At 46.2% G+C, this 72,089-nt stretch overlaps 1 protein-coding gene across 2 annotated transcripts; it reads right to left on the minus strand.

Annotated features, from left to right (window-relative positions):
* Window positions 1-15,019: 15,019 nt before the first annotated feature.
* On the minus strand, window positions 15,020-49,595 carry Pcdh10 (protocadherin 10). Of its 2 annotated transcripts, none has more exons than XM_042670483.1 (5): window positions 46,923-49,595; window positions 45,439-45,497; window positions 44,828-44,934; window positions 37,196-37,501; window positions 15,020-15,211 (listed from the first exon to the last, which is right to left on the minus strand). In XM_042670483.1, the coding sequence occupies exons 1-5, from the start codon at window positions 49,593-49,595 to the stop codon at window positions 15,192-15,194; spliced, it is 3,165 nt and encodes a 1,054-aa protein (XP_042526417.1). In that variant the 3' UTR covers window positions 15,020-15,191. The 2 variants fall into 2 exon arrangements, with proteins under 2 accessions (XP_042526417.1, XP_042526416.1); XM_042670482.1 differs by lacking the exon at window positions 15,020-15,211 and adding an exon at window positions 30,721-30,773.
* Between the last annotated feature and the right edge of the window lie 22,494 nt (window positions 49,596-72,089).

A 72,089-nucleotide genomic window follows, 5' to 3' on the forward strand; every position in this document is an offset into this window, starting at 1 on the left:
AGCAGGAGACACACACCACCAAGTGTAGGTAGGAGCTGCCTGCAACCAACCTCAGCCAGAAGCCCGGTGCGCAGCTGTTCATTTCTGCCTCTCATTTTACCTTGCTGTGCTCACACTTTTCTATTCTCGGCATTACTTTTGGCCTTTCTTGTTCTCCGTTTAAGCTGAGGGAATTCAGAGCCATTTCCAAGTGTAATTAGAGCAATCTGCATATAAAAGGTGCTGTGTCCTACCCAGGGTTGAACAGGAAAGCAAATACATTCAAAGAAGAAAATGAGAAGTGATTGCCACAGCTGAAACTCTCTAAAGTTAATTCGTGGTACACCTGATGAGAACAGTTTTATTATTATTTTTTAACCAATAGATTTATCCAGAAACTGGTAAGATATTTTTGAGAAAGAGAGAGAGAGGAATAAAGGGCTGACAACTGAGGAGGGAAGGAAGCAAAGAAAGGTCAACGTACATGTCACACAGTGTAGGGAAGACAGCTGCATCACACAGAATAAGATTCACGTCTTGCTATTACTGTGAGACAGAGGGGTTCCCCTTATGTAGCCTACTGTGATTTATCATTGCTAAACAATGCTCTCCACCAGGCTACTGCCTGAGCCATACAGTTTGTGGGGTTCAGGAATTTAGTCCAGCTTAGCTGGGGCTCCCGGCTAAGGTTGCTTTAGTCACATTGTTGGTTGGGGCGTAGTCGTCTGTGAATCTTGGCTTTGGGGCGCACTTCACTGCTCACTCCTGTGGTGGGGGGGTGGTCTCTGTGCCTTTCCACACGGCCTCTCCGCACAGCTGCTTCCACAGTATCTCTGCAAGCAACCCAAGGGGGGGGGGGGGATGACATGAGCACGTTAGAAGCTCCTTACACTAGAAACAACAGTCATTTTAACCACCTCAGGTCACTCCCCCTCCCTTCTGCCACACTGACTTCTTCAGTGATGAGTTTGCTACTGCTGCCAGCAACTGCAAGATGGCGCCACTGGGATTGTGGGTGCCAGGAGGTGTCTTTATAGGCCGTTACAGAAGATGTCTACCGTGTGCGCATGCACGCATGCATGCATATGTGTGCACGTGTGTGCGTGTGCGTGTGTGTGTGTGTGTGTGTTCTGTAGGTCTCTTGTTTGTGTGTCATCGTCATTATTTCTTGTTTTTCTGTTGGTTGTGGAGATTGAACTCAGGGCCTGGGCGCTGTCCCAGTGGAATCATTACGTAAAAACGTTTTTGGTCCTTATTCATCTCATGAAAGCCTTATTTAGCTTTTAGCCTACAGCTCTCCAAATTATACTCTTGTTAGTTTGAGAAAAAGTTACCTCAATCAGTAAATTAAGTTTTCTTTTTTTAAGATTGAGTTTTTCTTTCATGAAAAATTAGCAGCGGAAGAGCCCGCAAACAAAATGTGTGTAAAATCTGCAGCTCACAGAGTCCTCAGCACACTGGGTCCGAAGCATATGGTTGTCCTAGTTCAGACCCAGGGAAGTGTCGGGACCCGCCAATTCTTAATTACCACCTCATTAACACCCAGGTGTCAATTTCTGGTGGCAAAGGCAATACGCAAATGGCCTAGTTTCTGTCATGCTCAGTATAATTAAACTGACCTCCAATGCAGAAGCTTGCTAGTTGCCTGTTACTATTTAGATACTAATTTTAGGCACTACTTCAAATAGAATAAGGTGGTGAATAACCAACATAGTGAAAGTGCTGCAAAATCTCATTTTTATAAGCAATTACCATGGTAAAGACAGTTGTGTAGAGATCACTGAACAGTCTATAAAAATGACAATGTATGTTACACACTGGACTGCAACGTTATTGAGCTAAACTGTCATTAGATCTCAAGATAAAGATGAGTTTCAGAACAAAAGCAAAAAATAAATTAGTGCAATAGTTCCACTTGGAGACACTTGAATTATGTGTTTTGCAATGTTATTTACTGGTATGTAATGAAAGAAGTAAGTGTTACTTTTAGATTTTCATGCTTCATTCTCAAACATAGCATTTTCATAAATTTGAAATTTTTGCTTTTAAATTTTCATGCTTAACTCTCAGACATATTACTTCTCAGGAAAACCCTAGCAATGTTTTTTAACATATTAATGAGAATCACACATGCAAAATCTCAACAACATAATGTCAGGTGTCACGTGATGTTCTCCATTACACCCACAGGAGTTTGCAAATTTTGTCCAAAGTTCCTTTTCAATTCTCTGAGCAAAAATGTACAAACATTTCCTCCCCACCCTCCCCATGTCTATAAAATATAGAGAGAACTAAAGGGAAAGCTTATACATATTTTTTAAGCCAAAGAAGTAAGGAAACCATTAGGGCACTGTTTGGGAAATATCAGACTAAACAGGTTATGATTGACTTATTCGTACTGAAAGAGAAAGCATGAAGGAAAGCAATTTGCTTTTCAGAACATTGTAAAGTCTCAGGAGTTGACAGGGCACACCGGCTCCGAGGGAGGAATGGAAAAAACATCAAAATGTTTAAAGAGTATGACGAGGAGCAGCTGTACCCGAGTGTCTTCCTCTGCTGCTCAGACAGTGAGCCGCCATTTCCTCTCACTTGCAGCCGATTTACTGACGAGAGCGTCTAGAGGGGACGGCAGCAGCCTCAGTGAGTGTGCGAATCTTCATCACTGAGAAACGTCCGTGGCCAGGGCCACTCAGCCTTCTGTTCCCAATTAATTTTCTAAAAACATGTGCCCAGACTTATGCCAAGAGGCAGAAGATCTGAACAGTATCTCTGCTGAAAAGCTAACTTGCTCAAGAAGAAAAAGATGTCTAGGTAGAGAATCAAGAGGCGCTCTATGGACAAACATTCTCCGCCACCTCTTCTCCACGAGACTCCTTCAGAGCGCTCATTTACACAGACAGTCAAGGATCGCATTTTTTATCTTTCTTTTTGTCACCTCTGTGCACCACACTCAGGCTCTCTCTCCCTCATGCCAAGTAAGCAGATTCCCACGGAGCTACACCTTCCAGGCAGACATTTCAACAACGCTCTAGTCCATGTCCAGGAGAGTCACTAATCCAGAAAAAAATAAAATGTAAAATGAATGATGATCTAAATATGTAGATGAGTAAGTGAAATAAACATATATATGTATACATACATATATATATATATGAAAATGCCTTCAGTAGTATCTTTAGTAAGAAGTGTTCATGGAAATTACCCAGAATCAAAAATGACAAGAGTAATACTGAAATTATAAGCTCAAGCAATAGAAGTCTAGCAAACAATCACAAAGTTTAGCTTTGGGTAAAAAAGTAAACAAAAGCTTAAAAAGCTCAATAAAAGCAGGGAGACAAACACATTGTGAACATCATGAAATCTCTCAGAAAGTAGATGCCAAAAGTACTGAAAACAGGGAAGAAAATCTCAAGCATTTCAACAGGGCACTGATCCCCCGATGTAAGTGATCCAAAAGATGAAGAAAAAAAAATAGGGAATCATTTGATTAAACTAATTCAAGAAAGGTTTCCAACATCTGAACGTCTGGGGCTTAAACATGGAAGAAGGTGGGGTGCGGGCCGCACGGGGGAGATATCCACCCGAGGCACCAGCTCTGTGGGGGTTGTCAGAGCGCAGTGACAGCGCATCCCCGGCAAAGCTGACGGTGGCTATGCCGGGCTTTGGAGGCCATTATGACAGATGTTTGGAAGTGAGGCCCGGTCCCCATCAGGACCCCTGGGGCGCCCCGAGCAGTGGGCCAGGGCAGTCAGAGCACCCCCTCTGCTGCTGCTCTTCCCTTCGGCCTTGCCCCTGCCTCAGTCTCCCCAGGTGATGGCCGAGTCCCCAGCTGTGAACCACATGTTGGTAGATGGGATGAAACATTTGATACCCAGTATTGGGAAAGCCACCGCAGCCAGGGCATCTGGGATTGTCGGCCCAGCAGTGCTGCCGGCTGGTGAGCTCCAGACCAAGACTGGCCGCCCTGCACTGGGAGGAGACACTCCTCCTCATCCTGCAGAGCGAGGAAGAGCGGAGGGGAGCCATGACCGAGTGATGAAATCTGAGCGAAAGGAAATGCAGAAATGGCAGGGAAGGGTCAGGGCAGGTGGATGTGGGAAGGTAGCAGGCCGGGGCTTCGAGGAAGAGCCCGGCAGGCTGAGAGCGCAGTCCTCTGCTGTGTGGCTCGAGATCGCCCATCTCACCACCAAACCCAGTGCCACGGGGCCCAGGGAGACGGGTCACGTGACACCCAGTTTAAGCCCAGGACAGTTTATTTTCATTTACTTTTGGTGCTTCCAGCTGGGTCCTCTACCAGTGGAGCCAGGCCTGCACACAGATGTCTTCTCCACGTGCTCCTGAAGCCAGCCTGCCCCGTGAGCCTCCTGATTTTCACTTTAATGGCCTTGGGAACGGCCGGCATGGCCACCGGACGCCACCTTTTCCTTTTCCCCAAGCTGAGTGAAAGCGCCCCTAGCCCAGGCCCAGGCCCGAGGCTGGGCAGGGGCTGACGCACTTGTGTTTGGCCTGGGCTGGCCTTCAACTTCCATCCCCCAGGTTGCAGCTGCCAAGCCGGTTTGCCAGGCTTGCCTGGGGCTGGTCGTGAGCACCTGTCCACCTGTCTGTACACCACATGGCCCCGTCCTTGTGATCCCAGGCTCGCCTCCTCTAAACTGCGCTCAGCCTTGCTAGGTCTAGGTGCGCCTCAGGCCTCCCGTGGGAGCTGCGGGCCACGCACGGGCTGAGGCCCACCGGCCTGTGGTCTGGTTCCCAGACTTGAGGAGGAATCCCACGGTGTGAGAACTGTCCCAGCCGTGCCAGCCGGCCTCCCCGAGAGATGGACAGTGCACAGCGCCCGCCACCTCCCGCCATCTCCCGCCAGCCAGTGCCGCCGCCCGGAGCTCGCAGTGTGTGTGTGTTATTTGGTTTGTTTTGCTGTGGGTCACACTGAGGTCCTTATGTATGACGGCATGCGGCGTGCCGTGAGCTACATGACCACACGTTCGGGCAGCTCATGACCTAAGTCCTTCCTTGCTTCCACGCATCCTCTCTCGGACTAATTGACCTGCCAGGCAGCGAGCAGCCGGGACAGGCCAGGCCACAGTCTGTGCTCTACCACGTGAGCCATAGCTCCACGTCTGGACTTTCTTCTTCTGGTAGTTAAGTGGAGATAAGAATTTCTAAACTAAAGTAATCAAAGAGAGAGCACAGATCTTGACAGGAGGTAGAGAGCTACTGGGAGATGAAATGTGTGAACAGGAGAGGCTGCAGTGGTAGAAGACGGCTGGCTGGCATCTTCCTCGGCACATGGACCAGGCCTGCATCTAGGAGACATCCACGTGGCCCCCTTGCCCACGCCTCCCTGGTAAGGATGCTTCTACACTGTCAGAGGACAGGTTTGGAAATGAACTTGGAACCTTCTATGTTTCTTCTAGGAAGAGTTAAATCAAAAAAATATAGTTGAGCCATTGATAAACTATAATTGTTTATATGTACAGTTTTATAATGTGTATACTTGTTTGGCTACTCTGAGCTCTCCTTTCTTTCCTAGTGTTATTAGAGAAATCTGTACATAATGCTTTAGTAGAAAATTCTGTACATTACTAATAAGACACATTAAAAGATCAAGAAGAGAAAAAGAATTTCATAAACTTTCCAGCCTGGGCTGGCTTCAAATTGTGAGCCTCAGATCTTAGCCTCCTGAGTAGCTAGTTGTTGCTGGCTTCTACTTTTGCCTGTTTGCTGTCAACATGACATGCTATGAGAATACATAAAATACATTAAAATATTTCACTTTAATGTATGCCTATAGAAGGACATTCACACCTGTCCTGGGATTCTCAGGGTAAGTTTAATGATACTTCATATTAAAAATGAGACTCATCCTTATAGATGAACTGGTGGTAAAGAAAGAAGACTGAAAACTTAAAATATACTGTGAGGTTTTAGATGATGTGCCTCACTTGAACAGTTTAAACTGTAGTTTGCTGCTAGGATTTCAAGATAAAATAAGACACAGACCCGGAAGTTAGCATGGTCAGCCTGGTTAAGAATTGAGAGTGAAGAAAAATATAAGACTGAAATTTGTAGTTAGATGTTGACGTGAGTTGGCCAACATCTTGATTGGTATAAAATGAGGACCTGAATATTTTCAAGGCCTGTTTGGCAATTAATAATGGTATTAGGAGAAGCTCACTTAAGAAAGAAAAAAGAGATTGCTGGAAGAAAATCAGATGGTTAGTAGTCAGAACCAGCAGTGAAGTCTGGGATGGTGTGTGTGTGCGTGCGTGCGTGCGCGTGCGTACGTGTGTGTGTGTGTGTGTGTGTGTGTGTGTGAGAGACAGCACTGGCTGGGGTTTGAACTTAGGCCTAACGCTCACTATACTGTACCACTTGAACCATGCCTCCAGCTGGTTTTGCTGATCATTTTGAAGATGAAAACCACAGTCCCACTGGTCCGTCTTGTGAGTAGCTAGGTTGACAGATGGGACCCACTGAGCACATTTTCTGTTTTATTCTTTTTAATGCCTTGCATAAAAGTATTTGCTAAACATAATTTTAATTCAAATGAAGAGGAAAGAAAAGTAGGTTTTTAGAATTGTTAATGTTTTTATTTATTTTTATTAGTATTTCTTCATCTTTCATGTGTGTCACAATAAATCAGAGCGGAATGGCCTTAATATGTATCTTTTTGATATTGGTCAAACCTAATTTTGCTCAGATTAAGAATGAAAGGAAAAAACTTTAAAAATATTTAAAATCTACATATTGGATGTTTCTAGATATTAGCAAGGAGACATAATGAATGAAAAGGGAAAACCGGAGATCAAATTTAAACAATAATAAACATCAAATATTATACAAAGAAAAAGGAAAAAATGCAGGACAAATACTACCACTCGGTACCAGTACAAAAAAATCTAACGTTATGTGGCGTTATTTACATATTTTGCAGTTCAGGCCCTGTATGATAGCACGGTACAAGTGAAATGAGAGTGACATCAGAAAGCCTTTCTACAAACTAGACTCCTCTTCCGCACGGACTTCTCCTGATTTTCATTTTGTATTGCTTTTGGTATCACGATCCACTCAGATAAAGAAATAGAAAGTCTTTGAATTTTTTTCTCTCCATCGCCAGCTGATGATCATGGATGCGGGAGGAGTTTCCATCTCTCCATCCTCACATCCCCTCTTCCCTGCAGTTTAATGTCCAGTCTCTGGGTAAACTGTGGGAAGGGGTCTCCTGCATGCAGTGCAGCTGTACGGCGGTCTATCCTGAACTCAATCCCCGCCCCTCCCTCTCAATTTTTTAACTCAGTGTTTCACTATCTAAATTTAATAATGTGTCTAGTTACTGACATTTATTTTTATCTTCTAATTCTTTTATCTACTGCTGGGGTAGACACTACAGAAGTGTTAAAATGGAAAAACTGTAGTAAATTAAGACGTGAGATATCGTCTGTAGGTGATCTAAGGTCGCTTGTCATGGGATGAGCCGAAAGACTGACCTGACCTCCCATCTCCGCTAGGGTACCCCACCCCCCGCAGACCCCCAGGGATAACCCCATCCCGACCCCCGCACAGCATCACGCGGGGTGACGCCGGGGTCTCCTGTGGCCGCTGCGCTGGTTCCTAAAATGACAAGTTCGTGATCTCAGAGTAAGCCTGTCAGATAGGAACCGAGCGCTGTGCGTAAGCCCTTCGTCAGTGAGGAGATGGAACCATGTATGTATTCTACCACTCAGCTATGCCGCCAAAGGAACAGCACTTGCAAGGTTACACTTCGTCATCCAAGAAATCACGGAGAGTGAGGGGCATCAATGAATTATCCCCGTTTCCCTTAGAAACATTTGCAATTATACCTAAGAAAATATGTATCTCCTCTTCAATTCTTCACTGGACATATTTCAGCATTACTTTTCATTCTGTTAGAGTTACACTAAATGTACACAACTACCATCTATTTCCCTTCCCTTTCTCCATTAGTGTATCTCTGTCTCTCACACACAAAAAATGCACACACACTCACAGGTGTGCACTCCTCACAGACTGAGCTCTTAGCCTAAGTTGTGCTGCGTCTCTGGGATCTAGGTAGGCCTGCTATAAGGAAGGGGAGATTTCTCACATGCTTAAGAGAAACCAGCACTGATTTATTTGTACTGAAAACCCAGTCTGGCTTGGCGCTGAGCAAAATGGTGGTGCTTTCCTTCCAGAGCTTTGATATTCTAGGAAGACACGGAACAGGTGCTACTCTAAAAGCTAAGCCCATCTCTTCACATGTCCCTTGAGGGCTAGTCTCTCTCTCTCTCTCTCTCTCTCTCTCTCTCTCTCTCTCTCTCTCTCTCTCACACACACACACACACACACACACACACACACACACACATACACATCAATTTTGAGAGAAGTATATTCCCAGAGAGCCTTGAAATAGTCCACTCACTCCTTCACCAAGGGGAAAACAATAAAGAGCAAGAAAGCTCACACTCTCTCTCACTCCTCTGGAATAGGTGCCATTTTAGACGTCTACTGTTCCCGAGGACAATGCCTGTGTTCTGTCTTTCTTCCACGGTCCAGAGAAGTGTTAAGCACAATGACCAGGGTGGGGTGGGGCTGTGACCCAGAACGAGTAAGCGCAATGTGTTGGACCCGCACCGGGATCTGCTGAGCCACTGCCCAATGGTTTTCTGTTGTTCTCCAAAGAAAATACATACGCAAAACTAGAGAAAGCACAGAGTGCCTTCCTCCACAGACACAATGCTGTCCCCACGAGCATCTGCATGGAAGAATGAGCTCTATTTAAATACAAACACCTCCTCGGTTACAGACTATGAGAAAGTACTGTATTTTTAACTGAAAAATCTTAAAGCCTAATTTAAATTTAAATGTTAAAATAGAAGTTTCAGTTAAGAGAAAAAGGGAAATTGTAGGCATGTTTTAAGAAGTTCCGGGGAATAGGTTTTGCCAAGCCAAGGAGCTGACATCCGGCTTTGGAACCATTGCACCAGTTTTATTAAGCAGACTCTGAATACAGCCTAAATTAACTTCCAAAATGAACAGAAGTGAAAAATAATTGTATGCAAAATTGATTCTTTCAAATGTGCTCTATTTCCAACAAATGTATTTGTGTCACAATATTTTAAAAGGACGTTGGAATCTAGAGGGGCAGTTCTATCGCTCCTGTGCGATCGTGTGTGTTGACTTTTTCGATAACAGGAAATGCAAGGGGCTTTAGAATTGCAAGAGGGAATTGCAGGAGATTCTGGAGCTCGGCGAGTGTTAATTTTGTGTTCTAGACTCCATTTCCCAGGTAAACAGAGAGACAGAGGAGAGAGAGCTGATGAGAGCGTAAGAAAGCAGACCCACTTCATCTCGATGCTAACAATGACGCTGCTCAGATAAAATGCTATGGCAGTCTGAAATTGTGAGCCAAGGGTAAATAGTTTTTGTAGAGTCAACAGACTGGTTAGTCAAGTACAGAGGTGAAGTGATGGACAATCACGACACATAGCATCCACAGATTAGTACCGCACCATGCATTTCACCTACATCTGTTCACCTAATTCTCAGAAAAATCCTACAATTATAATACGTATCTATATTTCATATTTCACAAAGGCAAAGGTTAGGACGCGTATGTGGAGCAACATATTCCAGAATGTCTCCTCTGATTTTCCACAGCATGAAAGAACCCTGACTATGAAATCGGGCTCACACAGGGAAGGAGCTCTGCGGTGCCTAGGATGCACAGGAAGAAACGTATTTCCCACTCTGACCTCTTTCACACGGGCATCTGAACGTTTTACAAAGAACTACTGACTTTCACCTGAGTGCTATGATGCTTTTCTACCTGCCTTGCTCTAGTGCATTCACTTCCTTTATATTTTGTGTTTTTAGTCTGTATACACTACATGGTCTTGTGGTCCATCCACGGATGGAATTTTGACCACAACTTTTTCATCATTTCCTATTTTTTTTTTATTTCCTGGAACTTCTTGGGCTCCAAAAAAAATAAACTGGAATTTTCTTGGAAGTGGGCATTGCCGTACCTTTTCACATTCTCCAGGGGTGGCCAAGACTTGACTCTGTAATCAATCACATTCAAATTTAGCTCTACAATTCATAATCTTGTTAGAATGAAATCATCCATGCCATGATGTCCATAAAGGGAGAGACAGGAGGACATCTAGGGCGCCAGGATGGGCCATGGAGCCCACCGTGTGGAGAACTGACAATCCTCAATGTGCCAAGCAATGGGAACACCTGGTCCTTGGGTCCCGTCTCAGGACAGGGGCTCTGTCTTTGCTAGGTCTTGCTCTCTGAACCCAAGAAGCCATTTGCAGAGATCACACAGGAGACATGAAGCGTCTTCCTGCAATTCCTCAGCTTCTTCCACACTCGACCTCTGCCGAGCAAATCCAGATGGTCGTCAAATTAAAATAAATATCTATGAGGCCAATTCACATTTCATCATTTAAAATGATACTCAGATGTATTTTTCCTGTTTCGATCACCTTTCAATGTGCAAGGGCACACTTCTGAAATTTCCAATGCAGTGTTTTTCTTCCGCAGCCTGCCACCTTGCTGTTAATGTTTATGAATTCTGGATCGACAGTACTGAGTGAAAGTTTAAAATATACAGTATCATGAAGGGGAAAAATATCCACTTAAAAGATTTGTTGTAAAAAATCACGAGAATCATATGAAATGGAATGGCTTTAATAAAATAAAAGCCTATGTGGAGTGAATTTCTCTCAAGTCCTGAACACGTTGCTTTCAGTTTCACTTAGTTCCGAACAGATGTCCCTGTGGTCTGATACACTGAGGCTGAAGTCACTAACTAGCTTAATTTTCTTTATTCTTAGGACCATATCTGCACTGATCTTTATTCAATGCTCCCATAGGTGTCAGTGGAAGACTCATGCATGAAAAACGGTGTATCCTAGTTTATTTATTTCCATATGTACACTAATATAAAATATTACATTTACACTTGTTTTGCTAATGTATTATTATCACATTCACAGTAACAAACACTATAGTTAAAATCGCAACTCTTCTTTTATACTAATACCCTGTTTTCACTCACAGATGACTGTTCAAGAACTGTATTGAGAGCTGAAATTCCCTGCTCACTCTCCAGTCCAGATGCACGAATCTGGATTCTATCATTCAGATATTTTTGAGTTGAGTCTCAAGTAAAAATTTAGTATTTCCTGCATCCTGAATGCAGTATTTCCACACAACTCAAAAATATCTGCAGAGTAAAATTTCAAACTAAGCATGTGACAAGTCTTCAAGAAATTATTTTTTTTCTAATTTTACAAATGATTAAAAAATAACAGTGATTAGAAAGACATGCATGCACACGAAAAGTATTAGCATTTAAGTCTTATTATTGCCTGCAATACTCTGGCGGTACCCATCTTCCGGAATTCCGACAGAATGCTATCATCTAAAACCTAAGCCACGTTTTCTTATGAAAAAAATTCTCTATTGAACAGGCTCATAAATTGCTTTCTAAGTATTTGACTGATGTAGCAGAGGGATATCGTTGAAGTACTAACAATATATAAAATCATTTCACTACTCCATGTGTAAAAAATATGAAATTTTGTATTTTCTGTTTTTCCTTGTTAAAAAGGAATGTGAAAAGGATATTAAGTGCGAAGCCTTTACCACTACAAAATTAGACTGGAAAAAGATAAAGAACCCAAGAAATTGTAATATGAAAAATATAAGATTTTTCAGAAAAATTATCAAGTATACCAACGTGTGAAGCTTTCCTTTGAGCTCCTTGTGTATTACTAGCACACATAGAAATAGGAGGGGAGAAAAGCCATGGACAAGGACAGAAGAGGGGCCAGCAGCAGTCCCTACCAAACGCACCTTCGTCCCCTCAACACTGGCCACGCTCAGCTGAGTCAACTGAATTCCAGCGCAAGTCTTGGAAGGTACATCGGTCCCGACACAGGCCTGCATGGAGGCCCAGGTTCACGACTGCAAAGACTTCTCTCTCTTACTAGAGAAGCATGTGGTCTTCTGTGGCTGTCCACCTGATGGTGACTTAGGACAGGATTTGGAAGGGAAGCAGATAACTTAAAATTTTAATCCTCGCAATGTTTGATAAAGGCGTTGCATTTAATATCTTCTGAAAATGAAACATGTATTTCCTTCCATTCTTCTAAGAAGAGATGGCATGCTTATGCTAACTGACACCCATCTATATTAAAAACAACGGAGATGCAGCATTTAAGCTCAAATGATTTCACGAAACTATACTCACGGTAAAATTTAAAATCGTACGTGTGGATGAAGTAATTCTACAAGTTGTCATTTGACATACCATTGCAAGCTTAAGACACTATTTCCACAGGAAAATTTTTTGACTTTTACTGCTCTAAAACTAATGATGTTAAATAAGGAGTAATTGTCATTATTATTCTTTTCTGAAGTACTTAATGGATAAAATGCTGTCTATGAATATTACCTTTCTTCTATGTGCATAGAAATGATGGTGGATCAGATATTAGAATGGCCAGGTGAAGTAGAGCGCCTACACTACTGTTCCTTGTAAGACAAGTAAATTTTGTTTGGAAAGTTTCTCGTGCTTGGCTGGTCATGTGTTTCACATTGTAGACACTCTTACTATAGAATGAAATTTTAGTCAAATTTACATGGTATCTTTACTAAAACTGCTCATTTACCCTGGATGCAATGCTTAATTTATGATCTAATAACTTGGTATTTTGAATATAAATAATTTTACCCCTCAAGTTGGGTAAAATGTTTGTTTTTGCTTTTGTAGAATGATGATACAATTTACAAACTAAAATGTAAATGACAATAAGAAGTTGCTATGCTATATAAAAATAGATAACACAAATATAATGTATAAAATTGTGGTTTAGGGAGACTACATACAATGCTATAAAGGGTTAAATAATCCAAGACATCTTTTTTTAAAAAGCAAGCAAATTAGTATGTACTATATTTGAAGTGAGAATAACCTTGTTATTGATGCATTAATAAAATCATGGATGATAATTTTACTGCATGGTTGTAAAATGATGCACAAAAGATTTGAATTTGAGATCTTAACAAGGAAATAATTTTCCTGTTTAAAAGTAATTAGAACCAACTTCTCCAATTCAATTATATATAAACATTCTCTTATAAAATACTCTACCATTCAAAATATTAATGTCCTAAAAGCTAAAAGTCTGATAATATATTACTGCTACACCAAGTCAAGGGAAATTCCTTACACCTGGGAAATGTACTACACCTGGAGCTTCTTCCCCGAACGGCCCTCAAGTGTTATAGCATTCCATACGTTATTTTGATGTAAACACAGATTGAGAATCTGACTGCTTCATCTAATTTGATAACATCCAAATGCGTGTCAACCGTGGTATAACTCTAAACACACACCTCAAGCCCCTAGGAACATACATATGCATTTCATGTTAAATCTAAGAAAATTTCCTCCTAAATTTCACACAAAATTAGATGGAGAACATGTTTGATTATTAGTGTCTGTGCAGGTTAAACTATCACTAACTATAAGACCAGATAAAGATTAAGATTAGAATTTGAACACAGATATGTAATTTGGGCTGGACACGCCTATCAACATATGTTGATGGCGGTCTTGGACAGGAGCTGACATAGTTTCGTGGTTTGTTTGATTATGCCACAATGTATGGTATTTCCCTCTTGTGTTTCAATAAGCAAAGAAAAATAGAGGAAAATATGTAAAAAAAAAAAAAAAAAGAAATGCATCTTACTGAATTGAATCATTAATCTTGTTGACGAAAACATAAAAGGCAAGTTTAACTTCTCAAGACTGACTCATGAAGAATTTTCTCATTAATGACAGGCTGACTACATTTAAGCCATAAAACTGTCGCACAGATAATACCAAAACAATCATGTGCCATGTTTCTACCTCCAAATTTATTTGTCTTGAATTTAAAGATTCTTCATATTTTATGCTCATTCTTTACCACTTCAATATTTATATTTATGCATCTCTATATATTCATATAGAGTTATATGTACTCATGTGTAGTTAAGAGTCACAAAACTATGGAAAACTATGGAAAATAAAATTCTGTGTGAATTATATGACTGAGGACTAAAAATAGTAATCTTCAATTACATATTTTACACCACAAAAATGTACAGACACTAGTTTTTTTCCCCTACAACAACAAATACAGGCGAATTCATAGATTCATTATAAAAAGCTTTAAGTGATGCTAAATTCAAAGCCATAGAAATAGAATGGGAATCATGTAGACTGCTAGATAGTTCCATAGTACACATTCAGTGCTCCCTCTGATAACAATGAAAGCTAGATCTTTGGCATTGAAAATTCAATATGAGTTCTTGACAGAATTTTGTAGCTTAGAGCTCCATTTTCTTTCAAACAAGGAAAAACAGGGCTGAGTAAGATATGAAACTGGGAGGAAACTCTTAATGAAATTTTGTTCTCAGTAAGTTTATCTTTGGGACCCTGAATTACCTTTATTGTATGATGTGGACAGTATGAATCCATTTAAAAACCAACTGATTTGTACCACATTTTAGGAAAATTATATAATATAATATATATTTGATATTTATTTAGAAGCTTTGAAATAGTACAGTAAACATTTTGCAACACGGTGTATAAACTACAGACTGTCTTTGATATTTTGCGGGTCTTTAGAATACAACATTTTTAATATATATATATTTATATTTATATATATAACCCACAGGTGAAAAGAACGCAACCACTATCTCTCTTGTAAAGTTGGAATAGTCTGGGGAACACTCGATCACACAAAAAAAAATAATATAAAACAGTCAAGTTTAAAACAGTGATATTGCATTTCTAATGCACACGTTTCCTTTATGACTGGCTTCTCATGGTGAATATAAACATCGAAAGGGCTCAGTGACATCTGGAGAGACAAAGATATCATGGTGTAAACAGGCACACACTGATCGGAGGCAAAGTCGCTTGCCTCGAAAGTTTCTACAGTTCTGCACATTTCAACTCATTTCTCAGGCCTGCTGAGACCCAGTGGGTTCTACAACTGGCCGCGCCGCCGCCGCTGCAGATCTAACCTCAGCTACACACAGCTAAGTGGAGGGCCAAGACAATGAAGTTGAAAAGTTGATGCTTTTGTTGGTTGACTTTGTGCAAATCATGCTGCTTCGGGTAAGTTCTGTAGAATTGACTAGCATATCCTTTTCCGTGCTGTGAAAAAGAAAGAAAACAAATACTCTAAGAAAAAGTGGTTGATGTTGGGGAGTTTAGAATTGCACATTACCGAACGAGAAATCAATACAAGGGGAAGCCGGTGCCCTCTTGGACTCCGCCTGTCAAGTGGTCAGATCTTGGGGTTGCCAACTCATTCTCCAGCAGCCGTGGTCAATCTATTGTTTGTTTGTTTTCTAAAATTTAGATTTCAATACTGGTACACATCAGTTGTTTGTGGGAAATGTATATTTTGTAGAGCAATGTGTGCAGTTTAAATTCTTTCAACTTGCCTCTATCACTGTCTATGGACTGAATTTAGAAGAAAATAAGTAGCCATTTAATTTCTAGACCAAGTCTTTAGAATAATCTAGGATTCACTTAATACGTACTTAATAAAATTTAAACTACACATACATTAACTATACCAGAAAATATTTATGTGGTTCAAATGTAGTTCAACTCTCATTGTCTACATTTATCTCAATTTTATTATTATAAGTTGAATGGGAAATAGTTCAGTGAAGTTGTCTAATGAAACCGCAGAAGTTCAGGTTTATACAATAAATTAAAACACATAACTGTGGTGACCAAATAACTTAACGTCCCAACTGGGTACTTCGGTGGGTGAAAAGAACTGTTTATTATTCATCGTTTTTGGAAAAATCTCTGTTTTTTCTCCTGGGCAACAGAGAGATAAGGTAATTCCACAAATGCCATTATTGTTTTCAAGATGCGCTGGGGTGCCCGGCTTTAGGCGCAAGCCTCTTCCCATTTATGAGTTACAACGTCTTTCTACTTCAAGCACAAAGGTGTTTAGGATTAACCTGTCCTCTGCCTACAAATTAAGTCACTGTAGAAGAAAAATCACGTATCAGGCAGGATAAATGCAGGAACTGCCCAACTTGCCATACGGTTAAATTAGTAAAAGATTTTATCTTATTGGGTTAAGAAAGTACTTGTGATATGTTGATTTAGCATTTAAAAATAACTGTATTTTTTAAATGACTTTCGGTCACAAGAGCACAGGGGTTAGCACACGCTGTGTTAAATCTCTTACATCTAGGCCAGGCTTAAAGGCCAGGCTTTCGTTGCTGCCTAGGGCTTCTCAGGCATTGCTTTTCTCTGAAAGCCCACCTGTTTCAGACTCGTCTGAATACGATAATCACCCTTTCCTAAATGAATCTCCTCTTACCTGTCGGCTAATTTAAACTTATAACTTTGCCTAGGAGAAGCACAGAACGGCGGCTGATGGCTGGGACACTGGGCTAAAGCAAATCTCAGCTCCCATGGGTGAGGCACTGCTTGTCAAACTGCAGTCACCAAAGCTTACCGCTTACCCATTTCCCATGAGACGTGTCAGAGTGAAGTCTGGACATAGGGAAGCAGGGGTAAATCTCTGAGGTGTGGGGTCCCGTGGACGTGTGTGCACAAGTGTTTTGTGTTGTGTTGACACGATTATATTTTAGAGGCGTGGCCAAGGATGGATGCCCCGAATCCCTGGGACCTGGGAGGCCTCCTGCCCGCGTCTGCTGACAGGCGGGTGGTGTGGGCCGGTGCCTCTCACCCCGAAGCTCGCCAGTGTACCCATGTCTACCCAGAACTGCACACACAAACGGGAAAACCTAAGTTTTGCCTTTTCTTCCCATCTCACAAATACATTTCCTCTTCTCCATGTGCTCCAGCTCTGGGAAAGAGTGGGTCACCAGGGACTGGACAGAGGTTCTCTTTTCAATCTAATCAAACACAGTAAGAAAGAGATTGCGTTTATTCCTTTTCTAATTCTACTTCTTCCCTGCAAATGCCAGCTTTCAGAAAACATGTAGATGAAAACATATTCTAAGGGAGAGATTAAAAAACCCATGTTCTTATAATTTAGCTGACAATTGTTTAATGACTTGTTCAATAGTATGCATTTTTCTTTATGTTGAAGAATCCTTTGGTTTTTATCATTTGCTAAGTGTGATCCTAAACTGTGGAGAACACTGAAGCATTTAAACCAATTAAAATTTATATTCAACTATTTAATGATTAAGAAGGAAGACTAAGTTTGCATGCTACAAACTAATTGCAAAAACATCAGGACTGATGCACTGTTTGTCCCAGGCAATTGTCTGATGAAAAAATAATTATATAATACATTAAAATGACAATTAACACTTAATGCATTCACACAAAACACAAAATCTTCTTGGCACCCTGAGACAGAATAAACCATGGAAGACAAAGTCATCATTCATGCTTGTGAAGTAATCTAATCTGTCTTGTTACTGGAAGGAAGAACAGGCTTCAGACTTCACTACAGTGAAGAACTTCCAGAGGCTGAGATCAGCAACCCACTGGCTCCAGCATTCATCATTCAATGAGGCTCACAGTCAGGACATTTCTTTAAATATGTAAAGCACTTCAGACATGTAAGAATGCAAACTCCCTGCCCTGGTGCAAGTCAGAGCACCTTCCTTCTGTTCTTTGTCCAAAAGCATTTGATAAACGTAAAGAAAGTTGAACAGTATCCTTTGATATCTGTCTCCCTGAATTAATCATCCTTTCAACTGTCCCGGCTTCCTCTTTGAGGAATCCCTCTACAGGTTCTGTTTTTAGTAGTATTAACCTATCAGTGAAGCTACTTTATGAGAAAGTGATTCACCTAACATTTGAGCACCTTTGCATTTAACTTTAATATATATTATTTATCATTTGCATGATTAAATACAGCTTTGCCTCATCAAAAAAAATTAAAAGTGGATTTGTAGGAAAAAGACTTAATGATTTGCTGAAGCTTATTATGAACTACAAAAAAAAAAGAAAGAAAAATGAAGCCATCTCGCCATGTGCTCTGGTTTGGCTTTGTCACACAAGGCTGGTGCTCTACTACTTAAGCCATACCTCCACTTTCAGCTTTTTGCTGGTTAATTGGAGATAAGAAACTTAGGCTCTTTCTGCTTGGGGTTGACTTCAGACCAACCTCTTGAGATCAGCCTCTTGAGTAGCTAGGATTACAGGTATGAGATGTGGCTCCGACCCCTCTAGAAAGGTTTAAATATAGCACCAACTTGAGTTCTTATTTAAGTTTGGTATTTCATGCTCTCCTCATGCAAATGTGACGTTTTTTTCTTTCCTCAAGTAGTACACCTTCTTCTTATGCATGGAGCACTGTGTGTACCTGGGGGCAAAGTGGTATGCAATGCACTGAAACACACTCAGCCTTTCAGAAAGGAGACTATGTAACAGATGAGCCCTAAACTCCTGGAAAGCATGAACTTAGGTGTTGCAGAAGAGGCAAGTGCTGTTTTTGGTTAAATCCATAGGCACTCAAAATGCTTATGTCGTTTGCAATTACTATTGATGCAATTGAAATATAATTCTGTGACAGTTTTTAGAAGAAAACAAGATTGGATAGAATAGTCTTGTACGAGATAACTTCCCAGTCATTCAGAAGTAAAAATGGACCGTTCAGAAGAGAAAAAGAGAATCACGTCCAGAATATTTATTGTAGATGTTTTTGTTCTAGCCACTGTGGCTCAAGTTGGCCATTGCTCCAAAGGTTCTAGTGATTTTTTTTTCTTCATGACAGAGCCTTTATGCCAATTTAGAGATGTGGATTAATGGTGAGGCTGAGTATTTTCGTGATTTCTCTGCCTCGTGGTGTGTGCCTGGAGAATGTATCCGATAATCTACAAAGCCCTCTCCACCCCACCGCATCAGCCAATTAGAGCCCTGAACTGAGCACAGGAGAGACTTCAGAATTTGGTACTTCTTGGTGTTTATTCTAAAGCAAATTTTGTTGCTCTGAAAAGAATTTCAAAGCTTCAAAAACTGGGCCTTCTGCGTGACTATGGATGTTCTGCGCAAGTCCCATCAACGGTTGGTGCATCCCCGGTCTGCCTGGGCAGGTGAGGCCCTGGAAGCGGGAAATCTCTCCTCGTGCATGTGCTCACGTGCGTGTGTGTGTGTGCGCGCGCGCACGCGCATGCACGTGTGTGTAGGCATGTATGTATGTGTGTGAGTGCAAAATAAAGTTACCTTCTAATAGTGACAGAACATGGGCTGGGGGTCAGCACGCAGGCCTTGTGTATGTATGTGAGTGCAAAATAAAGTTACCTTCTAATAGTGACAGAACATGGGCTGGGGGTCAGCGCGCAGGCCTCCAGTCAGGCTGCTGCCCCCTGTCCAGTTCCTCTGAGCCGATCAGTAGGGTAGGTGGTTCAGTAAGGCAATGTCATTTATTAAGTATGTGTGTAAAAATCTGATCCTACTGGAGAGTGCTTCGAACTATGACAAACATTATTGGTAGCATCCTTGAGATAATTCCTGTTGAACAGTGTTAATCAAACTGATTTGACTGAGGTCTCTACAATACACAGTCATCTAGAGACAAGAATTGTTTTCAAAATAACAAAACTATGGAACTTATACACCAAAACAGCTCTTAAAAAATTAAGACATTACATGTGTATAGAATTTTATATAAAATGCCAAAATAATACTTTGGAAACTTGCTTTTCCAGGAGAGAAAGGAGAGAGGCAAAGGATGGGGGGGGGCATGAGCCAATTCCAGGCTATTTCTCTTTTTTCTTTTTGACAAATCCATTAACCTATTATCCTCTTGAAATCAAGATCAGAGACAGAATTATTTTGGATGCACTTTGATCACCTATTAGAAAATGTTCTGGCAAAGAGGAATCTTATTGAAAATTTTCTCTGGAATACTTCACTAAAATTCTAATTCATTCAGAAATACATGAAGATATCATAATTTATATTTACAATTAGTAACCTTGAGCATTCTTTTGGCAACAATTTACTTACTTATACCTTACTTTACTAATATCAAAGAATAATTTCATGTAAGCAGGTCAAAACCAGCATTCTGTCTCTGTGTAATGCCAACCAGATACCATTATGTTCTTTTAAAAAGATAAATGGTTCTTCTTGAAAATTGAGGAGCTGATGATATTTACTGCATTTTGACACTTATATCTCAAGTAGAGTCTTCAACATAGCATGTTGAAACATTACTGTGGTGACTTCTCTTTGAGGTTAAAATTAGTGTAAAATTTCAAAGAAGAAATACGAAAAATGCCTGAGTGGAGATGCCATCCTAGCAAACTAAGAGATTCTGCAACCCCAGAGCCTGAGTGAGCCAGATGTGACCCCATTCCGGACATTTACTCTGGACCTAAAAATGTGTGTAATTTTGTGTATTGAAGACAAGCATGGATTCAAGCCATGGAAGAAGAGGAAGAAGGCAGAGGAGGAGGAGTAGAAGAAGATGGAGAAAAAAGAGGACAAAGAGGAAGAAGAAGAGGAAGAAGAAGGAGAAGGAGAAGATGACAACCCAAAACTTTGAAGTATGTACCTGTGTATCTAATTTATTAACACCAGCTTGCTGATTAATAGGCAAGGGATACGGATTCAAATCAATTTAACCATTACCTTAGGAAATTAATGACACAGAGAAGTAGGAAATATTCTAGGTCAGTAAATAAAATATTTGTAATACAGTCTGTCCCAAAATATTTTTTTAGAACAACAAGAGCAGTGCAGCGCTCCTACTGCGCGCTCCTACTGCACGCTCCTGACACGTGCACCATTCGGAGGTGTACTGCTATTTATTTTGCAGACTCTGGGACCTTTCTCCCCTGGAGATAATACTTCTGTGTCAAAAAACAAACAAAACCAAAAACCGCCTCACAGGATGAAAAGCGCGGGGCCAGGCTCAAGGCGGCTGACGGCGAGGACAGAGTCATTGCTGACCTGGGCGGAGGTGAGGACGGCCCAGCGCTGTGGGCTCTGCTCCTGGGACCCCGAGGTCCAACAGACTCCCAGGGGTGGGGCCTCAGACTCACGGTGCACATCCACCTCCCTGCGGCGGGGCTGCCAGGCCATGGTTTTTGTCTGTTAAATCTGTCAATCCTGTTCTCAGGACTCCTGCCCGCGGTGCAGACTATCTAGCTCGGTGATCTTACGCCCTCCCCTGCTCCTTCCCAAACCAGTCCTGAGGGCACACCCACAGGGCTGGCGAAGACGCAAACTTCCGTACGCAGAAACGTCAATTTCTATGGACTCACCAGTGATTATCACACAAGACCATGACCTTATTATTTAAATGACATGAATGCATCATAAACCATGTGCTGCAGTTAAATTTGAGCTCTGTTTTCGAGTAAGTTCTTTTTACGTGTGTGAGATTGGGTGCATCCAATATTCTTTGGGTGGCATAAGAAACGTAATTTAAAATGCCTATTTTGTAGCTCAAGCCTAGGTACACATTTCCGTTTTAGTTGTGTTTTAATCAGACTACCCAAGTCAGGCACCGGTGGCTCATGGTTGCAATTCTAGCTATTCAGGAGGCTGAGATCCAAGGATCGCAGTTCAAAGCCAGCCCCACAGGGAAGTCTATGAGACTTAATCATCCAGTTCATCAGAGTGCGGAATTAATTTTCACATGGATATTTATCGATGCTATGCTACAGTCAACTGAAAAGCAAAATGTCCACTGGAATTCCTAGCTGCGGTAGGTGAGGCCCGGGCGTAAGACATTTTGGAAGAGAAGTTATCCTCGGGAGGAGAGAATATTTGGGTTTGTTACAACTGGAAGAAAAACATGAAAATGATGGAAATCTAAAAGACGATGCAATCTAACAGAAGATTCCTTAGGACTAGAAGTTTTAAGTGTTATTGCTTTTGTAATTATGGATTTCAGAGACTCCTGTGATTAACACACTCATCTGAGCCACAGCAGCCGGCCGGCCATGTGCTCTTGGCTCCTTCAGAAGCTCTGCTGAATGACTTGCTGAGAATCGTCCACGGGCACTGTGGCTCACCTTGTTCCAGACAGACGTCTGGACAAAAGACCTTCAAATGTCTACTTTAGACTGGCAAAAATCTCTTTAAATGAGAAAAAGAGAGCATACTGCCACAGACATGCGCACACACACAGACACACACAGACACACACAGACACACACAGACACACACAGACACACACACACACACACGCCAGACTCCACTGAACATGTTACCCGGTCATTTCTGTGAGATGCTCTTTCCAGGATTACTAATACACTACCAGATGTTTTTATTTCAGTTTTGGGACGCAACTCCTAGCCTCACACAGGCCAGGCCAGAGCTCGACCACAGCGCTGTACCCCAGCCTTGCCACCAAATTCACGCCCCAAATCAGCTCCCTGTCAAGTGTCTGTCCCTGTCAAGGTGATGCTCTCGGTACTTCTCGGGACAGAGCAAGGAGCTCTTTCGAATCCTCCCGCTTTGTTTCCAACTTTCCCTTATGTTCCTCCCTTCGCTTCTACTGTCCAACAGCAATCCTCCTTGTAGTCACCACGCAGGAAGCTTACAATCCTACCACTGCCAGTGAAACAAAACTGCTACCCTGGCTGGACAGCACCGAGCCCCTGTGACCTTCATGAGCTCAGGATGCTGGCCGCGACAGAGCTGCCGGCGCCGCTGGGGATGCAGAGGGCTCCGGGATCACGGCTTTTCCTCGGCCCTCAGTGCGGTCCTGGCAGTGAACCGCGCACGGCTTTCTCTTTCTTTTTACAATTCCTGAGGTGTCAGAATGCTTGCATCCTGCGGGATTTATGTCAGAAACCTGAGTTCACAGAGCCGCTCCTCCACGGGTACCTGCTCTGGCGGAGTGGACCGTGACTGCGGCCGTGCGGCGCAGACCCCGCTCTGCCTCTGGCTCGCTGTCCACTCCAGCTCACTGCCACACATGTACCGCTTGCTCTCGACCTCCCACTTCGTTCCTCCAATCCCCCGCCTGCAGAAGACTCATGGACTCCCTCAGGCTAATACTTCAATTTGGACCCTATGGCGGGCTGCAAGGCGACTTTCCAGCCAAACGCATCCTATTCTGACAAACACGGGCAAATGCATCCTATTCTAACTAATACCACCAAATGCATCCTATTCTGACTAATACCACCAAATGCATCCTATTCTGACTAATACCACCAAATGCATCCTATTCTGATACCACCAAATGCATCCTATTCTGACTAATACCACCAAATGCATCCTATTCTAACTAATACCACCAAATGCATCCTATTCTGACTAATACCACCAAATGCATCCTATTCTGACTAATACCACCAAATGCATCCTATTCTAACTAATACCACCAAATTCATCCTATTCTAACTAATACCACCAAATGCATCCTATTCTAATAAATCTCTTCTTCCTTTGTTAATAAATAAAAAAAATCTAAACAAATACAGAATCACTGAAAACCAGTAGCTTTTGTGGAGAGAAAGCAATTGTAACTCTGGCTGACAATGTCAGTGCCACCCACAGCATCTTTCATATAAAAACTGTGAAGTCTGTTTTATTGTTCCATTCCTTTCAGAGTTGTAGACAGCATGCTAAGTGCAGGAAGCTTGATCAATTTATAAGAAAATGAGAAAGTTTTGTTCTCCTATAAGAAGTGGTTGTAGAAAATGAGAACATTGTGACTCTTGAAAACAAATTGGGGACTGGAATTTTTTTGTCAGGTATCATGTGATTCAGACAAAATGATGATGTTTTCAAAGCAGAAGTTGCAAGTCAGAAAATACACAGAATTATACAATTTAAGAATAAACTATAAGCAGAGAGTAATGTGTGTGGCTGCAGGAGGCTTTGGAGTGGCTCTAAGACTCTTGGGTAGGTGTGCTCAGGAGCACAGACATCAGGCTAAAAGAAGATGGTATATTAGATCAGATTTTGTTTAGTAAGACAGAGAAGAACAGGAAAATGTCTGGGCTGTTAGGTGTACCCACATTGATCTCATTGCAGACACCAGTACCAATTTTCCCCAGTTTTCACGGCTTGGACACACGAGAGTCCCTGTCTCCCTGTCAAGAGGTGTTTGGGATAGGAACGCCTCGTGTAAGGCTGGAGGTCACCCCTCAAGGGCAAATGTGCCTGTCCACAGTGGAAGCGTCTAACTGCACGGACATCTGTGTGATGCTGTCTGAGTGCTCTGTCACAGCTCTTCTCCTGCCTCATCGCCCAGTGCGCTGAGTTTCCTTCTAAAATCTGTTAGGAGTATTCTGTGTCAGATCATTTTTGCTGTTTGTTGTACAAATACGTTCGCTCTCTATAGGTAGATTCACGCATTAGGGGAAATGGGGCTGTGACATTTCCAGTTACAGTTGTGCTCAGTGGCTAACACTGTCACAAAACCAAAGAAGCTCAACCTGTCCTCCCCTCCCACATCTGAGTCTGACATCTGGCCTATTGACTTAATGTGTAAAGAGGAGAAAACTAAGATAGTGTGTTTTTTAAATGTGCTCTGTGAAAGACCGTATTCACTGTGGATGTGAAATAGTGATGTACTGTGGGAAGCACAGTAGGACTCTGGTTTTTCTCTGGGAGTTGAAGAGAAAGGGCATAATTACATCAATTTAAGCCCAGAATTTTAATTGTGTCTATACGTAGACTGATGTTATTATTGTGGTTTTAACTGAATATAGTGTTGCCTCTACCACCTCATCAGTACTTCCCTGGACCAGGTACTTTACCTAAATTTGTCAAACAATGGGATCGCCACAATGAGCATTTGCAAATCTATGTTATGGACAGGAAATTGGTAAGGCTGATCACACAGTAATATCTTTCAGAAGACTGTGGGCTGTTCCAAGGCAGAAAGATCTCTTCCCCTGACCACATTTTTCCTGGGGCAGGGAACTAAAAACATCAGTCAGACGTTCAAACACTCAAACTGCAAACTACAAACTACAAACATCTGGTACAGCCTTTGCAGCAAGGAGTCCAAAAGAAGCAAATGTGTTCTTTGAGGAAAAAATAAATAAAAAAAAAACTGTTCTAAAGATAAGAGTTGCAAAGCTATAATAATAAAGTCAGAATGGAAAGTGCTTAGGAAAACCAATATTCTGAAAATACCGAAATGGAGAATTTTTCAGGTCTTTACTAAGAATATCACAATTCAACCTGGTGAGTGGGTTGCAAACTTCACGTACTATAATACGCACATACTGGCTTATACACACGTGTGTATATGTGTGTACTAAAAAAATTCTCCCTGAAAAGAGGGCTGGAGGCTTGCAGAGGGTTGGAAGAGAAGGAAAGTGTCACTGTCAACAATGCCTGTGCATGTTCAGGTGGGAGGGGGCGACACAGGAATGACACAGTACAGGCAGGTGGGAAGGCTCCTAAACTCCTCTCTTACAGAGCAGGGCCACGCCGGGCACAGGAGATCACCAGCCATCAAAGAGACCTTGTTTCTTCTACATTCTCAACCAGACTTCTCACAATATTTCTAAGGTTCCCATGAGTTCTCTTGGGAGTATCTCAGTTTACCTACTGACAGCTGATTTTCAGTTACTTTAATGATCTTACTGACACATCAGTCGGCAGTGAGTTCAGGAGCATTGGTCATTTTCTTATACTCCAGGCCTTGAGAACATCTGTGTAATGTGATTCCAGGTCAAAGGAAAATGGAACTCAAATAAAAACCTAGAGTAGCTTGGTGTCCAATGGAGAGCCTGGTTGAAGGCCATCACACCGTTCTACGTACACAGTGGTGGGAAGACCTGAGGCACTAAGAATGGCTGTTTTTAATTTCTCTTTAGTTTTAAACTGTGCTACGAGAGACCTATATAATAAGTAATAGCACTGAAAATAATATAATCTATTGATAACCTTCAGATATTAGAACAGAAAGTAAAATAAACATGAAAATTTTTCAAGCATTAGAAAATGGACTGAGATCTACAATGAAATTCAGAACAGTATCGCGTGCCCTCCATAACTTCAATTTAAAAGGAAGCTACTCCTTCTCCAATGTAGGCAGAGCACACATGCTACAAGCATTGGGAAAACATAATTTCTACGGAGAATTACAATGTAGTGAAGGATTTAGCCAGGATCGTGTTAATAAACTGAAACATTAATTGTGAGAGCCTATCATGTTCCCTAAAAAATAAAACATATTGGAATTACTATTTTAATCCCAGTAATCTGAATGACTGAGTATTTTGTTGTTATAACTTACAAATAACCAGCCACATCGTTCTGTAAGATTTAGCAATATAAATCACCAAAATCTTTAGTATAATTTAAGCTCTAGGGAATCCAACTTTACTTCATTTTGTCAACAGGAAGCATTTCTGCAATTGTCTACTTCAAAGCAGTCCTTTTGCCCATGTGAAATTAGTACGATCATGTAATCATGAACAGACGTATAATTATAGAACACTGTGCACGTATCTAACTTCAGAATGTTTTACGCAGCCTGTGTTTCCTCAGTCTTACCTGAGATGCTTCTTTGATGAGTACAGAGAACTTTCAACCCTTTGGGGAATTTGGTCATTTTTCTGTCTCATTTCCTTTATCATATGTACAAGCTGCATGGCCAGCATGCATCGAACACTGTTCGTATGAAATTTGGCACTCACATTTTGCCAGTTCTGGATTCAATTATTTTCCTTCTCAGCTTATTTTTTCTAAAGTCCTGATTAAGCTTCCTCATTACCAAGATAAAGCTACCTTTTAATAGATTCTCCAGTGTATCAATCCAAATGTAAAAATCACCATGTGGGATAAAGGGTCTGCTTACTGTGTGGATGAAGTGCAGAAGAAAATGCGAACTGCGACATTAAGTGTAAGGGTGGCAAGGGTCAGGTGACTGGGAACAGAAATGATGGTCGCACCATTTAACTACAAGCCGTTCCATTCTGACAATGGGGGGGGGGGTTTCCTTAAACTCGGCCGAAGATAACATGCTACAAAAAGTGCCAAATCCTAAATCAGACTAACAGGAAGAGCCAGTGCTTGACAAAGCCTGGCATTTTAAACCTCTACTCGTGTGTCTGCGCTTTGTGAACTACGGGTCATCTTCACATGCTGGCCTGTGCCTTTAATATACACAGTTCTCGATATTGGCTTCATATTTATGTAGCATCACTGACATTTGAATGCTCAGCTTCTGCCCTCTGCACAAATTCCCGCGGCTCTTCCTACGACTGTGATTTCTTAATTTTTTGTTCTGGACACTGTATGCGCCATTGAAATTCAATGTGTAAGCTGTGAAAGAAAGACTTTAGGAGACTGACGTTCTTCCCCTTACACATACTAAAGGAAGAAAGGGAAGCAGTGGCCCACGGAGACACAGAAAGAGATGGCACGGGCAAAGCCACGTGGCGCTCCAGGCCGAAGGGCCGGGGACCCTCCTGTGCTAGGTCAGCTTCAGCAAAGCAGTGCAGGGAATTCAAGTGACCCCGGGCCTGTATGGGGGGGAATAGGGGGGAGACAACCCCCCTAACCTCTCCCCTTTCCTCCCTCCCCCCGCCCCCCGCCCCGACTCCCAGGGCCGCAGCCAGGGGCAGAGCTTAGAGATTCCAGGCACAATGTCTCCAGGAGCCAAAGCCAGTGCGAGACGGGTCCCACCCTGTCTAAGGGACTATGATCTCCGCAGGCAGCTCCTCTGGCTGGGGTGGCACTTGTTTGTGCTTGAAGTGTATTACATCACCTCTCCTCTTCTCTGCTCACTTCACAGCTCCTCAATCATTTTTAACACGTTTTAGATGTGCTGATTTCCAAACTGTTCATTTCTTTATTTAAAGTCTCCTTGTTAGCATCAAGGTCACAGTCCTCCCCCCTGCTCTTCTTGGGACTCTGACAATCAAGAACGGCGCATCGACAAGGCCACGGCTCCACTCTCAGAATTCAAGGTAACAGAAACATATTTCGTTATCTTTTTGGTTCTCAAACAATTAAGTCAACCAAAGATAATGTGTCTATCGTAAAGAAAGACAAGTTTTAAGCATTTTACATGGTCTATTTTATATACAACACACACACATACAAATACCAAGAATCACAGCCAAAACAGCACACCCACTAACTCAGATGTCTTTGTAACTCATGCATCTCTGTATATCCCATTCTACAATGGCTTTCCTAATATTACTAAAGAGATATTTGGGTGTTAAAATGTCAAAGAACTTAAAACACTCATTGATTACAGCCATACAAAATTTTAAAAGCAGACAAAATAATCTCTAGTTAAGACCAGAATCCCACTAACTCCAGGGACTAGAAACAGCAGGTAGAATGACAGACTTCATGCAATACTTCTAAGGTTTCACAGTACCTAGAAATGTCTTCATCACTGATAACCTATGTGTTCTAATTTCAAAAAAATTTCTCCAGCTATTTTTATAGTCATCTATGGACATATTGTATCTTAAGAAAATTTGAAAAAACAAAAAAACAAGCATTTGTAGCTTCCTTTGGAGCTGTGCAACCATGAATCAAGCAAATAGCAAGCACCGATAATGAGAAAGTCACAGGAATTCTGACAATAAGTAAACAATGATTGTAAAATCATTTTCAAAGAGAGAGATTATTCTTGTGTGTTAAAATAATCCTTAGCTTGAACAAACGCAAGATGAAATATTAATAAATGCAACCGTGGGATTTCTGAGTGTTTGAAACATCGAAGAGCAAGGGAAGTTGCATCAGTGTTTGGAGAAAATCGAGCCAGGAATTGATGTGAAGCATGAAGTGTGCAGTGTGCTAGTGTCTTTGCGTGTATGTGTGTGTGTGTGTGTGTGTGTGTGTGTGTGTGTGTGTGTGTGTGTGTGTGTAGGCTTGATCAGCACACCATAGTAAAATATTTTAAATCACAACTTAAAATAGGACTCTGGAGATGCTACACAGTATTTTTTGTAACCATTGCTTTTATTAAAAAAGATTGAGATAAATCACAAACCAGTACAAAGCTACCAAAGCATATCTGGACTCCCCTCTCTAACATAGTCATCAGATGTACAATTCTACAGAAAATAGGCCTCGAAATTGCTCTGTTGGGTTAGCCCACTGCATCTTCTACACAGTCTCTAAGCGTACACAGCAACAGACAAACGACTTACTAGCGGCGACATTTTGGAGACCCCTCCTACCTCCTACCCTTTAAATTAAACCTATGTGTGACGGCCAGACTTCGGCGTACTGAAGCATGTGATGCAGGTGAAAACTTCCTGGACCAAAACCCTGTCTGCTGTGCGCTTTGTGGTACATCCCGCAGGAAGCTAACGGAAGGCCAGCCTTCAAGAAGGGGCCTGGCCATTTCCTCACCCCGAGTGTTACAAAATTAAACCAGCAACTGATTGTACTTATCTATGACTTTCTGGATTACTTCTATGTGTAGATGTTTAAAAAAGACACTTATTTACAAATTATGACCCACCCTCCCCCCCCAAAGAAAACATTTACAAATATGCCTTTGTAGATTAAAGGAATATTTAGTTTTCACTGATAAATGCTTTTTTTCTTGCAATAAAACTATTACCTTCCTTGAAACACATAACATAGAACCAGAAATCTAGCTCCTGTGCAGGAATCCTGACTAATCTGTCACCCTTAAGAAGTTAAACCCTGACCTTCAGTAACAAACAGAGGGACTGAAATGGACTTCCTGACCTCTCCACAAGCTTCCTGTTGCCAAGCTCACGAAGTCCGATGACAAAGTAGCCATAAGGAAAATAAATGTACTTAATCTCATATGCTCCTCCTCTGAAAATTATGGATGTAGCTATTAGCAAACAATAGATTAAAATATCATGTTTTTGGTATGGGACACGTGTGAGTATATGCATATGACTGACTCATGAAAGTAGAAGAAAAAAAGAGAACCACTTTTCAAACTCAAAGCTATCAATTAGTAGGCTGTTACTCCATTATACATTATACAATACCAGTACATATTATGGTCATGTATATGAACATGATCAACGTTCAGGTTAAATAGTATACCTTTAGCCGTTTAGTTAATATACTTTATATAGCTAAGAAATGCATCCCTAAAAAGAGAATATGGCTAAGTCAGTTGCTATCTAACATATGTAATATATTCATACTGAATAGGCAATATTTAATGTATGTACAATTGCTTCTTGCCTGTGTAACTTGGGCTGTACAGTTTGAGTAGACCATGTATAGTAGTAATTGTGTGCTGTGACCCAGTGATGTTGCACATCCTCTCCTGATCTAAACACATTGCACGACTGGGAAAGGCTTCTTGGGCCTCGGTATGAAACTTGGATATGTTTTTCCTCTACATAACCATTGGAATTGTACAAAGTACAGACTTCAGAACTCCCTCACTCATACGACTTAACCTTAAAACAATAAATATCACAGTCCAAAATGGTTTCCAACCTACTTTATATAAATGATGCTATAGAATTCCTCTAGAAAGTATTTTAGCAGACTCACCATCCCCACCAAAACAAAAAAATGAAAAACTAGCACATTGAGTATTCCATAACATTTAATTAGAGTTATAGGCAATTCAGTTTGTATATTCCATACTCATTTACAGTATTTTTATGAGTTATCACATTTGTATTTTGACTCATAATTCTTCAGTGTGATGAGGCAGGAAAAATTCCCAGGTAGATATTCCTTTCCATTGAATAATTCTACTTATATTTTAATTGAGAATCTTCTGTTGAGGGCTCGTGTGATGGAAAATTGCTTGCATGTGCTTACTTCCAATGTACAAAACAAGAAAGAGGATGGAAATGCTCTGAAATATAAAATGAAGTATGTAAAATTAACATGCAAGATGCTAACTCAATAAAATGAAGCATCTAGGTTCTTAATGTGCTAAATTTGAACTCAACAAAGTGAAAAATACGTGTGAAATATCTTCCCTTCCATCGTCCACAACCCAACAGAGTAGAGGACAGTAAGACACTAAATAAAAAATTTATGTGTTGTTTTCTCTTTATACTGTGGGTGTGTTTGTGTGTGCTAGTTCTTGGCCTTGATCCCAGGGCCTGAGCACTGTCCTTGAGATTTTGTGCTCAAGGCTAGTGCTCTATCACGGGAGCCACAGCTCTACTTCTGTGTTTTTTTGGTAGTTAGTTGGAGATAAAGAGTTTCACAGGATTCTCTGCTTTGGCTGGCTTTGAATTGTGATCAGATCTCAGCCTCCCGAGCAGCTAGGGTTACAGGTGTGAGTCACTGCATAACTCTGTATACTCTTAAGTGACAATATTTTATTTGTGCCTATTCACATGAGCTCACCATGATAATTAAGAGCCACATAAACAGATAACACCTATGTGGGAATAAATAAGACACGAAAGTGACTCAACCTAGAGAGCCTATGTACCTATTACCTCCATAAAACCACGTGCAAGCATGGAGAGGGCCGTGCGTCAGGCTGCTGACACACAGCACAGAAACGAGCCTCAGAAACAGGGCGCAGAAGGGAGACACGAAAGTGCTAAGACACAAATTAATTAATATAAAGAAACGTAGAACCAACCGAGAAGTTCTATCATTGAGAAGAGAATTCAACTACTTTAAAACACATAGCAACATCAAAAAAAATATTTTGAAGGCACAAAGGTTTGCTGCACCGTGCGAGCACTTGTGTGTGCACGTGTGTGCACAGGAGCCGGAGGGACGGTGAGCGCGTGCCAGCCACCTGTGTGTGCGTGGTCTCGCGCTGCGTGTGGTCTCCCGCGCAGCTTGGCAGGTGCAGTGCACAGAGCTGGGCAGCCAGCACCTATACCCCGGAATCAACCGGAACACGGAAGACACGTATTTTGGTAGAGTTTATAATTAGTGAGAATGTTCCCGTACGTCATCGTCATCTTTACGACGGTTTGGATACGCCATATCCAAATGACCAAAATGTGGTCTTGTGTCTTAACCCTCTGTCTCTTGCCCAGGCCCACAAAGGTAAGTCTGTTGGCTCCACAAACTATGGAAATACTTTCAACACAGGAGACAAACTTTCTTGGTTGTAATTAATTTCAAGCCACTTAGGAGGCCAGATCCGACGTGATATGAGCTAAAAGTACTGAGGCCTAAGTAAGTACAAAACAAATGTCAACAGAAATGGGTGGCTGTGTGGACAGGAAATGGACAGCTGTCTCCTATCTGCATCCTGTTAGATTTTTATAACTTGTACTTAAATCAGATTAGTTGAGATAGATCATTACCACAGCCAGTAAAGAAGAAACAAAATAAAATTGCATTATCTTCTGTAACTAGAGTGACAAGGCGCTGCAGGCTAGGGTCAACATCAGGCAATGGAGGAATGATGGGCACTGTGCATAGATTGCCATTTCTCAGAGCTGTGTTAGAAGACCACGTGCCAAGCACGAAACCGCAGCTGTGGGTGCACACAGAATAGGAGCTCCTGCTCCTGCTATCCTCTGTTTTCTTCTCATGGGGCTGAGGTGAGTAAACTATTTTGATTGTAAGAGATTGAATCATAATCCCCGAATACAGGAAGCTAATGGAAAAGTGGAATAACTAGTGTGGTTCTAAGACAAGAGATTTGCGGCCAGAGACACACTAAGAAAATAGGAAACTTAGGCTCACGAATCTGGCGGTAAACAAGGAAAGACACCTCCCCGAGAGGACCCCCGGCCGGCAGAGGTGCACAGGAGCAAAGCGTATCAATAACACCACTAATTATTATGTTGAAAACTGCTCTTCCCACTAGAAGAATCTCACAGAAGCAGACTGAGATAGTGAAGAGAAGGGGAGCAATGTTACCAAACAAAGCGTGTTCTACAATTCCAGCCAACTGAAGACTCGGTCCACATCGCATAGACAGATGCCTGCAAGATTTCTCCCAAAACGAAGTTCACGGAGGGACCCAGGCAAACTCCCCGCCATGGATTACATAATTGTTTAAGTGTTTGACGGCTCTTTTCCTGTTACAATAGGCTATAATACTTGTAAGATTTCAAAAGAACACAAAAACTGGAGAAACAAAATAAGACAGCAAGAGGGAAATTTTGGTGCACTGAGTTGCCTGACATGAAGTTACCAGCACTGTCTCATAAATAGTTCACTCTGGTCTGAGGATTCTAGAAAATTCCACAGATTTAGAAATAGTTAAATCCTTACAGTGGTGCTATTTTCACTGTACTATTGGATGACACTTTGAGTAAAAGCTTTTTTCACAAGTATATTTCAGACAAAATAGCATGTGATCTCCTGATCATGTCCAGAATCAAGGGATTGGTTATGTTTTCTGGGGGAAAAATAGCAAATTTCCAAGTAATGAATTTTATGGCTTTATTAATGAGGGATTTAGATGTATTGAAATCGGACACTCATTCATTCACTGACAGTATGGAGAAGTGTTCAAACAGGAAACCCAAGATCATATCGAACAACAGCCTCAAAAGCCTTCACTCTTGTTAGGTATCTGGGGTTTTCTAACTATATAAATAATATTTTCAATTATATCTTCTGTTATTTATATTTCTGATTTGCTGAGAATTACCAGGGCTTTTTTTTTTTAACATATGATACAGTTTCTCTTTTTAGAGATGTCCATAATCCTAAAATTCAAGCATACAATGTCCATAATTCTAAAAGATATCCCTGGAATCTTGATGATAAGAATGCAATGCTATTTTTTTTTTGGGTCCGGTCATGGGGCCTGAACTCTGGGTCTGGGCACTGTCCCTCAGCTCTTCAGCTCAAGGCTAATGCTCTACCACTTGAGTCACAGTGCCACTTCCGGCTTTTTTCTTTTTTCTTATATGGTGTTGAGGAATCGAACCCAGGGCCTCAGGCATGCAAGGCAAGCGCTCTACCACTGAGCCACCTTTCCAGCCCATGTAATGCTATTTTTAAGCTCCAGAGAATATTTTGTCTCAGACTTAAAATAATAACTTAAAGAAGTAAAAGCAATGGTCAATTTTAATTATATTTAAAAATGGTATTAAGATGATTATGTTATTCTAATAAAAATTCAAAGTAAACACAGGCAACATTTAACTTTTGCCAGTGATCTTAAGTGAGGTGTTTGAGATACAGGCTGTAACCCACACATCATCATCTACCTCTTTAATTTTTCAATGTATTCTTGATGAAACAGATGAAAATGGTAACACTGTACCAAAAAGTGTTCATGAGTAACTCAGAAAGTGCTGATTAATGGGCCAGAACTGACATCTAACTGTAAAATGATTCACGTCTTTAAAACACACTATGTCCACTCTTCAGGGACTGAAGACTGCATGCAGGTGTATTTCTAAAAAGGGTCTAACTTTCTGTCAGTGCTAGTGTCTGAACCTGAGGTCTTCCACTTGCTAGAGAAGTCCTCTACTGCGTGAGTCAGGCCACCAGTGCCTTTTGCTGTTGGGTCAGTTTTCAGGCAAGCTCCTGTGCTGGTCCAGGCCCAGGTGATAGCTCCAGCTTCCCTCCTATCCTCCCCAACCAGCTGGGATGGCAGGTGCGTGCCCACACACCCCGCTCCTCGGAAATTGGATCTCACTCCAGAGTTGCTGGGATGATAGCACAGAGTAAACTCTAATATGGGCATATGTCAAGATCCTTATAAAAGAGTTTCTTATTATATTTAACTGCAAGTTAGGGATAGAAGTTGGAAGTTATACAAGTAGAGATGATGGTCTAATTAATATTTTAACTGTATCACCATTTCTGCATCATTACTGTATAAATTACAGTGATAGCTTCATTAGGCTGTTTTAGAGTTTTGCAAAATTAGCTGAATATACAGCTACTTTTCCTAACATCAAAATGTACATTATGTTCATGATAAAACTAAATGCACGTTTAGCAAAAGTAGAAGAGCAACCTCAATAATTATTTAAACATTCTGATTAAAAGCAAGTAATTGGTGTCAATTTTTAGCTTCTTTAATTACATAAGGGATGTGCTTTTCAATTTAGAAGATGAGAATATTTCCATTCCTGATGATAAATGACACAATATTAAAAAAAAAATCACTTGTATGAACGAGAGGGAAAAAATGGTCCAAGAGGCTGGCTTCTGGTTTGTACTATTAAATAACAAAATTCATTACTCCTATGAAATCAGGTCAAAGAAGTAATCCTAACAATAATTGCATGGATATGAAGTGACATGAAACACAATTAAACATGTACGAAGAGCTACCGTTAACTTAAGTACAAACTAGTCTGTTGCTGCTTACTTGTCATGCATGTTTTAACATCAATCTAAAGCGGTAAGCAGTGTGTACTAGTGACAATGAATAATAATAATAATAATAAAGATGCCATTACTAAAAGGTAGATTTCTCACCATGTCCTGACAGCATACAAATGAGTCTGCACAGGTCTGATATGACAGGGAGGAGTTCTTGGGTTGCTAGCACCATGCATCTGTGCTGCCAGGTTCCATAATCCTGAAATCAGGATTCTACATAACGAGTCTGGGTTCTCAACACATAGAAGAATTTTCACTAAGAGGGAGGCAGGATGATCATCTGGTCTTATCAACAACTACTGTTCCCGTGACTCTCGACAAAAAGGAAAGCTCATCCATGGGTAAAAAGATATTTAGAATTACAGTTCTACATTGAAGTATAAATCATCAAAACAGCAGCTCACTGAGGGCGTAAGAGACCAACTGATTCTCCATTGTATTTGAAGTCCATTTCCCTGACTAAATGTGCAGAAAGCAAGTGCTTCTGTTATTTGAAAACGTAATTTTCAATCCCTCTCAACACCTTCTTACTTTCTGCCTTCAGATTGTTGCTGATGCATTCCTACAACACAATCAAAATCTTAAAAGTGAGATAGCACTTCATTAAGCTACTAAAATTTGGGAAAGGTTTATTTTTGATAACAAATGACAGAAGTTCAGACACCAATTTAAGAGAGAAAGACGCTGTTCCTAGCCTCACTGACAAGGCTTTGGTTTGAGGCCGCTGGGGCTGCCCAGTGGGTGTGGATATCTGCAGACTTCAAGGCCCACCTTACCTCCCAGTCACGGGTTTGTGCTCCCATTGCCAACCCTAACTTCAACCCGGCTGAGCCAAGATCAGTAATATACAGGAAGGCAAAATCACTTGGTTCAAGTGCAAAGGTGCTGTACTATGCCATGAAAATAGTGTGCGTAAATTATTTGACAAAGCTCAACAGGTTCTTTGATAAAATACCCTGTGACCGCTGTGGCCTGCCCGGTTTAGCGACTGTGGACGCACCTGTCTATTCCCACCACCAGGCTGGAGGCGAGGTTCAGCCGGGAACCCATACGCCTTCACCCCCTCCTTCTCATCACCGCGCCTCACCGCCAGTTCCGCCCTGGCCTGTTCTCTCCTTAAAGACTGTCTAGACAAACCTTTCCTTGCTGTTCTATTAGTCACAAAAGAAATGATACATCTGCAACCTGTCGTTTCCAGCTGGTGGCCCGGCATTTGTTTTTCACATGAAGGGGTACACCATGGAGGAGGAAAGAGGCATCTTGGAGCCAGGAGCCTTGACGTCTTCAAGGGTTATTTATGTGGTTAGACCAGGGCGTGGAGTTATCTGACATACCCATCTGCTAACTGAGCAGATTCTTTGGTGGGAGAGAACGAATGGGAGGATTTCTTTACCGAGAACTTCAAAGGAAGTCTACCCCGACCCTGGAAGTACTCTACTACCCCGACCCTGGAAGTACTCTAGCCCTCCACAGCGGTGGTCTACAATGCTCCTCCTCCAGAGCGGGGTCCCACAACTGCCAGAGCCAGAGCACATCGGCTCGAGTAACCGAAGAAGACAGCTGCTCGGCCTCCACCGGCGTTCCTCCACTCTGCTGCGCCTCGCACCCACCCCTTGGGTGGGGAGCTCCTCACTGCTGTCTGGACCAGCCCAGAGTGTCTGACAACTCTGGGGCACCACGGCCTTTAGACCAGAATGCTAGCTAGCGTCTGTCAGGCAAATGAGATCTCTGGGGATGCAGGGTCTCCTATCTGAAATCAGCCCTTGGAAACGCACGGCGATGCTAAGCAGGGGTGCCACACCTCGGGACATGTGTGGCACGTGTGGACAGGTGTTGGCCCTAATCATGCAGGAAAGGGCTTTCCTACTGGCCCGCCCAATCTCGAGCGCTGCCTGCACCCAAAGGTACCTTACCCGGTGTCTACAACCCACCTGGGATACCCCCCGCACCCAGCACGGCGACCACGCTGACAGCCAGGACTGCGGGGCTCACACTTACTCAGATAGGGTGGTTTGTAAGGCGCTCGTGTATTGGACAGCAGTCCGTCCAGCTCCTTCCTCTCCAGGGTGCTGTGCAGGGCTTTCTCCTTGCCGAAGGTGGAGAAAGACCGCTCGGCCCCAGGCTGGGCTTCCGGAGCTTCGAACACCTCGGTGTCGGGCACAGAGTCCATGCCCGGGACGTGCAGGTTGCTGCGGTAGTCCGCGGCCTGGCGTCCGTCCGAGGGGACGAAGGACGGCATCCAGCACCGGTCGGAGTGGCCCAGGGCCTTGCACTCCTCCGTGCAGTTGGAGAAGAGGTCCATGCCTGCGCGGAAAGCACAAGGACACACGCTGTGACACGCTGCGGTCTGGGCCGCCACGCGGTGGACGCACGCCGGAGGGCCTGCCGCCCTCAAGACGTGCTCCTGCCTGGAACCCCCGGGAGCCGAGCCCGCTGCTTTACTTCATCCTCTTCACCAGCTAAACACCCACAGAGCTGCCAGGCCGACCCGGGTTCTAAACCACCCAGGTACAGAGGGAAAAGGTTGGCTCCGACTATATATGCACCTATGTGTGTGTGAGGGAGGTGGGTGTTTATTTACTCGTTTATTTACTTATTTGCAGTGCATGGGCCTGAAACTGATGTCCAGGATATCTGCAGGATGAAATGATGATTCTCTAAAAGTCTTTTGTGAGGTTCATAGCCAAAAAAAAAAGGTCTCATAACCCACACTTCCCAACGTCATCTGGTGCTTCTGTTCTTAGACATCAAAGTGGAAGAACTATGCCAAGTGCTCCCGATGGCATGTCTGATATTTCTAGACTCTCACAGAAGCTAGAGCTGAAGGGGGACCTGCCATCCATCAGCAAGATGGCTAACACGTTGACTGGGAGGCGTTAAGAAGAACGGCGCACTGGCTGGTCAGCTGCGCGTGTGTTTTCTCAGCCCCCAGCAAGCTGGCTTTCTAACAGTAGTTCTTACTGGCTCTCTGGAGGTACCTATTATTACAAGTCATTTATTGTTTAACACCTTAGACAATGCCAGAACAAATGGCCTAATTAGAAACATCAAGGTAACCAAAAGCAATCTGAGGCAAGAGCAGATAATATTGACAAACAGCTTATTTCTCATTCTGCACTGTAAACAGTTAGCCCTCCCGGCCGGCACGGGCCTGCTCTCCGACCCCACAGTACCAAGACTTCAAAGGACAGCCTCACTTTTTATTGTGTTGCTTGGACAAACAGAAGTGTCCTGTGTCATCTGATAATGATTACAAAAGCTCTTCCGGTTTCTTAAGCAAGGAATTCAAAATTTTTAGTACTGCACAACACTGTTTTATTTTTTTATTATTATTTTATTTTTTTGCTGGTCCTGGGGCTTGAAGTCAGGGCTGGGGCGCTGTCCCTGAGCTTCTTTGTGCTCAAGGCTAGCACTCTACCACTGGAGCCACAGCAGCATTTCTGTTTGTTTTCTGAGTACTTTATTAGAGATAAGCATCTCACAGATTTTCCTGCCTAGGCTGGCTTCAAACTCCCATCCTCAGATCTCAGCCTTCCTACAGGCATGAGCTACTGCTGCCCAGGTATCTGATATTCATTTTGATATGTAGCACTACACAGAACACAAAAATGGCATCTCACTGTATTTCTAAACGTAACTTATTTATTCAACAGGCTTTAAAATAATATTGAATTAAAATCACTGACCTATACAGATAAACCATGAGATGCAAAATCAAGAAAAAATGTATATATCTAGCAAACCTACCTGCTTGTTACTTCTATAAATACCATGAACAATAAGAGCTCTCAAAGGAAATTATCTTCTAAACTCCCAACAATATTTCATGATGCATTGATTTATACGTATTTGTATGTGTTAATGTATTCACAAAATAATTTTCAAACTTATGTGATTTCTATGTTTATGATAAGAGGTTTTGATTTATAAACAACCAATTACATATATTATTTCTCAAAAAGTGGCACCAAGCCCCTTGTCTGTCTAGCTCATTATGTAATAACTTTTCTTTAATTTTAAGTTAAACTATGTACAATGCTGAGTCTGACTTTGATTATAATATTCCATTGATAATTGTCATGCCTAAGCCTAGAAATAAATTGCTAAGCAGTGAACTGTTGAAGAGCAGAAACGTGAGCTGAAGCTGGGATTAAGGAATCTAAGAGCAGCATGGCATGTATCAATGTTTTGAAAGACACCAAGAATGAAGCTCAGGCCTTAATCCTATCTCTGCAAAAAGGAGAGAGGGGGAGGGAGAGGGAGAGAGAGAGGGAGAGAGAGAAGAAAAAGGTAATGACAATGTCTCTGACACAGGTAGAGACCTGTTTATTTTACTTTGATAGAATAAACTATACATGAGCTATAAACTTTTGCTGTTGTACTGGTGCTGAAGCTTGAACTCAGGCCTGCGCACTGTCCCTTAGCCTTTTCACTCTATATTGGTGCTCTATCACTTGAGCCACACCTCCACTTCTTACTTTTTTGCTGGCTTATTGAAGATAGGAGTCTTATGGACTTTTCTGCCAAGGTTAGCTTCCAACTATGATCATCAGTCTCAGCCTCCTGGGTGAGCTACTAGCACCCAGCTAAGGGCTTTGTTATTATTTCTTTATAGAAGAAGCTATTCAGTACTTGAAGAGTGGGCAAAATTATTATTAGCAATTTCTTTACTTACAAAATAAACATAAGATAAGACACTTGAAGACCTGGTGGTATTTAAGACGATCCTTTTCTTGAGTCTTCAGAAGGCCGTGGTGCACAATTTGCAATTAATACAAGTTTTCTTCCCAGGACAGATGAATATCACATACCAAATAAAACCACACAAAGCCTTTAGCACACGCTTCCTCCGCCCACGTTCTCTTCTAATTCTGAATACTACAGTCTCCAACAGAAAGCTGTATTAAACTACAAAGAAGGTTCTGCTTTACCAGGTATCAGAAGGTTCTTTACATTTTATGCTCCTGTATGTGGAGTTTCCATTCAGTTGTATTTTTTTCTTTCAAGTATGTGCTTTTTAAAAATTCTGTCTCTCTCAATTAATTGCTAGAAATGAGTGAAAATTTCCTTAGGTCATGCAGAAAAGCTTGCATGACCTGAGATTCTGTACAAAGAGTGCATGTCACACATGTAAAACAAGTATTTGTGCATATGAAGATTTTTGCTGAAAGACAATATCTCGTGACAGAAGGGAAATGGCATCCACGAAGTGCATTTGATTACTTCATGGATTAATTCTTCACAATAGAATTCCCTTAGTGAAAATACACGCAGCTTCTTATAACTAGAATGAAAGTGAGGCCTGTGGAATCGTGCCTGCTATTTGAGTTTTATCGATCAAACTAGTAGATCTGCTTGCATGGGGAAAAATCAGACGTAGATATGAAAATGAAAAACATATCAATCAATAAGCTTCAAATAAGTAACAAGAAATGAGCTGGGTGATTTTTTTTCCATTGGTCATTCAGACAGACACTCTGAGGGCCAGATCATAGTGTTTGCCCACCCTGACTCTGGGGAGCTATCCCATGATGCCGTTCTTCCTTTTTTTAAATATGTTTATGATCTTTAAGTAGTTGTAGGAAGGAGTTGCCATTCAACAAGGTGGTGTGTGAATAAAGAGCACAATTCTTTTGTCTTTACTCTCATTCAATACACTATCCCTGTAATTATCAAATAGAGGCATGTTTAACTTCAGTTGTGTAAAAGGACCACAGTATACAGCATGTTGCTTTACCTTGAAATGTAAACACTCGTAACACTGACGTTGCTCTTAAAAATTCACTTGTGGTTCCCACACAATGCTGAACATTGAGTAAGTTAACTAGATTTTTCCCCCAATGCCCTTAGTACTGAAACTGTGCATTTTTTCAAGAGTCAAAAAATGTAGGCCAAACCTTCTTCGGAAGTTTTGGTACAATCTAAGAAACATCCCCACATGTGTTTGAAATCTCCTGCTGCAGTTACTTGTCTCTTTTTACAGTTCTCAGAAATAATCTATATTGCTGACAGCTGATGTGATGGGCGGTCTGGCTACACATACTTTATGACTTGTCCCTTATAGTGAGAAGTGGGGAGTTCTACTGAAAACAAATTGTGATCTGAACAGTACTAGAACTGTACTCAACGTGTGTTGGCTCCTGATGATACTGATAATACAAATCATGTGCATATTTCTTTCTCGTGTTACAAGCCTCCAGGAAAATACCAAGTGCCAGTTTTACAGGAAACAGCACTCCAGTTATTGAGACACTTTCTTGCCTTGCTTGTAAATTCTGAACATGGAAAACTAAACAATACTGATTATATCTAGGAAACGTCTCCTAGGGCCAGATTTTAATCAAAAACTTAAAATCCATCCAAATCTTATCATTACCTATCATCTATAAAACTTTATGGTTTTCTCCATTTTTCTCTTACGTATCTGCTCTGATTCTAAGTCTCCTCACATTATCAAACCGTAGCTGGGAGACTCAACAGAAACCAGAGGAAGGGTTTTGTGAACAACGGGTCCACGTTAATTTTATTAGAAAGCTAACTTTCCAGCCGCAATGCTGAGCAGGAGCACGGATGTCTGCGTGTGTCGTCCCAGGGTGACCCTGAGTGCCGAGTAATGCGGCTGATCACACTCAAGGCACGGGTTCTAAACTCTCAGCCGAGTTTGAACCACGCAGGAGACACATCTCCTCAGAATTCAGCAGCCAGCACCCCTGGGAGATGAGCTCCCTGCCCCGGAGGAGCTGGCTGTTTCCAGCGAGACCAAGGCCAGTCAGCCCCCTGCTATGATGACCCCTTTCAACACGTTTTAAAGGATCACGATCTTAAGAAAAAATAGATTCAAAACGAACTCTAATGTGGGCCTCCTACACCTGGGCAACGGCTCCCTGGCGCACTGCCTGCACAGAGGGACAGCCCAGGCCCGAATGGGAACCAGGCTCAAGGGGACGGAAAGGCTCCTGGACATCCCGGGCAGCTGCCTCCATGTCCAGAGCCGGCTTGAACAAGACTAGGGTCCGCAAGGGGCGTGGCCAGGTAGAAAGGGGAGGGGGAGAGGAGGAGCGCAAAACCAGGACTCTTCCTAAAGGAACCAGTGCAGGGAGCTCTGAGCAGATGATCACACAGCAAAGCTGACACGGGAGAGCCAATGTTGGGAACCTGAGACAGGCGCAAGGCCAAGCCACGCTGTTTAAGATGGGAAGAGTTAACACACCAGAAGAGGTCCTTCCGAACCGGCTCTCTAATACCAGTTTCACTGATAATTTAACTCTCCTGCCTGCGGTGGAAAGTGGGATTTGCTTACTTGGTCTTCTGTGCCAACCTTGAGATGCCTACGAATGAATGAATAATGCATCATTGTATGCACACTCTTGCCTAATTTTGAAACTTTAGAGAGTCATTAGTACCTGATGTTACCGAGCAGCACAACAGATTTATTGAAGCAAGTTCATCTGTCTCGAAATATCATAGCTACTTGTTATGAAGTTTATAACACACATCTCAAAGTACTACAAAAAGTTCCCAAATAAATGCATTTAGGACTTGAACTTAAATAAGGCAACACTGGCAATCGTCCTGACAATGGAATTAAGGGGATTAGACCTGAGGATGGTTCCCCCTCCCGGTGAGAGCTACACCGTCCCCCACACCAGTGACCACGGGCAGGGCACCACGTGTCTCCCTGTAGTGACTGAAATAAAGAAAGGCTCTGGTCCTTCTGCAGTGCTTTCCTGTGTCCAAGAACTGAAGAGAGAGGGAAAGAAAAAAGGAGAAACGTTTGCATAGAAAAATAAACTGCCCAGCCTTTTCCACGGCTTAGCAGAGCACAGTAACGTGCACTGGCATCTCAACTACCTTGAGAGCAACCTCGTCAAAATGGCTGCGTGGAGCCTGGGAAGTCAGATAGCCTTGAGCGGCAGAGGGGTGAGAACACATCCTCATTCCTCCTCTCTCCTCCTCTCCTCCGCGCTCCTCCACGCCAACGGGCATCCGCCCCCTCTCCTCGGGCAGTTTATTATGGCTCATTATGTCTCGGGGACTAAACTAATTGAAATGTTTATTGAGACTATAGTGCTACAGGAAAAAAAAAAATTCAAAGGCAGCAGGCAAGACCTAAAGGCGCCTAAAGAAACATGTCTCAGATAAGCTCCCTTTATATCAAGCATTCTGACTGAAAACTTTTTAAAAGACTGACAGTTACATTGGAGACTGAAAAAGAATCGACGCCATCCATTCTCAACGTACAGTTTTTAAAAGAGAACAATAAATCATCTACCGCAAATAGGGCAAAAAAAATGAAAGGGGCTTTGTGCCGCGGTGTAACGCGCTGGCTCGGCGCGGTTTGTTGTCGGGCTCTGAATAGACGCTCTCTGTTCAGTGGGCGCGGAGACGCACTAGGCCAGGGACCTCCGGGCACTCTTGGCAGCTCTCAAGTCTCATTAGGTCTGCATATTAATGACTCGGGGCGGTATAAAGGGAGCCTTGAGCTTGGCTCCCTGTCTCCTGCCTGGCTTCCCGAGGCTCAAGCAGCCATGGTGCAACCCCCCACTCCCGGGGGGGGGGGGGGTGAGAGGAAGGTGGATTCCACCTGCCAGGCCACCACCGTGGGGTGGGCACTGCCCTTCCCCACGACCCCTTAGCCCCCCCTCCCCCAGCACCGTGAGGAGGGCTGTGCGGCCTGCGAGTCGGAGCCCATCTCCTGTGGCAATCAACTCCACTCTCGGGTGAGCAGAGCACAGCCCGGACAGAGTGAGCCCACACACAGGCGCTGCCTTGGCACCTCCGCGTGCGCCCCACGCCCAGGAAACTCAGAAGCCAGGAGCCAAAGCCCAACCCTTCACAGGCGACACGCAACAAAGCCCAGGGGAACCCAGGCAAGTGGAATCGCTTTCACTTCAAGGACAGTGTTCGATTTCTTCTAAGTTGCCTTTTATAAAAGAACTTATACGAGCGAAGACCGAGCTCGGAGAAGAAAAATTAAATGAAAACTAAACAGAAACTGTTTGGCACACTGCAGCTCCTGTCATACTCACAGACATACGAGATCAACAGCTACTGACGGATCAACAGCCCCAAGGGAAATACGGAGAGATCTAGCGCTGTTCAAAAACACCTATTATATGAAAGGTTTATTAGGCCAGCAGTCCTGACGGCCTAGGGACGAAGGCCTGTCCGTAACGCCAACCACTAGGCCTCTCACATCACGCTCAATGCACAAAGCGCACTGCTCTGGAAAGCATCTCACTGGAGTTCTGGTTTCCGGCCCTCTATTTATCTCCCTGTGACCTTGCACAGGACAGTCAACCTCATTCGCCCCCTGTGCCTCATTGATAAATAAACCTAACAGGAACTCCCTTAGGTAGGTGAAGGCAGGAGACCTGACCAGGTGAGCAAGCCAAGACTACCTGTGGGCAAGGTCATTTCTCCCATCATCATCCCCAAAGCAAGATGCCCCTCACAGCTCTGTGAAGGACAGGTCCCCCCCTTCCCCCTCTTCTCTGACAGTCTAGATGGATGCCAGCTCTAGAACCTCCAGCCTTTAGGATGCAGAGAGCAGCCTGGAACCGGACCTTTCCCAGCCATCCCCGTTCAGAACTGGAAAGCCGGCGTGGGCGCGGCGTGGCCACCACTCACCAGCTGACTGGCCGCGGTTGGTGGCGTCGTGGTCACTGTCCCCCTGCTCGCTGTCCCCGTGGCCACTGTCCTTAGAGCTCACAATGTCTGCTTCCTGGAAGGCAGAACTGCAGGGAGGAGAAGACCACTGTTAGAAGAAAACGTGGAGACATTCTTCTGCCACCACATGGCCGCAGAGAAGCGCTGCAGAGGACGGCCTGCCAGGAGAGCCGAGTCCTGGGAAGGCCATCACTGACAGCCACTTTCAACTCAGCTCCTCAGACTGAGGATGATGCACTGACTCCAGCTTGCACACAAAGCAGACACGGAGCTGAGGTGGGAACGGTTACAAGAACTATCCGAAGCAACCGAGGGACTGCAGCCGCAGACACGCTGCCGTCTGCACAGGGATAAAACATTCTGTTTCCAACTGACTGTCCTGGAGCCTCGTGGCCTCCGCATTTGTGTCTGGTCTTATTTTAAAATACTCTGTCGTACATTTTCTCTTCCCTAACTCAAGATACTTCATGCACCTTATCTTTTAGCATGGAGAAGCATACCTGCTTCCTTCTGCTTTGGGGAGGTAGCAAACTGTCCACTCACTGAGCCAGGAGAGAAGGGAGGGTGCATACCTGTTAACCCGGCGTGGTCTGTCGACTAGATAGCTGAGCTCCGTCCGCTGGTGTTTCGTCTAGGAGAAAGAATAAATAAGTCAAGAGCATTTGGATGCTCACGGTGTGCCTGTGGAGAGAGGGACCAGATCAGTCCCGGCGGTGTGGGGTATTCTGGGCACTTCCCCAGGACCTCAGCCTAGGGCCCTGCTGATGAGGGGGAGTGAGGGGTGGGGACAGTGGAGACATGTGTAGCCCATGTTGTGTTTTCCAGGCAGTTGCCAAGACTGTTAAAGATGTTGGTCAAAATAAATGTCTCTGTGCACGTTTTAAAGGGAAAATGCAAAAGCCCTCATAGCTGAGATTCGTAGACTCCTGTCTAAAACAGAGTCAGCCCAGCATCCTCTTCTCCTCTCAAGTGACACAAGGCATGTTCAAGTGCATTCTGGTTAACCCAAGAAAAGCAGCATGCTCAATAAGCAAAAGGGTTGGCTGTTTCAAGGAAGTATTTTGATGTTTATTTTCCCAGGGTGCTTCTGATACAAATGAGCTGTACAAATACTGGGGAAATCAGTGAGTAACATGTGAGACTTGGACCCAGCCTGGCACTGCCAGTCCTGCCTCAAACCCACCTTCCCCTCTCCCCAGTCCCAACTTTTCTGGTTCAAACTTGGCTTGACCCACACAAACCCTTCCTCTCCATCCCCAGCCAGCCCGCCTCCCAGCTCTGCCTCTCCTCCATCTTAAGAGGAAGGAAAACATGGGCTTGATAAGCAAGCCCAGGTCCCTGGGGGAGAAGGCCCTGAGGGCAGCAGGCTATGGGGAGCTGGTGGCAGGGCCTGTGCCTGGTGACCAGGCTCTGGGCTCCGCTGGGGTCCGGGGGGGGGGGGGGGGGGGAAGAGCTGCTGCCAGGAGGGCTTCATTCAAATGCAGGCCTTGTGGGCTGGGGGCCTCCAGGGCCTGGAGAAAGGCTGTGCTGGGCGCAGCCAGCCGCGTTTGCAATCACGGGTTAGAGGAAAAGGGGGTCGGAGGCTCCGCCCGGCTCCCCGAGGCCTGCCTCCCCGCCGGCCCGCTGGGCTGCCTCCAGCCCCCTAGGGCTCCGGGACGCCCGGCCCTGGGAGCTGGGTAACCACGGCAACGGAAGAGAAGCAACTTCACCGGGGCCTGGGATGGAGGCCAGGGGAGAAGACCTCAGGTCCGCCTCCAGGCCGGCCCGCCCCCTCCGTCTCCCTCCTCCCTCCCCTCCGCCGCCCTCCGTCCCTCCTTCCCTCCCTCCAGCCTCTCCGAGAAGGCGGCGACTTGGCCGGGGAGGAGGATGGGCGCCGGCGGCCCCAGGGTGGCAAAGCGGCGGGGAGAGGGAGGGAAGGGAGCACCCGGGCGGGAGGAGGTGACCGCCCCCGCCCCGTGCGCGCGCACACGCACACACACGCGCGCGCACACACGCACACGCGCACCCAGGCCCCGCGCTAGGGCCGGGCGCCGCGGGCCGGGCGCGGCCGCCTTACCTCGGTGGACAGCAGGCCGCCGTTGGCCAGCAGGTCGGGCTGCGGGTCGGCGTAGCCCGCCACCAGGGCGCCGCAGGGCCCGCGCTCGGCGTCGGCGGCGCGCGCGGGGCTGCAGGGCTTGAGGAACAGGAGGTCGGTCTTGGCGGACTCGGGGGTCAGGCAGACCTGGTAGCAGTAGTTCTGCGCGTGCGGGTGGGCGCCGAAGGCCCCGGGCTCGTCGGCGGGCGCGGGCGGCGCGTGGCCCGGCGCGGAGGCGGCGGCGCTGGGCACCAGCATGATGTCCGCCTTGCTCAGCTTCTTGGTGCGCGCCCGGGCCTGGCGGCCGCAGCAGGCGCAGCAGGCGGCGCCGCCGTCGGCGGCCAGGCAGGAGCGCACGCTGAGCTTCTTGTCCTTGCGGCAGCGCACGGCCAGCACGATCATGGCCAGCAGGAAGACGAAGGACACGGAGCCCAGCGCGATGATGAGGATGAGCGTGAGGTCCAGCGCGCCGTCCGCGCCCCCCGCGGCCCCCGCGCCGCCGCCGCCGCCCGCGCGCCCCGGCCGCGGCGCCTCCCCGCCGCCCGCGCCGCCCGCCACGTCGGGCGCCACGTCCACCAGCCGCACCTCGAGCGCGGCGGTGGACGACAGCGGCGGCTGCCCGTGGTCGCGCACCTCCACCACCAGCTCGAAGGGCCGCTGCGGGTCGCGCTGGGCCGGCACGCGGCGCGCCGTGCGCAGCTCCCCCGTGCGCCAGTCCAGGCGGAACAGGTTGAGCTCGTTGCCCCGCAGCAGGCTGTAGGTGAGGCGCGCGTTGTCGCCGTCGTCCGCGTCCACCGCGGCCACGCGCGTCACCAGGTAGCCCGGCTCGGCGGCGCGCGGCAGCGCCTCGCGCGCCGGCGTCCCGTTGCGGCCCGGCAGCGGCGCCACGATGGCGGGCGCGTTGTCGTTCTGGTCCACCACCAGGATGCGCACCGTGGCGTTGCCCGCCAGCGCCTGCGGGCTGCCCGCGTCGCGCGCCTCCACCTGGAAGCTGAAGGCCTTGAGCTGCTCGTAGTCGAAGGAGCGCAGCGCGTACAGGTAGCCGTTCTCGGCGTTCACCGACACGTAGGTGGCCACGCTCATGCCCTGGATCTGGCTCTCCAGGATGGCGTAGGCCAGGCGCGCGTTGGCGCCCTCGTCGCGGTCCGTGGCGCTCACGGCGTAGATGTAGGCGCCGGGCACGTTGTTCTCCGTCACGTGCACGTCGTAGAGCGGCTGGCTGAAGCGCGGCGCGTTGTCGTTCACGTCGGCCACGCGCACGCGGATGGAGCGGCTGGTGGCCAGCGCGGGCGCGCCGCCGTCGCGCGCCACCACGGTGAGCGTGTAGGCGTCGCCCGCCTCGCGGTCGAGCGGCGCGGCGGTCACCAGCGTGTAGTAGTTCTGGAAGGACGGCTTGAGCAGGAAGGGCGCGTCGCCCAGCAGCTCGCAGCGCACGCGCCCGTTCTCGTCCGCGTCGCGGTCGGCCACGCTGAACAGGGCCACCACGGTGCCCGGCGCCGCGCCCTCGCTCACCGCCTCCTTCACCGTGCTGAAGCTGATCTCGGGCGCGTTGTCGTTGGCGTCCAGCACGCGCACCAGCACCTTGCAGTGCGCGGGCACGGCGTTGGGGCCCAGGTCCTTGGCCTGCACGTACACCTGCTGCAGCGGGCTCTCCTCGTAGTCCAGCTCCCCGCTCACCTCCAGCCGCCCGGTGCGCGGCGACAGCCCGAAGAGCTCGCGCGCGCGGGCCGACGCGTGGCTGCTGAAGGCGTACACCACCTCGCCATTGGCGCCCTCGTCGGGGTCGCTGGCGTTCAGCTGCAGCACCAGCGTGCCGGGCGGCGAGTTCTCGGGCAGCGACACGGTGTACACGGGCTGGTCGAAGGCGGGCACGTTATCGTTGGAGTCGAGCACGCGGATGGTGAGCAGGGCCGTGCCGGTGCGCTGTGGCTGCGGCGGCGGCGACTGGAGGCCGGGGCCGTCCCCGCCTTCGCCCGTGCCCGCGCCTTCCCCGCCGGCCCCGCCGCCGCCGCCGCCCCCGTCCCCGCCGCCGCCGCCCCCGTCCACCGCGGTCAGCACGTAGCGGTGCACCGCCTGCTGCTCGCGGTCCAGCGGCTTCTCCAGCACCAGCTCGGCGAAGCGGCCGCCGTCGCCCTGCGTCTGCACGTCCAGCGAGAAGAAGCTGTTGGGCGTGATCTGGTAGTCGCTCAGCGCGTTGGTGCCCACGTCCGGGTCGAAGGCGCTCTCCAGCGGGAAGCGCGTGCCCGGCGTGGCGCTCTCCGAGATCTCCAGCGTGAGGTCGGGCTCGGGGAAGGCGGGCGGGTTGTCGTTGATGTCCAGCACCTCGATCTCCACGCGGAACAGCTCGAGCGGGTTCTCCAGGAAGACCTCCAGGTGCAGCACGCACGCCGGGCTCTGGCGGCAGATCTGCTCGCGGTCGATTTTCTCGTTCACGAACAGCACGCCCGTCTCCAGGTTCACGTCCAAGTACGGGCTCCGCGAGTTGGGCACCGTCTGGAAGCGGCGGGCCGAAAGTTTGGTGACGTCCAGGCCCAGGTCCTCGGCGATGTTGCCCACGAACGCGCCATGCTCCTGCTCCTCCTGCACGGTGTAGTGGAGCTGGGCCGCCGCCGCGTCCGCCATCCACGCCAGGGCGAGCAGGACGCGCAGGAGCATCTCCGAGGCCGGGCCGAGCAGCGCCGCCGCCGGGGGAGGGCAGGGACGGCGGCGAGCGCCCAGCCGCGCGCGGGAGCTAGGGCTGCTGCGGGCGGGCGCCGCGGCGCGCCGGGCCCCGGAGCGGGCAATCCCCGCCGCCGCCGCCGCTGCCGCTGCCGCCGCCGCCGCCGCCGCGAGCCCGCGCCGCCCGCCGCAGCGCCTCGCCGAGCCTCCCGCCCTCCCCGGGCGCTCAGCGGAACCGCGGCGCCCGCATCGTCCTGGGCCCCGCGCTCGGTCCCGGTTCCCCGCGGACGCGCTCTCGGGGGCTGTGCGCGCTCCCCGGCTGGCCGAGCCGCGGCCGGGGGGAGGTCGGGGCCGTGGAGGAGGAGGAAGAAAAAGAAGAAGAGGAGGAGGACGACGACGAGGCGGCGGCGGAGACGGAGACGAGGCTGCCACCGCCGACCATGCCGCCCAAGGCCAACGGCGGGCACCGGCGGGAGGCTGGGAAACCGGGAGCGAACCGGGCCGGAACCCCGGGCCGGCTCTGCCGCATCAAACTTTCATCCTCCTCCGCGCTCCGGGCGCCGGCGCGCGCGCGCCCCGCGCCCCCCGGGGCATCCCGGGCTCCGCTCTTGCTCCCGGCGTTGCAGGACCGGCTGCCCCGCGGTGTCCCCGGCCTCGCGGCGAGCGTGGAGAGCGTCCGGTGTCCCGAGGCCGCTCCGGCGCCCGCGCCCGCCCCTCGCCGCCCGCTGCCCGCCCGCAGCCGGATCGCGGCCGGCGGTGTCTGAGCTCCGAGCGCTCCGCTCCGCTGTTTTTGCGCAGCGGCCCCGTCCTGCCAACCAATGCGCGCCGAGCTCCGCCCCCCGCGCCGCCGCCGGTTGGCCGTTCCGGCCGCCGCTCGCGCGCGTCACCCGCGGCCGGGCGGGGCGGGGCGGGGTGGGGCGGGGCCGGCGCGCGGGCCGCCCGCCCCGCGGGTGACGGGGAGGGCGGAGAGCCCGAGGATCGCGGTCCGTCCCCAGGCGCTGGCCGGGGACTCCGCCGCGGAAAGTTCCCGCTCCCCAGCCGCAGGGAGCCGCTGGGGAGCGGAGGTTTCCCCGCTGGCGTCAGCACCGGCGGCGCACACACCGGGCGCGCCCTCCCCACGGACCTGGGGTTTCCCACCCTGGGACTGGGTTCCTCCCAGGTACTGGCCCTGCCTGGCGGCGTCGCCCGGGAGCGGCGATCGGCCCGCCCGCGGCCCCGCTCACCCCGCCGAGGACCGCGGCGCGGGATCAGCGGGGGCCCTCGGCGGCGCCAGGCGGTGCCGCGAAGGCCGGGTCTGCGGGGGGGGGGGGGGTGACGCCTGGAATCGGGGCGCAGCCGGGGGCAGCGGGTCCCGCGGGCCGCTGTGTGCGCCCCGCGCGCGCCGTCCCTCCGCACGCACGCACCCGCAGGCGCGCGCCCGAAAGACGAACTCTTGGGGGGCAGACGTGGACAGGAGCGGGTGCAGCCTCGGAAACCAGGACGTTTGCGGGGGAACCCCACCTCCCGCCGGCCCCGCGCCCAACCGGCCACGCCGTACTCGGGAGCTGCGGCGGCTTCGATCCGAGCTCCTCCGCGCGACCCGGCGCCCGAGCCTGGTCCGTGGACGGGAGCCCGCCCCGGAGCCGCCGATCGCCGGCCCGGGCAGGCGCCGTGCACGCGCGAGCCGGTGTCCGGGCGCAGGCGCCCGTGCGCGCATGACACGCTGGGGCTCGCCCGCCGGGCAGCTGCGGGCAACGGTGCCGGCCCCGGCCTCATCCCCAGGAGGCTGTGTGCGCGCCCCTGCGCTCCTGTGTGCATGCGCAAGTATGTGCGTGTATGGGTGCATGTACGCGTATGCGGGTGCACGCACGCGCGTGTGTATGCATGTGTGCCTGCATGTGTGCGCGTGCGCGCTCCCGTGGGGTGCGGGCGCGCGTGGATGCAGATCGCCCTCTCGCGGGGCTGGGCGCGCGGGACGCGGCTCTGCTGAGCCCCGGCAGAGCCCAACCTGGCCTTTCCCGGCCTGCGTTCCGGGGGGCATGCGCGCCCCCCGCGTGCCTCGCAGCCCCGCTCGGGACCCCGCCCCGCTCCGGCCCCGCAGGGGCGCGGGGCCCCGCTGACTCAGCGCTGGGGTCCGCACCGGCGCCTCGCGCGCGGGCTGGGAGCTCGGGTGTGAGTGCACGCGCGCTCGCGGCGCACACATGCAGGCGTGCAGCCGTGTGTGCGCTGTGCGCGGTCGCGGGCGGGCACGGGTGCGTGTCACCACCCTGGGGCGGTCGGTGGGCGCGTGCACAAGTGCCCGCATCCGGAGCGGACCCGGGGCGCCGGCTGCCGGGGGAGGGAGGGGAGCCTCCCGCGCCCGCGCAGGGCGGGGACCGCAGGCCCGGGCGCCCCGCCGCGGCCCCGCGCTGCGGCTCTCCCTTTATGCCGAGGTGGAGGGGACGCCAGCTCTCCGCCATCGCAGGGTGCGCGTGCCCCCGCGCGGCCGCGCCGGCGCACTGCAGCCGGCGGCCTGGGCCGCCCGCGGCTGGGGCTCCGGAGCGGGGGAGGGTGCATGGGGGCCCCGCGGGCGGGCGCGGTTTCTGGGCAGAGGCCTCAAGCCAGCAAGGCGCCCTCGGGGACAGCCAGAGCGGTTGATGGCAGCCTGGGGTCGGCCCTGCTTGGGCAGGCAGCTCGGCCATTGCGCTGCCCGAGGCCCCCACGCAGGACTCTCACGGGACCACCAGGTGACCCTGTAGGCGCACACGGGGCCCGTGCCCCAGGTACACACAGCACAGCACACGTATGCACACGTGTGCAGGTGTGCACGCACACACATGTACATATGCGCACGCAAGAGATACCCGAGCATGCTGCACTCAATGCACATGCAGCACACACATGCACACATACATACCACGAGCACACACACACACATACACATGCACACCACACGCACACACACAGGGTACACATGTATCCGCACACACATGCACATGACATGTGCATGCAAACACACATGCTCACAACACACTACACAAATACACATGCAGCACACGTGTACACACACGCACACACAGCACACATGCACACATAGCATGAGCACATACATATACATGCCACACATATACACGTCCACGTCCACAGAGCATACACACATGCAACATACACTGCACACATGCACATGCAGCACACATGTGCATGAAGATGTGTGCATACAACACACTGCATACATGTGCTAGGAGCACATACACTCATGTACACACGTGTGCACATATGCATGTAACACGTGCACACGCATGCACGCATGCATACAGGCATCCAACACTGCACTCACACATGTAGACATGCACATATATGCACACATATGCACACGCAGACACACCTTTCTCCTACTCTTGGACCTGAGTGTAGTCCTTATCGCCATGCTCTGGATGTGAGCTCGTGAGCGCCGGCTTCTTGTGCTGTCTGCCTTCTCTGGAACTTCCTGGCCTGGTGACTGGGACAGAGACCTGCCAGGGAGCCGCCCTCCCCACCCCACACCCCAGCACAACCTGCTGCAGGCGTAGGCCTGGTTTTAAGCCATTGGGAGGTAAGTTATAAACGTTGGCTTTGATTAACGTCATTTTCCATGGTGGGGTGGGTATGAGTTTCCCTGGGCTCAGCAAGGCTGGACTAGGGGGTGCCCAGGACCCCAAGGTGTGTTACAAACCTTGTTGGGGTGCCTTTCTCTCTCTGTGTCTCTCTCTCTCTGTCTGTTTCTCTCTCTGTCTGTCTGTCTGTCTGTCTCTCTCTCTCTCTCTCTCTCCCCCCTGTGTGTTTTTGGAAAGGGCCAAAAGGAAAGTTGGCGGCCAGTCTTTGGAGGGCTGCATGTTTGCAATGGCTTAAGGTGACCAGAAAGCAATTTGTCTCTAAATCCTCAGCCCACTGCAGTGTGCCCAGACAGAAAAGTGACTGATGAGTTTAAGGATTGGAGGGAAACTTAATTTCTCCCCAGGGACTGCTGCAAGGGGGCTGAGGGCTGAGCCGCCTGGGCTCGGCTAGTTCTGGCTCAGAGGATGACCCCGGGCCCATCTTTCAGGGGTAGCAGGAGGGAGGTTGGCCGGGCCCTAGGGGAGCCTTGGATCCATGTCATGGGGTCGGAGAGTGGTGCATGGAATTCCTGACTGGTGTTGTGGTGTAATTGTCCCGGTAACTCTAGTCACACCACGCTCCAACCCCTCAAAGAACAGCCCGGGGTCCGGCTTTATGACTGGGCCACCAAACACCCAGAGAACAGCCCGTCCTGGTCCAGGAATGGTCCAGGAATGGGCCTCCGAGCACCCGTCTTGAAACAGCGAGTTCAAACTTGCTTCTCCTTTGGTTCAGGCCTCCGGGAGCTTGCCTGGCTTTGCGGTGCCCTGTCTCTTCAGAGACCCGGCAGGGCCAGGGTTTTGTTAAACTCTAAACAGTGAATTAAAAGCCCTCGCTGGGCCGCCGCAACCCCTCTAATAGAAAATGACAAATTGCACTTAAGCAGTACGTGAACAAGAAAACGATTTATGGATTTTTACAATGGCCTGGGCAAATGAAAGCGGCATGAATTATACATCGTAATGCTCGCGATACCATTTTCTAATAATACCGTTTCGCTTCAGATACGGGCCCTCCTCTTTTCTATAAGTGACTTTGATCAATAAGAGGCCCAGGAATGTTTTAAAATGAGGCAAAGGCCCTGGCCGGGCTGGGCACGGACGCTTCCTCACCCAGTGCTTCACGGACTGAGTCTTTTCTCCCTCGCAAGTTCCATGCTGCCACACGCCATTGTAGCAATGCAAATAAAGAGGTTAAAATTGCCCACCCCCCTTTTTTGCCCTTTGTAGCAGAAGATCAAGACCGTCCTTTCGGAAGCAGCAAAATCTGACTCCTCCCCGGGGCTCTTCACCTCGTCTTAGTTGTGTTGGCCTGTCTTTTTCAGGGCATGGTTGTACTCCACAGTGTATTAGAGCTGCACTTGGGTGAACAGAAAGGCTGTGCACCTTCGGTCTTTGGGAGGGCTTAGGAGACAGAACAGATTCATGGCTCTCTGTGTAAGATATTCAGGCGATGCTTATGGTTTGAGTTAGAAAAAAAAAAAAAAGACAGTTCCCTGTGTCACGACAAGCGAGCGCCTCCGTCGTGTTCGTTGAAGGATCTGCGCTTGTGGAGGTGTGCACCGTTCTGAGTGCCATGCGCAGAGTTGCGCGTTCAACCTCAGGAAGCCTCCCTCCCCAGACAGCGGCCTCCGCTTCATATGAGGAAATCAACAGCAGACGACCACACAGCCACCATGCTGCCTTGGCTCTATTACCAACCGGTCTGAGCGCAGGATTGCTGAAGGCAGTGGTGTGGTGAGGCCTGTAAATGAGGACCACAAGACAGCGCCTTGGAAGGGCCGCTGCTCTGCCTCCAGGGCCCTGTGGGACTTAGCGATGGGACCTGCGGTGCAGAAGACGTAGATGCTTTGGCCCGTGGAGAACAAGTGCCCAAAGACCTGCAAGTCCTGATGAAGTTCATATGAGTAATAGAGAAGTTGTCCAGGAAGAACTTGCTCTCCTTCCCTGTTTCTCTTTCTCTCTTCTTCTCTTCCCCCTCTCCTCTTCTCTCCCTCTCATTCCCTTCTACCCTATTTTCCTCTCTCTCTCCCCTCCCCTTCTCTCCTTGTGGTTTGACTTCTTGGTAGTGATACAAAGTCGGTATGGCACTTGTGTTTATCAGCAAGTATGAATGGTGCTCTTGGGGAATGCCCTTTGGAATGAGATTACCCAAGCTGTGATCCAGGTTCCAAGCCAGGCAGCTGTAGTCTACAGAGTCAACACATTATTGGGAATAGGCACTGACGAACAAAATACCGAAGGTGGCTTTAGAATGGCATTAGAGGGGAGGTGGGCTGCAGGAGGAAAGAAGAAGAAAGGAGACAATAGACAGTCGAGTTTTAAACTTGGAGACAGGTCAGTAAAGGAATATGTTTATGCAATCATATTTACCTACTGTAAGTAAACTTTCCTAATACTTTGGAGTTAGTGAGTGACAGGAAAATTCACATTGCCTTTAGGACTATAATGAGTAATTTACAATATACTTAGAAGAACTCTGAGGTTAATTTATACATTCTGTTCCCATTTCCAGTGTCACTCAACTGTAGCAGAAGATAAAACAAAAACTTACAAAGGCTAGAAACTTGAGGAAGAAGCAGAATTGGAATAAGCAGTTTCGTTTCTCTAGATATTTGTGGTTGGCAAAACTTCTTTGAAAACATGGCAGAGATTTCGCAGCCTGTTAGCTAGCAATGATTTATCCACTTTGTGAGTAATTGTGAAACGCACCCTAAAATGCTAGGCGGGGCCCATAGTAGAGTCTCATCAAATGTTGACCATCTGCAAGTCAGAATGTTTCCAGTGTGCCAAGCAAGGTTAAAGAAAAGCCTTCAATAGAAGTCTGTTGAGAAACCATTGACTTGCTGTTCCCGCTGATCATAGTTCCTTTGACCAGCACAAAGTATTTACTAAAAGGTATAAAAATAATATCACATTGTCCTTATGGTACGGAAAACTAGAATATGATTCTGAAGGCTAGATGCAAATAGTAAATGAAACAGACAAAACTAATTAAATCTGAGCTGCAAACCAGATAAATAAATATTGCACTTTTTGCATAATTACGTTGTTTGAATAGTTTATTTTTCTACCTAATTTAAAAGCTTTACTAGTTATACTTAACAAGATAAAGCTAATTGACAAATCATTTTTGATAGGAAGATAGTTCTTTGATTTAGTAGTGCTATTTTTTTTTGTGTCTTTTCTTCCTGGTACCGAGGTTTGAAGTCAGAGCCTCATGCAGGCTCAGCTCAGCTCAGCTGATGCTGCAACTCTTGAGCCACGCCTCCAACCCAGTTTTGCTGTTGTTTAGAAGGCACGCCGTGGTGAGCTTTTCTGTCAGGAGTGATATCTTCTAGGCCTCAGCCTCCCAAGTAGCTGGGATTACAAGAATGAGCCACTAACACTTGGCAAAAATATGATTTCCTTCTATATATGTGAGAACATTTCAGAATTAAATTACAAAAAAAACCGCTTTAGTTTTCTTTCCTTCTCTTCCAATTCCTTAATATAACTTCTTATGGGTTATTCTTTAATTCAAGCTGACTAGAGCTAAAAGTCTCAATTTTAAAAGTGAATCTGGCAAAACCTTAATTACTGAAGACGGAGGGACTTGGTTAGCCTCTCTGGTGCTGAGCTTTGGATGTGTGTGGGGCAGCCCTGACCTGCATTCTCCTCAGCGTATATCCCAAGTGGAGGGACAGGCTCTGGGGTGGACAGACAGGACACCAGCAGCCTGAGTGCCCTGAAAGACAGTGGGAAACAAAGGGGAGTCACGGGGGGACTGCTACGGCTCCATCACCACGTTGATAAGGAATACGTCGTTATTCAGAGGCTTGGATAACTTACAATGATAGCAGAATGTTCTAGAACACAGGGACGGTGATTACCAAGCACTCGTAAACAGTTTTCCGTATGGTGGTGGAATGATGCGCGTTGGTAGGAGAAATGAGCTGGGGAGAGATGTGAACCCGACTCGAAGTCACGAAGTGCCCACCGCAGAGAACAGAAAAGCACGGAGTTCCCTTCCCATGGGGGGCTAGGACCCTCGCCCGCACCTGCTCCTTCAGCTCGCTGTCGTAAACCCGCTGTGGACCCCTTCGGCATCTCTTCCTCCCTCCTGGTGTAGCCACTTGGAAGGTGGCGGCGGTGAAGGAGATTTTCAGCGCATTCATGACTGATGGTCTATTGGTCTAATAGTCCACGCTCCGTCGGAGAGTTCTGACAGATCTGAACATCAGGGTGTGTCCAGGCGTACCTTTGAGAAAGTTGGTTGCTGCTGTCAATTCAGTAGTCAGGTGCCATGGTAATTGGTCAGGACACGTTTCACTCCTTAGTCTCATGAGAGTAATAGACCAACCGGCTAACTACCTACCCAGCTACCTAACTTAACCAGATCACCGTGGCCGGCGGGGGACAGACAGGAGATGGCTGTACGGGGAGTGTGACTTCTTTCTTTAAATCGTAGTCAGTGGTAAATGATATTCTGTGTTGTTCAGTTCAGTTCTACAAGCTATGGCGTTCGTAATCCGTACTTGTCTTTTCAATTTGGTTATTTCAAAGAAACTTCAACCTAATGTGGAAAATAAGGCAGAGATGATTACACGTGTCTTACAGCCATCAGTCTCCCTTCCAACTAGTTAGAATTGGAAAAAAAAAAAAAATCTCTCCTCACTTCTGCTCCGAGGAGACAGAGAATTTTACAGAGAATAAAGTAGACATCACATCCAGTGTTCTGACTTGTTTGCCCTCACGGTGACCTCAGGATGGGAAGAATGAGCACCCAGGGTTAGCATGTTAACTGCTAAGCACCAGCAGAGCTGGGAGAGGGCGCTCTGCTGAGCGGGAGTCCAGCCTTCCAAGCTGCCCACAGGGCCGTGAGAATTAAGATTGGTTCAAAGGGTGTCTGCAACCGCAAACCCACAATCGCTGTGCCCCAGCGCTGCCTCTGCCTCCTCCCAGTGGAGAGGTCTCTGGTCCTGACACCACATTTCACCTTCTTTCCTCTTGGGACAGTGGATGGAGCAGCTCAGCATCTCCGCTTCATACCTTACAGACTCCTGGTGTTTGTGGTTTAGAGGGGATGATGCATGGAAATGCTTTCCTCTGCTCCTCAGCCAGTCATTATTATACGCAAGCAGGGCTGAGCGCAGCCTCCTGTGACTTCTTGTGTGCCGACAGTGTCTGGCAAGGATGGACGAATTTAGGAGGAAATGTAGACAAAGCATGTGCCTGTGTGCATGTGCGCTCTCTCTCTCTCCCTTTCTCTCTCTCTCACACACATACACACACAAGCTTAGAAGAAGAGTCAATATACTTAAACTATGCTTTTGATATAAGAAAACATAAACAAAATCTGAGACACAGAATGAGTCACCAAAGTTAGATGATTGTAGAGCCTTGCTTGATTTCCATGGAGAACTTGTTCACCCATTGTGGGTGAATTCCAGATAGGTTTGAGCCTTGTTTAAATACACAAAACCGTAAGATAATTTGATGTGCATGCTATTGAGTGCTTTGGTCATACCAGGTGTGTTTTTTAGAGCAGTCTGACCTTGTGCCTTTCAGAGATAACTGTGAAAGCAAAGCGGAGCAAGAAAACCCAGAACCCCCAAACCACAGCTGTAGAAGGACCGCAGCCCGCAGCAGCGAGGGACACCCGGCTAGTGGCCCCCGGCAGGAGTGGAGGATGACCATGACCAGCACGGGAGGGACTCTGGGCTCCTCCAGCTCAGGTCCCGCTGCTGCTGGTGGGATTCTGAATAGGAAGTGTGAAGATGGAGACTTGTAAGTCCGCTTTGATGCCGGTGGGGACAGGGAGGAGTATATTTTCACCAGGAGAAGTTATTCAAATCCTAGTGGTTATGTTGAGATGCTAGAAAAATCTAGCAAGAGTTTTACACTCTTATGAGAAGCTCCATAATGAGCCGATTCTCATTGTCGAATGGAGATAAGTGAATGATTTCTTTGTTCTGGTATCTGTTATTACTAACATGTCACTTGGCCTTGACAAGTTGTCTAATGGTTGTAAATGAACATACTTATTTAAAAAATATTTTTAACAGAACTTCACACTTGGATTTCCTTAAAATGTTTTCTTTACTTTTTGTTTTAGGACATTAGTTTTCTCCTGTTTGGTATATTTATTGTAGATTGTATATATGATATTATTTAACATACTATGTGATAATACATATACATTTATATCTGATATGTGATCATATTTATCTCAGGTGAGAGATGAGTGGATATGGAACTTACAATACTTGGCTTTATTTAAAATTAAGTCTGTGGATCTTTATCGGGGTTGTCCAGGGCTTGAACCTGTCTCACTATTTTCACAACAGAGTTGCGCTGTGCCGAGAGGAAAAATTCATTATTGCTTTTTGAAGAACAACTCTCCATAGAAGAGGGAAAATTTCTGTCCTTTCCCCTTGAAATTAGTGCTCTCACCTTAGCTAGCATTGTTATGGCCTACATAATATTTTTATGTTTAAATAAGTGTCTGCGTAGCAGAGAAGTGATTTTGTTATTAGGCTGCAGATTGAAATGAAGATTCACTTTATTTTTCACACTTAAACTGGATAAGATACAGAGCTAATCTACATACGTATACATTTGCACACATATCTTTTTATAAATACATATTCTCTATAGTATGTATATTCTTCATATGTGTGTTGTACAATTTCTAATGGAAAAACCAGAATGTAATCAGACATAGAATTCTTTTCAGAGTTTGATGATTGTGAATAAAATCAATACAGTAAGGACATCCATTCAGTACTGTGGTGTGTTCCCGAACTGCTGCTGTTACCCTGTGTCTGCTGAATTCTTTCTGTATGCACTCCCTCCTTTCCTCTGAGAAGAAGGTGTGATATTTCACTGGGTTGTAGGTGGCAGTATACACAGCTAAATCCTGTGTGCTTGCAGCAGGTAGCCCAAAGAGATCTTCTCCACTCACTGCTTTGTTTGAGTTGATCGTTATTTGATCTTTTGGTGCTGGGCTTTGAACTCGGTGCCTCACCCATGCTCCACCACCCAGCTCCGTCTCTCGCTGGTGAGAAGTTGGGGCAACAGCTTCCTGTGTGAGCTGTCTTCCATTTCAGCCCTTTTCAAACCTATTCCAGTGGTGTTAGTATCAGGAAAGCCGAAACGGTCTCCAGCTGAGAGCATGCTCCTGAGGAGGACTTTAATCTTGTTCTGAAAAACGATGAAGAAGCCTTTAAAATTTAACCAGGTTAAGAGCATTGCTGAATCTAGCTAGATGAGGAAAGAGCGTACTAGTCACTGACCAGTTGCGTTGCCATCAAAATGTGAGCTCGTCCAAGGCAGAGATGGGTAGTGACGAACGTGCGTGTCAGAGACCCTGTGGGATTGCTGGTGTGGGGTGGTGTGCGAAGGCCTGAGGAGGTGTGGGGCACACTGCCATGTCCACTTTCCACCAGGACCAGCCCCAGAGGGACACCTGCAGTGCCAGCCGCATGACCGGACCGCCCTCCACACCTGCCTTGCGGGGACCTCAGCTCACCAAAGGTCTCTTGAAGGTCACTGGAGACAACCTGGGCTCTGGGACTGTGGTCCAGAGGAGGGAGGTGACAACCACACACCAAGCGCTCACTCTGGGCGTGACGTCTGCTTCCCCAGGGGGTCTGTGCAGGGAAGCACTGCCCTGGCACCTGCCCGGTGTGGGGAGGAGCACATTGGGAACACCGTGGCACTATCTCCGCGGGGTCGGTGGTGAAGAAGAGTACCTTTGCCAAGTAAGTAATACTCGTTTGCTTTTATTAATGTTTTTTTTAAAGCATTGTTAGTTTTGTCTATTCCCGTCGTAATCTGTCTGAAACACTTCGTATTAAATTATTAGCTCCTAGGCAACCTGTAACTTCGAAATAGAGAGTCCTTTACTTGTATTTTTAATTTAACTTCAGTTTTAGTAGACCCTAAAGGCATACAGAGCCTTGCATGTTTGTGAGGTACCATGTTACATGTTTATATAGCATAATGTTTAAATTGGGATAAATATATCCTCCCTCAAATAATGTTCATTTCTCTGTGCTGGAAACATTCAAATTCCTTTCTTCTAGCTCTTTGAATTATGCAGTACTATTGTTGGTATTCTTGTGAATACTCCCATACATGCTGGCCAATTGTTTGGGGCCATTTGGTTATTAAAACTAGAGTATACATAAACATTACCGATTCTAATATGAAAAGAAAAACAGACTTAAAGCCAGATGGAAATGATTTCTTCAAACTCATTTTTCACTTTTCCTTCCTGAGGCTATTAAAGACAGACTCTCGAGATGTGTATACCTGATAAGCACTTTCAAATGAACTTTATTGTTTTATTTGATAAGATATAGCTCTCTAGCAATTGGAAATCTTGAATGGCCTCAATAGCATAAGCTCCAGGGGTTTACAGGGGAATAGATACTGTGTTGTGTTCATTTCAGGCGAACAGATACTGTGTTTTGTTCATTTCAAAAATAAACTCAAACCAAGAAATCAGTTAAGATGGATCCCGTCCCCGCCTCTGTTGGGTGGAGCTGTGGTGAGCTCCTGGTTGTGGGAGATGAGTTACGCCCCATAGCCCCTATGGACTCAGGGGCTGAGGGTGAGCCTCTGGGGCCTGAAGTAGGCGTTGTTCTTCAAGCAACCGTGTTTCCCCAGGAAAGGTCACCCCCAAATTGTATTAAAGTAAGCTCGATGAGATTTCCATCTTTTTCAGAACATGTTAGTCCATCTGACTTCCTTAATTCTGTAGATCCAAGTAAATAGTCCTGGAAGGAGGGATGCGATCCCCAGGGAGAGGCAGACGGAGAGGTCATTGGAGGAAGTGGTGGCCGGGACTGTCCCCGGTTCCCAGTTCACCTCACAAACCTCACTGTCCACTGAGGGCCAGGAAGCCGGGATTCTCTAAGGTCAGCCTACGCAGAACGGGCCCTGCCTGCAGGGCTCACACTGCGTCGCAGTGCTCTCTAAACTTTGGTCCTGCTGAAGCTTCAGGCCGTGGCCAGCATGCCTCCACCCAAGCATATGTATTTACTGACCATCTGCATGCATTCTGTACTTTACTTATTATAAGAAAACAATATGCCATGATGTATGGGAAGATCATGCGGGTCTCTTGCAGATCCTCTCTGGATAGAATTACGCTCTGGTCCCAGGGGCCAGGACTTCCTCTGAATCCCTTCCCTACCCCCGCCCCAAAGGTGATGACTGCAGGCCATGGCTTCCACAGGAGAGATGGTTAGGGTGCGGATGTAGATAGAGAGTTGTGGGGTAGGACAGCAAGGTTTGATCTGGAGCAGTTCGGTTCGGGGCTGTCTGGGAGCATCCGAGGGCTTGCTTCAGGTCTCCTGGAGGCTTGCTAGGCACTGCAGGGAAATTTCAACACTTTTATTCAGGGTTAACAAAGCACACTGATGGTAATAATACGCTCAGGAATTTGTCAGGATTAGTTATTTTAAACCTGTTTTGCAAAGAAAATAATTTGATAGGCACTGCCTCATTTTAAATTGTTGCTAGGTATATGACATCACTACAGATTCTATTCAATTTAATTTTTAAATCCATTTATTAAATTTAGAGCTTTATCAAATCTGCTTTGCCGTTAGCTTGTATTTTAAATATATTATTATTTATAGGTTTTCAATGAATGAATGAATGCATTTATATTATGATGCTTTGGAATGTTTGAAAAATCACAGAGACCAATTTACCTCTGTATATCATGAGTTCTACATATATGTAGAAGGCATGTGAAATTATGTAAACATTATGCTGCTGACTTAATTTCATCATGTAAATTTAGACTGAGCATCTTAGTTTCTGTTGAAAGACTGTTAAATTTAATATAGTATCGTAATGGGAGAAATGAAGTAATTAAGAAACCCAGGGTTACCTATTTAATTAGCCTATTTGTATCCTCAGAAGAATTCTTACTCATGAAAGTGTGAGGGAGTCAGCCCTGTGCTAATTGACCCAGAGAATTTCCCTTTCTCATTTGCATGTCTCCCTTCCTTCACCATTCAGTTCTGTTCACCCTAGAATGCCTCACCTACACGTTCACTGCAGGCCTCTCTGTCTCTAAGCCTGTGAAACTCATCACAGCCACGGTCAATGTTAGCCCCATTTTGTTATAAAAGAGCAAAAACAAACGTCACGAAGCCACTGCGTGTATTTTTGCAATAAAGGTGTTTCAGACATGAAGATACATCACCGCGGTCTTTGGGATTTAATCTGCTGACAGTGGAAATAAGGCTGAGCTGCGGTGTCTCAGTCCACTCAGGGTGGCTGGGTTCCCGAGTGGATTCTTCCCTTCTGGGTCACCTATGCCCTTTACTAAACAACCTTCGCCTCATTGAAATATTTCCTCAGAAAGCACGTTCCAACTTAGAACCCAGTGAACGCAAGGCATTATGCCTTCAATAACCTAGAAAAAGAACCTGACCTTCTCCTCTCCGCACTCTAAGATTACACGTTTGGGGAGAAACAACACAGAAGGAAGCGGCCCAAGGAGAAGTATTTTGAAACTCGGTGTGAGTTGCCAGCCCTGTTCTGGAATCAAAGAGAGGAGGGAAAACCGCAGGCACAGTTAGAGCACAGAGAAGATGTCCCAGAGAAACCAGCTCCAGGGCTGAGGAGGGCTCTGGAGCCATGTAAAGGAGACAGGATTTTAGTCATTAATGAGACTCCTCAGAGAGGGCTTTGGATTTGCAGCGTGGAGTCACCTTCTATTCCACGGTTACAGTTAAGTCCGTCCGCTCATCTGGTTTGCTGTGCCCCACTGGCTTTCCTGGGTAAGTTTTGCCTTTGCAGATGCAGGGCGCAGACCAAGGCCAGGAGGTTCCAGCCCTCACATGCAGTGCCCATGGCCGGCAGCTCTCCTCAGAGACCACACCACAGGGGACACCATGTGGAACTGGATCTCCCAACAGAGCACGCGTAACACAACCAGCATGTCTCCACTTAACTGGTTTTCGCTTCAGCCTCAGCCATCGGAAACTGGCTTCTGTTACTCAGAAAAAAAAAAATCACAACCGTGACGAGTTTTCAGGAGTTTTAAGGAGATTTCTGGGGATGCAGATGAGTTGATTCAAAACCGGAGTTCACTACAGTGTTTGGACTGTACTGCCTAGCATGTGTCATGCAATTAATTCACATAATATTAATTCAGAATTCCTGAAAGTTTTATGTTGAACATATTTTAGTATCAAATAACCTTATATTAAATATGGCAAGTAAACAAATAGTAGAAATATTCAGTATAATACATCTATATACTTAGAGGCTTATTAGAGAGATCTTTAGAGATTTGAAATTTTAAAGATAGTTGAAAATGTTCAGAAGTTATTTCTCAAGGCTGGGAAAGTGGCTCAGTGGTAGAGTGCTTGCCTTGCATGCGTGAAGCCCTGGGTTCAATTCCTCAGTACCACATAAGCAGAACAAGCCGGAAGTGGGGCTGTAGCTCAAGTGGTAGAACGCTAGCCTTGAGCTGAAGAGCTGAGGGACAGTGCCCAGGCCCAGAGTTGAGGCCCCACACTGGAGGGATTTGGGGTGAGGCGGGGGAAGTTATTTCTTAGGCAGTATAGGTGACAATGACAGATCAGTAAGTCCCACATTGATCCTCTTGAGACTTTTTTCTTTTTTAGTTGGGTGATTTTCAATGTTTTAAGTTGAAATTTCAATCAAGTCATTCAGTGTTCAAAACCAGAGGTCCACTGCCCGCCCGGCCTAGGGTGGCATTGGTCGCTGGCAGTGGGCCAGGTCTTCATTGTCCTCCTCAGACCATGTGGGTTAAAGTACATCCGCGCTCTGGGCATCTGCACATGGAAGCATGCTTTCTCTACCTCCATCCTCTCAGAAGAGTAATTACAACTTGAGGTTCAAGCATTACTAGTATTACCTTACTGTGGTCATGCAGATTGCCGATACCCGAGTCGTTAGTTGGGCGGGGGCATTGTATTTGCCTTTGTGCAGCCGCTCATATCCAGCCAGGGTGTGCCGTGCCACAGAGCGGTGGGACTGGCCTGTCTCTCCCACTCCAGGCTCCGCATACTGCTGAGACCTCTCCCTCGTCACTTCAGGCCCTCTCCTAAACTCTCCTAGACTCTCCTTAGCATGGTGTCTCATGTTGGACATTTCAGTAGCTCTGAGATTTGAAGTGCACGCACTTCTGCACATTAATCTCCTTTGCTTAGTAATGAGAATGCCCCCATTTCAGAGGGAGACGAGGCCGGTCGCTGCCTGTCTCTGGGACGCTCGCTGCCCTGTCCTGGTGTGGACCCCACGGGGGCTGTCCAGCCCGGTCTCCTGACAGAGATGGACACCGGAGCACATTCGCACCGTCCCGCTGGGGCTGGCCACTCTTGTCAAACTAAGTGTTTCCATTTATTTTGAGTCTCTTTGGCTGGGTCTCCTGTGGCTGTAATCATTAGCGGAAGTTCATAGAGAGGAGAATTCACTCCAAATGCAGACACTTTTATTTAGAACACAAGGCTCTCGGGGATTTCTTCTCATTCTTACTTGATTCGAGGTATATAGCTGCACCTTTGGCTTTAATATGCTTATTATAAACCCTGGCCACTGTGTCTGTTTTCTCTGGCTTTAAGAGAGAGGTGGAAAAGTCTTTAGTCTGCCAAGAAATTTTATTTGCTACTAAATTCTAACAGTCCCATTATATAACCATATTAGATTAAGACTTCCATGGTGCAAATAAGGGTTGAGGCTTCTTTGTTGATAGAATATGAAATCACCCTTTGGCATTTTTACATGTGACAGTTATTTTGTACTTAAGCGGAAGTGCATGAGCTTTGTATCGAGTGAAGAAGTTGGATTTTCTTCATGTTCATACTGAAACCTGCCAGCCATATAAAACAGCTGCCTCTCTGGGCACTGGAGGTTTGTCATCCTAACTACTTGGGAGGTGGAGATCTGAGGATCACAGTTCAAAGCCAGCCCCAACAGGAAAGTTCGTGAGACTCTTATCTCCAATAAACTACTCAACAAAAGCTGGAAGTGGTGCTTTGACCTTGAGCACAGAGAGGCTCAGGGACAGAGCCCAAGCCCTGAGTTCAAGCCCCAGGACTGGCAAAAACAAAACACAAAACACAAAACAAACAAACAAACAAACAAAAAGCAAAACAAAACAAAACCCCACAAGAACCAGCTGCCACTATGTGAGAAGGCTTTCTTGTGTGATGGTAGATGGGTTCTCTCTGTGAAAGTGACCTTACATTAAGCATGCAGCCCCTCCTTGAAAAAGAGTGTGTGCTGTGTGATCCAGGCAGGTAGACTTCCACGATGGCATTTCAGTCATGTTTCTAACTGTGGATGTGCACATACACACATTGTCTCTTTATCTGTGTGTCTATAAAATGTTTTACATAAATACCATTTTCCTCCATTCCCTTTCCCTGCACTCCTCCCTCCCTCCCTCCCTCCCTCCCTCCCTCCCTTCCTGCCTTCCTTCCCTCCCATAAGCTTGAGTACATAAATACATTTTTGGCTTCGGCTTCAGTCTTCTATGAAGTACCTATTCAAGACTTTGGCCCCTAACTTTTTAACTGCTTTTTGTCTTCTGTTGTGCTGCCTGTAGATGTCTTCTTGATTTTGTTTCCAGGTTTACTTGAGAACTCCTTCATCAGTTTTACTTGTTGCAAATATCTTTTTCCGTTCTGTGCCATCCTTTCATTGTAATTATGTCGACTACCTTAAATTAAAAAAATATCATGCACATTAATGCGCTTTGCGTTCAGTTTAAAATTCTTTTCTGAGACTATAAAAATTCTTTTCCATTATGTTATGTTTTATGGTGTTCTTTTTAAGGCTTTACAGTGTTTTTATTAGTTTGTTGTGTTTTTTCTCTTATGAGTTTACAATTTCTGATATTACATTTTACATACCATGATTGTTATGTTTCGATGTAATTTTCTGTGTAGTTATAATTACCCAGTGTTGTATCCCCTTTCTTTAAGAGTTTTCTTCTTTTGCGTTGCCTATTTTTTCAGAAACAAGGTCGTGGCTGCAGGGTCGGTTTTAGGCTTTCTGCTCTGCTTCCAGAAGCCATGGACTTCATGCCAGGACTCAGCCTTATTGATTACTGCGGTTTAGCAACACATCTCAATATCTTGCTATATTAATATTTTTAAAGACCTTGGCACTTTGATTCCCACATAAATATTTTAAGTAAATGGCCATGTGCCTGCTCACTAGGAAAATGCTGTCTTGATGGCATTAACGCAGCCAACACACTAGGCGAAGTCATGTCTCCTCAATATTGATTTTCCAGCCCAAGAAAATACTATAGATCTGATTTATTTAGTTCTTTGATATTTCTTAGTATAATTTCGCAAAACCTCACACATCAGTTTTGAGTCTATGAATAGGAATATTAAAGTGCTAATGATACCAAAACATAACTGGTCTATAACTGGTATATACAAATTCTATTAAATTTGTGGATTCTGTATCTTAGAACATTTCTATATTCTTACTGACTCAGAATATTTTGAAAATTATTTGATCTTTTTAAAAAATTAGAAGTGCCACCTTTCTTTTCTTTTCTTTTCTTTTTTTTTGGGTCCGGTCATGGGGCCTGAACTCTGGGCCTGGGCGCTGTCCCTCAGCTCTTCAGCTCAAGGCTAGCGCTCTACCACTTGAACCACAGTGCCACTTCCAGCTTTTTTTCTTTTTGTTTATGTGGTGCTGAGGAATTGAACCCAGGGCCTCAGGCATGCAAGGCAAGCGCTCTACCACTGAGCCACCTTCCCAGCCCCAGAAGTGCCATCTTTCTTAAAGGTTATACTATTTTATTCTTCCTCTTGTTTTCCTATAGTGGTGGTTGATTCTAACTCAGTTCTCAACAGAAGCTATAGTAGCCATTCTATTTTTGTTCAATCTTAGAGGAAACTTTCCAATTGAATGTTGTACAGCTGTGAGAGATAGACTACTACTAAGAAACTTCTGTCTTCTAGTCTTCTCACCTTTTTATAATGAATTAATTTTGAGTACTGGTAGAACAGTACCTCGAGAGGAATATATGTTTTCTTTTCTCCCTTAATATTGATTTTTAAAAATATGTAGATTAATTTTCTGTTAAACAATTTTGCTTGCTTTATAGATATCTAGCCGATCACAGTGCATTTTTGTTTGCATGTATAGCACGTCCACCATGTGCAAACTTGTTAGAATATTCTACCACCTGGGCCAGCATGCATATACAATTTTCTTGGAGGTTTCTTGTCAGTGTGAGACTAACCTAGTCAGTTTCATTATGAGAAGATATTTCATTATAACATAACTATTTTATTGACTTATTAACTTGATTCTGATATAACTGAATGAATTAATGGTCATGAGCATTTATATATAACATATTATTCCTATTATATAATATTATATATGTATATTACATGTGTTTTAATTATATGTAGTATAATTTTAATATATTATAAATAATATATAATCATATATGATATATATGTATATAATATTGCACATATACAATGTATGTATACATTAAATATATTATACAAAATATATAATTTATAATATATGTAGTATATTTATGTATACATAAATACATATGCATATGCACATGTATATACATATACATATTATATATATACATTATATGTTATAAAATATAATAATGTAGTATATACAGTATGTATTTATGCATATATTCATCTATTTGTTTTAAATCTTTCAATCAGTTTTTGTTATGATTTACTTATGCAGAGATTTGTCTTATTTCTTTAAAGAGTTCAGATAGGTTATTAGTTATGTTCATCATTGCCTATGACTTTATGCCAACCAGCGTCTGTCTCTTAAAGAAAAAAATCATTGGAGCATGTTGTGACACCAGAGGATGTCCCTTGTAGCGCGTTTGCTAGAATTTCCCCTTCCTAACCCTGAATGCGCAGTCGTGAGTGGAACCGCCGTTATTTGCTTCAGATAATCAGAATTTGTTTCTGTCTTCATGCCTTTGCTGTAGAAATGGAACACAGCTTTCCAAGAGGTGGAGAGTAGAGGTTGGGAGAGGGAGATGGGGGCAGGAGGGCAGAGGGGAGGGAGGGGAGAGGGGAGGGGAGAGGGGAGGGGAGGGAGGGGAGAGGGGAGGGGAGGGAGGGGAGAGGGGAGGGGAGGGAGGGGAGAGGGGAGGGGAGGGAGGGGAGAGGGGAGGGGAGGGAGGAGAGAGGGGTGGGGAGGCAGGGGGAGGAGAGGGGAGGGAGGGGTGAGGAGAGGGGAGGGAGGGGACAGGAGGGGGTGGGAGAGGAGAGGAGAGGCAGGGGGAGGAGAGGAGAGGCAGGGGGAGGAGAGGAGAGGCAGGGGGAGGAGAGGGGAGGCAGGGGGAGGAGAGGGGAGGGGAGAGGAGCGGGGAGGGAGGGAAGAGGAGAGGGAATGGGGGACAGGAGGGGGAGGGAGGGGAGAGGGGAGGGAGGGGAGAAAAGAGGGGAGGGGAGGGGAGGGGAGAGGGGAGGGAGGGGAAGGGAGAGGGGAGGCAGGGGGAGGGGAGAGGGACAATGGGAGAGGTGGGAAGAGAGAGAGATTGATTTATCTGCTGAACTGATAGGAGCTGGAATTCTGTACCTTGAACCTGGAGCGTTCTGGACTACCACAGTGAAACGGGAGGCTTCCCGTCTTCCCTATGGGTCCTCACATGTGTGCTTTGAGATCAGGTGAAATTTTAACTTTCAAATGTCCTGGGGTCACCTCAGGTGCAGGGATGATATTTTGAGGTAATTGTTTTCCCTTTATCCAATTTAGTTTTCTGTCATCAGGATGAGAAAACGATTCCCTAAATTGTCACCGGCGGATGCTAACGGCCACACAAGAGAAAGATGCTGAAAACAAAATAGCTCTGCTATCATTTCTCTCTGGAGCTGGGGTCAGACTGGCTTGCTGAGTCTGGAGAGGAGAGTCCAGGCTGCAGAGGCAGCGTTCTACTCGCATGCTGGCCAGGGCACCTGGGGCACGTGTCTGTCCGATCATTTAGCTGCAGATTCACGAACGGTGGGTCTCAGTGAAGCTGGACACCCACCATTGCGGAAGATAATTTAATTTTTGTAGGCAGTTCACGGTCTCTGATGCACTGCCAATCACGGTTTAAAATCAGCGTTTGTGTCAGGAAAGAAAGAACTGTAGTAAATTCTTGGAGCTGAATTTTGTAACGTTTCTAAACATCCCCCACATGTCTGGGGGCTTCTGAAAGGATGTCAGGCCAGGCAGTGCTCCACAGTGTAAAGAACAAGCCTCCCACCAGTGGTCTGCCACGTGAGGCGGATCACAGTGCACACAGAGCACTTCACCAAGCACCAGCCTTGTCGGCGTCTCCATGCATTCTTTTTTTTTTTTTTTTTTGGGTCTGGTCTTGGGGCCTGAACTCTGGGCCTGGGCACTGTCCCTTAGCTCTTCAGCTCAAGGCTAGCGCGCTCTACCACTTCCGGCTTTTTTCTTTTTGCTTATGTGGTGCTGAGGAATCGAACCCAGGGCCTCAGGCATGCAAGGCAAGCGCTCTACCACTGAGCCACCTTCCCAGCCCCCCATGCATTCTTGTTTGATGTCCTTATCAGGATTTTGTCACTGGGTCATCTCTGCTCCTGCTGCCTATAGAAAGCTCTGGATTGTTCAAGAAGCTGTGGTGAATCTACCAAAACCTCCTTCAAATATCAGAGTCAGGAGATTTTAAGCTCTTGTTGCTATTTCTAACTTTTCTTTTTTGGATAGTGGCTTTCAAGAACAGGTTATAATGTTCTAACTTGTAGAAAATTACTTGGTAGTCTTAGGAAAAACACAAAGAAGATTAAAAAAATCATTCTGAAAGGGGAGATCTATTTTAGAAATAGAAACCGAATATATAACAAGCTCATTTGTATGCGCTGAGATACATTTAATGTAACTACTCCCTGAGACATCTTTTAAAATTTGGACTAGTTGGAACACTGTCAACGTAACAATTGCGGTCATAAGAAATGCACAACATGCGCACCATCATACTCTCCTCCTCCCACTCCTCTTCCTCCTCCTCCTCTTCCCTTCCTCCTCTTCCTTCTCTTTCTCCTTCTCTTCTTTTTCTTTTCCTCTTCCTCCTCCATCCTCCTCCTCCTTCTCTTCTTCTTTTTTCTCCTCCTCCTCCTCTTCCTTCTCCTCCTCCTGTTCCTCCTCCTTCTCCTTCTTTTTTTGCTGCTACTGCTTCTGCTGCTGTACTGGGGTTCAGACTCAGGTCCCCTTGCTCACTAGCCTTAGTAGGCCACTTGAAGCTTGTTACCAGGATAGCTTTTTGATGATTATTTTGGACGTAGAGTCTACTCCTTGCTTTTCTGATCTGAGTGGCTTCAAATTGCCATCCTGTGGATCTCAGCCTCCTGGGTAGCTAGGATTATAGGTTTAAGGCTTTGGTACTGGATTGATTCTCTCTTCCTATTGTTACCAAAGTATTTACAGACTGCCTTAATGCTTACTCTTTTAAGGATAACTCCCACCAGTGATTTCCTCTAGTAGAAGAAATCATAATCGCAGACCTTACATTTAAGTCTTGATCCAATTTGAGCTGGGTTTTTGGTAAACTGAGAGTCATAGGTCTGTTTCCATTGGTTTACATATGCACACCGGCATTCCCAGCACCGTGGTTAAAATGCTGCTCCTGACCTGCGGCTTTTGTAAGTACTTTTCTGTGAGATCCACTCGTGTGTGTGTGTGTGTGTGTGTGTGTGTGTGTGTGTGTGTGTGTGTGTATGTGTTTTCTAGATTTGTGAGCCTCTCCCATCAGTCTGTGTTTGTGCCGGTGCCATGGTGTAAATGTTATAACTTTGCAGGATATTTTGACTTCAGGTAGTGAGGTGTGTCTTGCTGTAAGCTTTTTGCTTAAGATTTCTTTCACTCTTCAATAGTATGTCGTTCCATGGAAATT

This window comes from Dipodomys spectabilis, unplaced genomic scaffold, assembly GCF_019054845.1.
Source record: "Dipodomys spectabilis isolate Male_0828 unplaced genomic scaffold, ASM1905484v1 ptg000559l, whole genome shotgun sequence".
NCBI lineage: Eukaryota > Metazoa > Chordata > Mammalia > Rodentia > Heteromyidae > Dipodomys > Dipodomys spectabilis.

What these genes read in the sequence shown, in the direction of transcription:
- Pcdh10 (XM_042670482.1), bottom strand. Translation starts at nt 49,595, where the DNA reads ATGCTCCTGCGCGTCCTGCTCGCCCTGGCGTGGATGGCGGACGCGGCG. An exon ending in AGACCACGCCGGGTTAACAG is followed by an intron (nt 44,935 to 45,438) that starts GTATGCACCCTC and finishes TCCTCCCTGCAG; the next exon opens with TTCTGCCTTCCAGGAAGCAG. An exon ending in CAACCGCGGCCAGTCAGCTG is followed by an intron (nt 37,502 to 44,827) that starts GTGAGTGGTGGC and finishes CTTTCCGCGCAG; the next exon opens with GCATGGACCTCTTCTCCAAC.